The 60948-nt window shown below is 35.5% G+C and overlaps 6 protein-coding genes and 2 long non-coding RNA genes across 10 annotated transcripts in view; 5 read left to right on the forward strand and 3 right to left on the reverse strand.

Annotated features, from left to right (window-relative positions):
• LOC140977756 (pumilio homolog 5-like) overlaps nt 1–2690 on the forward strand; it is a 5552-nt gene extending 2862 nt beyond the window's left edge. The window contains exons 7-10 of the mRNA XM_073442493.1: nt 100–210; nt 989–1183; nt 1453–1624; nt 2095–2690. Coding sequence (XP_073298594.1) covers nt 100–210; nt 989–1183; nt 1453–1624; nt 2095–2111 — 495 coding nt within the window. The 3' untranslated portion in view covers nt 2112–2690. The remainder of the gene's footprint in view (nt 1–99; nt 211–988; nt 1184–1452; nt 1625–2094) is intronic.
• A 63-nt stretch (nt 2691–2753) lies between these two features.
• LOC140977314 (uncharacterized) lies at nt 2754–8197 on the reverse strand. The gene is made up of 2 exons (XR_012175397.1): nt 7768–8197; nt 2754–2948 (listed from the first exon to the last, which is right to left on the reverse strand). It is a non-coding gene; the product is annotated as an uncharacterized lncRNA (long non-coding RNA).
• An 832-nt stretch (nt 8198–9029) lies between these two features.
• LOC140977316 (uncharacterized) lies at nt 9030–10844 on the forward strand. The gene is made up of 2 exons (XR_012175398.1): nt 9030–9923; nt 10070–10844. It is a non-coding gene; the product is annotated as an uncharacterized lncRNA (long non-coding RNA).
• LOC140977315 (uncharacterized) lies at nt 10535–11984 on the reverse strand. Its single transcript, XM_073442021.1, has 3 exons — nt 11677–11984; nt 11256–11490; nt 10535–11084 (listed from the first exon to the last, which is right to left on the reverse strand). Exons 1-3 carry the CDS (start codon nt 11782–11784, stop codon nt 10738–10740), a joined length of 690 nt encoding a protein of 229 aa, XP_073298122.1. The 5' UTR covers nt 11785–11984; the 3' UTR covers nt 10535–10737.
• Nucleotides 11985–16231: 4247 nt separating this feature from the next.
• LOC140977757 (protein SMALL AUXIN UP-REGULATED RNA 51-like) lies at nt 16232–16729 on the reverse strand. Its single transcript, XM_073442494.1, has one exon. The coding sequence runs from the start codon at nt 16727–16729 to the stop codon at nt 16232–16234; it is 498 nt and encodes a 165-aa protein (XP_073298595.1).
• A 7644-nt stretch (nt 16730–24373) lies between these two features.
• On the forward strand, nt 24374–27609 carry LOC140977317 (uncharacterized). Of its 2 annotated transcripts, XM_073442023.1 has the most exons (7): nt 24374–24480; nt 24679–25258; nt 25398–25584; nt 25898–25979; nt 26290–26397; nt 26869–27024; nt 27121–27607. In XM_073442023.1, the coding sequence occupies exons 4-7, from the start codon at nt 25952–25954 to the stop codon at nt 27372–27374; spliced, it is 546 nt and encodes a 181-aa protein (XP_073298124.1). In that variant the 5' UTR covers nt 24374–24480; nt 24679–25258; nt 25398–25584; nt 25898–25951; the 3' UTR covers nt 27375–27607. The 2 variants fall into 2 exon arrangements, with proteins under 2 accessions (XP_073298124.1, XP_073298123.1); XM_073442022.1 differs by lacking the exons at nt 24374–24480; nt 24679–25258; nt 25398–25584; nt 25898–25979 and having other exon boundaries at nt 25986–26397; nt 27121–27609.
• LOC140977759 (uncharacterized) lies at nt 25022–25774 on the forward strand. The gene is made up of 3 exons (XM_073442495.1): nt 25022–25258; nt 25398–25528; nt 25759–25774. Exons 1-3 carry the CDS (start codon nt 25022–25024, stop codon nt 25772–25774), a joined length of 384 nt encoding a protein of 127 aa, XP_073298596.1.
• A 706-nt stretch (nt 27610–28315) lies between the features above and the next one.
• On the forward strand, nt 28316–44977 carry LOC140977318 (uncharacterized). 2 transcript variants are annotated; one of them, XM_073442025.1, is made up of 7 exons: nt 28316–28835; nt 34418–34669; nt 34775–34957; nt 35024–35105; nt 41900–42007; nt 44217–44375; nt 44491–44977. In XM_073442025.1, exons 5-7 carry the CDS (start codon nt 41902–41904, stop codon nt 44706–44708), a joined length of 483 nt encoding a protein of 160 aa, XP_073298126.1. In that variant the 5' UTR covers nt 28316–28835; nt 34418–34669; nt 34775–34957; nt 35024–35105; nt 41900–41901; the 3' UTR covers nt 44709–44977. The 2 variants fall into 2 exon arrangements, with proteins under 2 accessions (XP_073298126.1, XP_073298125.1); XM_073442024.1 differs by lacking the exon at nt 28316–28835 and adding an exon at nt 33879–34112.
• Nucleotides 44978–60948: the final 15971 nt, after the last annotated feature.

Genomic DNA, 60948 nt, shown 5'->3' on the forward strand with positions numbered 1-60948 from the left:
ATGCAACAGGATTGATGTGCTCTTGCTAACATTTTGTTTCACTGTGCTTCTCTTACTTGACTATAATTGAAACGTTTACTTTTATTTGTTCGCTTAAAGAGGGTTCTGGAGATTCGTGACGATGGGTTGCAGACTCAGTTTGTAGTTAATGAGATTTTGGATTCTGTTTGTTCTCTTGCTCAGGACCAGTATGGTAACTATGTCACACAGGTTGGTTACTTTTTAAGTTAATTGTGAAGCATTATTTCTTCATCTCCCCCTGTTTTAATCCTATCCCTTCTTTGCTTGTCCATTATGGGTTTTATCATTGGTTATTGATTTTGTTAAGATCTAAATGTTAGATGAGCGATCACGAGGGGAGGATGGGTGAATAATCCATTCGAGTATCGCTCAAAGTCATTCAAGTATTGCTCGAAGTCAATTTGCGGCAGAGTTGCAATGATTTTATGTTCTCAATTAATTCTATTGAGTATGAAAGAAGTGATGAATAATGTCAAATTAATAGTACTGGGAGCAAATAAAACAAATTTTTACAGAGATTCAAAGATAACTTTTTTTTACTCCTTTCGTTGAAATGCTTAAGAAATAATTCACTGAATAACTCGAGTTCAAAGTGGTTGAGCTCCTAATAGCATTACAACGGCATATTACTAAAAGTTTTTGTCAGTTGAGCATTGAAAAGCTTTACAACGTCAGTTATAGCACTGAACAGGTTCTCTTCTCTCATGAGTTGGTAACTGTTCTCTCGTAAATAAATTTCTAATGATGAACACTTTATAGTTTCACATTGTTGAATACTTGAATGTTTGATTGATTCATTCAGTTGATTCGACTCGGTATTCTTTAATATTATAAATGCTCCTGATTTTGTATCCTTCAAAGAAAACAGCCAGTTTTATGACCTCAATAAACATATCTAACTCATTCCTAGATATGGAGTTTGCAATTTCTAACTTTTGCCAGTGAACTACATCTTAACAATTGACAGCACGTGCTGAAGTGGGGGACCCCTCGTGAAAAGGCCGAAATCATCAAAAAGTTATCTGGGTCTATAGTACAACTGAGCCAGCATAAATTTGCATCAAATGTTGTCGAAAAATGTTTGGAGTTTGCTAATGTTACGGAAAGGGACATGCTGATAAGGGATATTATTGGCAACACTGAGAAGAACGATAATGTATTGGTATGTTGGTTAAGCTCTTCAATTTGGTTGTTAGATAAACTTGTGATATCTGACATTTTTGAGGTGAAGTGCTTTTACATTCTTGATTACTGTATTACTAGTTTTGTGGGTCAATACCATCATCATCATTTTTATATGTTTGCTTCTGTCATTTTTTTTCTTTCTAAAAAGAATTGACGACGCTTCAAAATTTGATAGTATTTCTCTTCTTTTTTGAAATTATATTTGTAACTTTTATTCTTGTGCTATTTGTTGTTTGTGTACCGTAGTTAATGATTAAAGACCAATATGCAAATTACGTCGTCCAAAAGATTCTACTAAAATGTACGTGTGAGCAGAGGGAGTTGCTACTTGGCTTCATAAGGAATCATCGTACAGCTTTAAAGGAATATACTTATGGGAAACACGTAGTAGCTCGACTTGAACAGCTAAATGGAGAAGGTTAGTTTTTTTTTTATGGCATTTCCTGCAAATTAACTTGAATGTTGTTCAGGCCTTTCAAAAAATCAACTTTTAGAATCTTGCTCTGGGAAAGTTTTTCACTAGCGGAGAATGAGAACTTTTCTTTGTTGAGCTGACTTTTAGGTTAGTTGGTCACTTGCCTGTGCTGGTCAGTCGCAGCTAATAGATTCATAAAACATGGTGTTTCTATTTCTAGATGGTGGTATCATTTTCAGCTGGCCTCAGGCAAGTACATAAGTTTAAATTGCTACTGATATGCACGCCAAAGACAAATTGTGTTACCATGTTCGCGCAAAAAGACTCTTAAGTTTGTTTTGTATGCCAAGCATTAACATGGGAGTGTCGAATTTTGATAGGCGTTATGTTTGATGTTAAATTCCTTCTTTGATTTTTTTTTCCCATCCTCTTCATCGTTGTCAGAAAGCCAATCGTGATACAAATGAATGTAGGTACTTCGCTGCTGTGACCTTCCAATGGCATAAACTTCATATCAAGTGACAACCGGCCTCCAATTGTTGTCCCAGCATATTTTCTGACTTGTGTCTATTTCTTGCATGTAAAGTTCGGAAAATGTACATAAAAATAGGTTGTGCTGTACCACTTAAATGTTCATGTATTGTGTGTAAGATGTTGTGCTGTACCACTTAAATGTTCATGTATTGTGTGTAAGATGTATGCGATATTTATTTTGCCACATCTGTCTTTTCAAATTGATTTATTGTTATTAGCAAAAGTAGCCAAAATCACATTTTACTCACAAATAGTGTTTATAATTTTGGCACATTTTTGTCCCTCTACCCTTAATCCCATCAATCCAAAATTGCACTTGTTGTATGAATCAACTCTTGATCCAGCAGAAGCATCACCTGAAATCTTTAATTTGGATAAACTAACGCTCGGTGAGCCCTCGTTCTGGCGTTTTCTCCGTTCCATTTTGAACGTGTGATTAATTGAATTCCATAATGAGAGCGTAGAATTGAACATGACCACCTACTCCGAATTGCTGTAAACTTTGAAGGCCGTTAACAATTTGGGAAGTGATAACTCTAATTCCAATCAACAAAAATAGCAGGAAAATGCATAAAACAATAAGAGTTGACCCGACAGAAACGAACAAGATGTATATTGAACATCCGACTTCAAGTGAATGTTAAAGACAGGCCGTAGCAATTCTTAATTCAAAACCCATAATTCCGAAAACAAAACTCTATTGTAAACTACCTAAAAACCTTTGTTTCGAAATAAATATGCACACAAATCAAACGTTCCAACGCGATAAAGAATACATAAACTCCCTCCCTTCCTTGATGCGTGAAATGTGTTGAAACCAAAAATCGCGATTGAAAAGGAAGAAGGAAGAAAAATGTGGGGAAGTTTCCGGTTATTCCATTGAGCTGAGAAAGAATGTTTCTGGAAAAATCCAATTACAACTATACAACTACCTTGCATTTATACTAAGGTCTACAGCACTAAAATACAAGAATGGAAAACACGCTTCTAACTACTGGTGAAATTACTCAACTTTAACACTCCCCCTCAAGCTTGATATATATTCAACATACCAAGCTTGGACAATAAATAGCAGTGTTGGCCTTTTCCCATAGCCTTTGTAAAAACATCCGCTACTTGCTCGTTCGTCGAAACGTAACTCGTCTTTATGAGTTTTTCTTGAATCTTTTCTCTTACCAAATGACAATCTATTTCTATATGTTTTGTCCTTTCATGGTACAACGGATTTGCGGCAATTTGCATTGCTGCCTTGTTATCACAATGAAGTGTTATTGGAAGATCGAGCTGCACTCCCATATCTTTCAGTATGCCAACGACCCACATAACCTCGCATGTTGTTGTAGCCATGGATCTGTATTCCGCTTCTGCTGAGGATCTAGATATAGTAGTTTGTTTCTTTGTTTTCCATGACACTAAGGACTCCCCAAATTTGATGCAATATCCTGTAACAGATTTTCTACTCATTGGACAGGTTGCCCAATCAGAATCACAGTAGGCATCAAGCACAAATGATTTTTCCGATGACAAGAGAATTCCTAGTCCTGGTGCCCCTTTCAAATATTTCAAAACTCTGATGGCTGCATCCATGTGAGATTTCTTGGGTTTACTCATGAATTGACTCAGTGCTTGAACATCAAAGCATATATCTGGCCTTGTAATGGTTAGATACAGCAATCTTCCCACTAATCTTCTATACTCTCCTGCATTATCCAACACTTCATCAACAGATTCATCTTGTTTGGCATTGTCATCATACTCCTTTGTGGTTAATCTCAGGTATTGTTCCATGGGTGTATCAACAACCTTGGCTCCTGATAATCCCGAATCAGATATCAATTCCAGTGCATATTTTCTTTGGTTCAAGCAGATCCCTCTCTTAGAACGAGCCACCTCTATTCCAAGAAAGTACCTTAATTCTCCCAAATCTTTTATATGAATTTCTGCATGCAGGTGCCTTTTTAGCGCTTGAATTGACTCTTCATGATTTCCTGAAATGACAATATCATCTACATATACCAGTAACAAGGTAATGAAGGAGTCATCTTTCTTGACAAATAACGAATGGTCATGTTTTGATTGGCTGAAACCTGCACACTTCATAATGGATGCAAATTTCACATTCCATTGTCTTGGGGCTTGTTTAAGCCCATACAAGGATTTGAGTAATCGACACACCGATGTCTCCCTCTGATTTCCAAATCCTTGGGGAAGAGCCATGTAAATTTCTTCCTCAAGATCACCTTGTAAAAAGGCATAGGTGACATCCATTTGGTACAAAGGCCATTGCAACATAGCAGCGACGCTTAAAAGGCAGCGGACCGTGCCAATCTTAGCCACATGAGAGAAAGTATCATGATAGTCAATCCCGGGGAGTTGAGTGTAACCTTTAGCAACAAGTCGGGCCTTAAATCTGTCCACACTCCCGTTAGGGTGATACTTGACTTTGTAAACCCATTTATTGCCAATAACAGATTTTCCAGGAGGCAAGGGGACAAGTTCCCAAGTATTATTTGCCTCCAACGCAGCAATTTCAGCATCCATAGCTGATTGCCAACGAGGATCGCCAACTGCTTCATGGTAAGTACTAGGTTCTTTAATGTGGGAAATGGAGGTTAAAAAGGCTTGGAAAGAGGAAGAAAGATGAGAGTAAGATAAGTAATTTGCAATAGGGTGCATTGAAGCAGAGGGGGAATGAATGGAGGGGCAAACATAGTCACGTGTCCAAATGGGTGGTCTAGACAGCCGAGAAGAATGCCTAGGCTGAGGAGCTGAGGATGGGATAAGTGAGGAAGGACTAGCACCAGAATGAGAAGGGGACTGATGAGGAGAAGAGGGACAAACAGGAACAAGGTCATCAAGAGAAGATTGGGGAAGGAAAACTTGGGTTTGAGGCGCTTGTTGAGAGAAAGGAAAAATTGTTTCATGAAAGAAAACATCTCTGGAAATGAAGATTTTATCGTTAGTGAGATCAAGAAGTTTGTACCCTTTTTGAGTGTTTGAGTAACCGAGAAAAACACATTTTGTAGCCCGAGGTGCAAATTTATGACCTCGAGGAAGGATGGAAGCATAGCATAAACATCCAAAAACGTGAAGGTGTGAGTAAGAAGGGGAGCGATGAAATAACAGCTCAAAAGGTGTTTTATTAGATAGAAGAGGAGTGGGTATGCGGTTGATCAAATGCACAGCAGTAAGGATGCAATCGCCCCAAAATTTTGAAGGCATTGAAGCTTGAAACTTTAGGGCCCTGGCAATGTCCAGAATATGTCTGTGTTTGCGCTCAACCACCCCATTTTGTTGGGGTGTGTAAGCACAAGAACTTTGGTGGATGATGCCCAATGAGGTAATAAATGAAGTACATTGAGTGTTGAAGAATTCAGTGCCATTATCAGTTCGAATGATTTGAATGGGTGTAGAGAATTGGGTCCGTATAAGAGCCACGAAGGCTTTAATCATGGAAAGCGTATCTAGTTTGGAATGCATCAAATAAACCAACGTTGCTCGTGTAAAATCGTCCACAATGGTGAGAAAATATCTCTCGCCATTGTATGTTGTAGAATGAAATGGACCCCATAAATCCATGTGAACTATCTGGAAGGGATGTGTGGTAGCAGTGGATGTACTTTGAGGAAAACAGATCCTAGTTTGTTTCGATTGGGGACATATATCACAATGCGAAAATGTGAACTTGTGTGACAGAAAGGGTAACAATTTCATTCTTGTTAAGGAAATATGACCAAGCCGTTGGTGCCAAGTATATTCATTTAAAGGAGTAGAGTTTGCAACTAAGGTATTACAATGAGAATCAATATGACGTGGAGGAAAATAAGAAGATCTAACATCTTTGAAATCAAAACAGGAAGTGTCTAAATGATAGAGGCCATTCTTCACTTTACCAGTCCCCATTATCTTCCCAGTGCATAGGTCCTGAAAAAAACAGAAGGTGGGATGAAAAGTGATAAAACATTGGTGGTCTTTTGTGAATTTGGATACTGACAACAGGTTAAAGTGGAAGCTAGGCACATATAGCACATTATGTAGTGCAATTGTGGGAGTAATGTTCACTGAGCCTAATTGTGTGACTCTAGTCTTATTACCATTTGGCAGTTGGACAATCCCAGTGGACCCAGCACAAGAGACAACATTATATAGGTGAGCATCTCTTCCAACCATGTGATCATTAGCTCCAGTATCAACAATCCAATCTGAGCATAGAGACGGATGAAAAGTACCTGCCATATTTGCGGAGGGGAGCGTAGAGGCAGAATGACTTGTTTCCTTGTCCAGTAGCTTCAAAATAGCAGCATATTGCTCTGGTGTGAAGCTGAACTCAGGTACACATTTCGGAGTTGCTGCTTCATTCTCCAAAACGGTCATGTTAGCTGTATTTCTTCTCGGTTTTCCCTTCTCTTGAGGCAGTTCTCTGTTAAGATTGTAGCCAAATCCTCTCCCCTGCATTCTATGGAATCGATGACCTTCTGGATATCCTACTAACTTGTAGCAATTCGCTTTGGTATGCCCAGACACGTTACAGTGATCACAATGCAAGGGATATTTCTTTTTCTTGTCTTGAGATGCATAAAAAGCTGCATTAGGAGCTTCACCGAGGATAGAACCCATACTGAGCATCCCTCTATGAGATTCTTCCTGTGAGATAAGAGCAAATGCTTGCCCAACCGATGGCAATGGATTCATCATTAGTATTTGACTCCTGACTTGCACATAACTCTCATTTAGCCCCATGAGAAATTGGAGAAGCTTATGCTGTTGATCATGTTCTAAGTATTTCTTGGCTGACTCACAAGAACATGAAGGCAGAACCACAAGTGAGGAGTACTCATCCCATAATCGTCGTAAGCTCGAATAATATGTAGATATAGTGTTTTGCCCTTGCGTTAATTTTCCAATCTCTCGGTGCAATGAAAAAATTCTAGAACCATTGACTTTGTCAAAACGTTCCTTTAGATCCGCCCATACCACCATTGCATCCGTAGAGTAGACAATTCCACTGAAGATTTCCTTCGAAACACTATTCATAATCCAAGACAGAACTATTGCATTACATCTTTCCCACTGCATTAGTGTATTCGAGCTCGATTCAGGTCTACGACAACTCTCATCAACAAATGCTAACTTGTTCTTAGCTCGCAGTGCTATAATCATGGCGCGACTCCAAATTCCATAATTTTCGCCTCCAATCAATTGCTCAGAGATTAAGTTGATACCTGGTGTGTCGGATGGAAGGATATACAGTGGATCAGATATCTCAAACACAGCCGTGGGAATTCCGGAAGCAGAAGCCATCGATGCGAAAAAAATGTAGAAAGCGATCGAAATTATGCAATCGAGTTTACACAATTGAAGTGTGTAATCAGATCTGCGGATCAGGAAGAATGCGTGGCTCTGATACCATGTTGAAACCAAAAATCGCGATTGAAAAGGAAGAAGGAAGAAAAATATGGGGAAGTTTCCGGTTATTCCATTGAGCTGAGAAAAAATGTTTCTTGAAAAATCCAATTACAACTATACAACTACGTTGCATTTATACTAAGGTCTACAGCACTAAAATACAAGAATGGAAAACACGCTTCTAACTACTGGTGAAATTACTCAACTTTAACAAAATGCATCCAACAATCAATACAGCAGAACTGTATGAGCGATCGATCGATCAAAATTAAATGTGATCCAAAATGAATAGCGTAATTTGATCAAAAAAAGTAGGAAACCTGGAAAACCGCTGAGGAAGGAGTTACGTAGGATAATGATGAGTGGACACCGCCGGTGAAGTCAACTGCGAGGGCGGCATGAACGAGCTTACGTTGGAGAGTGAAAGTGCAATCGGCCGAAGCCTCCAGCTCGCCGTTGAACTACTTAGCCGACCACTCGGAGCCGGATTCTCTACACACGAACTTAAAACACTCCCATTTCTCTTCCCCGAAGGTGATCGGCGACTGTACTTCGCTATGCTCTGGTTCTAAAGTAATTTTAGGTGCTTACTGCTTTGTGAGGGAGGATGATGATTAGACATTTATATCCACGAGGTTATTGCTGTAATTACGAAATTACTAGCTTAGATTGGGCCACTCTAAAACAAATACGAATTGGATTTGCATATGGGCCTGGGTTTTAGCAAAATCCAAATGCTTCGGATCCGAATGTCAAGAATTTGGATTCCATTTCAATAGAAACTGGGTTTTCCATTGAACTTGTAACCATTCCTGCATTTTTTTTTAATTTTTTTTTTAGATTTTGGTTTACTTATTTGAATTTTTTTTTTGTGAATCAGTTTACTCATTTGATTTAAGGAAACAATAATAATAATAATAATAATAATAATAATAATAATAATAATAATAATAATAATAAAAGATAGAAGGTGGTAGATAATCAAATCAAGTGTCATTCTATATTTTTAAAGCATATCGACTTTCGAATATTTGTAAAGCGCAATGAAGACCAAGAATATGCATTATCAAATACTAACATATATTTTTAAAATGGTTTCCATCTTGTTAGCTCTAATTTTCTTAAATTTTGATTGAAATTTGGAAACGATTCCGTTTCCTATTATTTGATATACTCTGCAAATTATTGTGGGCTATCCCAAGTTGAACAGCCCCCTCGAAAGCAACAAATCAGAAGCACTCGCAAGTTGAATAGCACTTGGTTTTCAAAAAAGGAAGGAACATAAAGAAAGAAAGGTGTTATAATGCATGGTTAGTCAAAACATACGTTCCGAAGTCAGACCACAGCTCCATACCTTCTCTTCGAAAAAGTTCATATTCTATTCCTCAACAAAAAAGTAAACAACCAATCACAATCCTCTTTTGGATTGGATGCCAAAAAGTCATATTTTTGCATCACATTTTTTTTTATTAAATTAAATTGAGACGGAAAAAGATCATATAAATTGTGATACAACGGAAAACATGTGTTTTAATCGTAAAGAAAATTCCAATCTAGATCCTAAGTAAAATCATGAATAATCTCTGCATTTCTCACCATCTAAATGTGATAGATAGTGGCAGAGAACGCCAACACACATGCTTGAGAAATACCACGATAAGCTTTCTCGAAGAATTTCAGAGCTCCTAGCCATAAAATAAAAGCGTAAAAAACAACCATTCCAGACACCCATTTTGTAAGTTCCGTGCCAACCAAGAGGATGAGAAAACTTGTAATTCAAGGTGCGATGGTTGGACTTGGGAACACAGCAGAATTTTTCTTAGTTTGGGAAAAGAATATCTTCTCCACTGTCAACTCCCCCACCATCGTAGTTGCACTATTTCAAATCTGTGTGCTTTTTTGATCGGGTATCTCTATATATATATACGGCCTTTCCATCAGGACTTGCCCCATCAAAGGTCGAGAGTACTTGCATGAAGATACAGAGAGTGGAATGTAGCCAGGGATGATTTGCCGGCACAGAAACTTGTGCTTCTAATTGGTTTCGGCTAATTATCCTTGGTTACACTGGACTCTCTTTTTCTCATGTAAGACTAAAGGCCCAGTCGTATCTCGTTTGAATCTTTCATCATTGCCAAATCTTGGTCTCAAACCAGTCGGTTTGAGTAATACGAAGAACTCTCTTCTCCACAAGTAATCTTCGTTCCTGTATCAGTTAAATAACACTGATACAACACTCAACAAAATAAAATCACATTTAAGTTCCACTGCAAAATCTCAGTGTACATTTCTTCTCATTGATCAGCAACTAAGCTGGGCTGTTTGACCATCGGGGGCAGAAAGGTAAGTGAACTGCTCAACAGTTTGGTAAAGAGTATATCCAATGGCATTAATTCTATTTAAAGTAGTTGTATTGCATGCACAAGTTTTCCAGAATTACTGTGATAGAAATGATAAGATAATGCACGAAAACAAAAAACACGGTTAAAAACGACGGTTTTGTGCAAGAGCAGGCTAAAGGATTAGAGGCCATGATTCTCAACAGCTTCAATAAAATCAAAAAGCAGTAAACACGGTCCAAATTCTGAGCAACGTACCTGTGATGAAGGGAAAAGCTTAATCTAGAATCAGACGCTCCTAACAAACCGATACGTGTGAATATATAGAAATAAATCCCTATCGTCCTGCCTCAGAAAATTATGCGACTCGATGTCTGGTAACATAATGTCAGGTGACTAGATGACATGCTGAACCTCTAAATCCGTATTCACAATTTTGGATGATCTAAGAAAAACTATTTTGCTGTGTTCTACTAATATATCAGGCTTTGGACAAGCCATTATGGTTATTTGTTTGTACTTTTAATGTGTCATAAAACGTTCTATTAATATATACTTGTGAGTTGCGATGAGCCGTAATAAAATATTGCTGTTTGTGAACACACAGCATGCACGATATAGAAGATTGCTTCCGTGAAGGTAGGAGAAATGGACACAAATATGAACAGGTTCAATACAGCTCAAAAACGAGAAACTAATCATAGTTGCTCTAGTGTCGAATATTACATCTCCTAAAGCCTATTTGGATAACACGCCACGGCTAACAATCATCCGTTCACCTAATCGACTGGAGCACGAGATGCAACTTAAAACAACCAGCTCCATAGTAAAGCCCAGTTACCGGTACCCAACAATTGGAGTCGACGGGTTGTGGGGCAGCTGGGGAATCATGCAGTGCTGCTGCTGCCATTGGTGCAAGTGATTTGCTGAACCAGGTACATAAATATTTTCTTGATCCACACCTACGTCATCTTCGACATCCATTGTTGCTTCCTCGGTTGCTTCAGCTTCCATCAGATCGGTTTGCTGACCGAATTCTGCTTCGTGCATGGAAGGGAGTGGCGATGGAACCCACGGTATAACAGCTAAGCACCCGTTATTTGACTGTAAGTTTCCATCCTCGGACTCAGCTTTTTCGTTAGCTATTCTCCAAGGGCTTGATTCGTTTGACTGCCTAACTTGATCTACAAGATGTATAAAGTAGGTTACAAGTTCCGCTATGTGGTCGCAGACAAACGCTACTGCTTATAACCACCAGTCACCCAAACATTACGGAAAATGCAAAAACAAATCAAACCGCAAGATTTCAAAACTCTAATTAATACCAAGAATCCCGTGAGTTTGTTTATACTTACTTTTGATCCCAGAAATAATGTGAGGATCAACCGCAACCGAGAATATGGATGGAAACTGCTGCAGCGGAGAGTCCACAGGCTTAAATAGGACAATAGCTCTCTCTTCATTCTCGATCGGCAATTCTTCAATTTTCAAAGCTCCTAAATTGCTATAATAGCTCTGTTTCTCAGGCACGGATTCCTCGAACCGCATCGGAATCTCACAATCCTCCATAATCGGAGGCAATTCAGCATCCTAAGAGAACATTGACAAAAACACCCCAATATTAAACGAATTTCAACTGCAGCCATAAATATAGGTCAAATATTTCGATAATAACAGACATAAGAGTTAAGATGGTGAAACTGGAGCGAAAGAAACTGGATCAATCAAACAATACACGAACACACTTGAAGAGTCATAAAGAGCATAAAAATTTACCAGCCTGCGGATTTTTCTGGCCGGAGAACAGAGAGAAAAATCAGAAAAATAATCGGTCACATCTTCAAGGTCCTTCCTCTTCATCTTCAACGGAAAATATCCCTCCATCCTTGGTTCCCGCAATTTATTCAAAACCCTAAACAGTTACTGAATAGCGGAGACAGAAATCAACAGCAATTGAGATTGATCGTTGACAGATGGATCGGAGGGAAGGGATGTGGCTAATATAGAAAGAGACTGATGCACACTTGCGTCACTCTCTTCCAGAGAAATCCAGAACCCAGGAGAAAATGGACTCGTAAGCCCGAAAGTTAATATTATGGAATTTTAAAAAGGTCGTTTATAAAATTACCAAATTTAAATTTTAATTTTGTTACAGATTATAAGAGAAAAAAGATGAAAACTCAGATTTTATATATATATATATAAATAGAGAATGAGTCGATTCATATATTATTTTATCATATTATTTTGATCATAAATCTAACTAAACAAGAATAATCATATATAACAAAAAATTATTTTATAACATTATCCCTTATATGATTATCTGTACAACAATTGATTCGTCAAAATTTTCATTTGACAAAATTGATGTTTGGTAAATTCATCGAGACTCAAATGTTGTCTCGTTAAAATCTTGTGGAAAAAATCTAAACAAAAAAAGAGTACAAGAATAAATACTTATTTGAATATTGATGCACCTCATTAAAATTTTACTAGGAAATATTCAATGGAACAAAATCTTTGCCAAGGAAAAAAGAGTACGATGTCTCTAGATACTTGTTAATATGCCTCATTAAAAACCTTTTCATAAAAAATCTTGAGGGAAAAAGTTAAAGTGTTAAACATGTAAGTATTAAATGATTTAACTTTTAAATAAGTAAATTTATTTATTAATATAAATATTGAAATTTTTTTCCAAACTAAATATGTTATATATGTCAATTAATTATTGGTTCAAAAAAATAAATAAAAAATAATATGTTACAATTAAATAGAAGATTTATAAAATCCTATGAAAAAAATTCACAAAAATTTATAAAAATCTTACAAAAAAATCTACATAAATCTATTTATAAATATGTGAGATTCTGTAAAAGTCAATAAAAATCTATCAAATCCATCAAAATCTATCATTTGAAAAAGTAATACACCCCACCAAATCTTTAATTTTATCTTTATCTACAATTCTTAATTCAATCTTATCCTTAGTTATATTTTAAAAAATTTAGATAACTATATTAATTAATTAATACTGATAAAAATAAAAATGTATTTTTATTCTAAAAAAATTATTATGTTTAGATAATTATTTTAATTTGTATTATCACACAACACATGCAAGAATCGCTTTTATTAATATATTTCAAGGACCCGATATGAGAGGAACCATGTGTACTTTAAATTAAAATATATAAATTATATCACGATCTACGATCGTGCAACACTTTTACATGTATGCTTGGACTTAAGGATTTGATTATTGTTTATTTTTCGCCACTTTTTAATATCAACTACATAAGAAGTCATTATAAATTAAATCTTGGTATGTTCATTAAAAAAAATCAACTATTTTACCATTGAATTGAGACAAATCATTCTTTCTTTCAAACAAAAGCATCAAGAGCAAATGTAATAACTAATAAAGTAGGTCTTTCATAAGATGATCTCACGGATCTTTATTCGTGAGACGGATCAATCATGTTCATATTTACAATAAAAATTAATATATTTGACATAAAAAGTAATATTTTTTTCGTGGATGACCCATATAGAATATCTGTTTCACAAAATTGACCTGTGAGACCGTCTTACATGATTTTTTGTGTAACTAATAAGACGTATAATTGCACCAAATTTATTTGATATCTATCTATCTACATATATATATATATATATATATATATAGTGAAACTAATCTATATCTAATCTATCATTTAAAAGGCGACAATGGGATTTTATAAATGAATGGATTGAATTACCTGGTGATTTTTTTTAATAGATTTCGGTCAATCTTAGGCCCAACCCATTTTTATTCCTAAAGTACCCAAAAGAATGGAGAAATGGAAAGGTATTAGTTGTTAATCCAGAAAAAAACCATAGTTTGAGGCTAGAACTAACTAGGTATCTAATCTCATTCGTTCCTCTATCTTTAAAGATGCAAAATGATAGACAAGTAAGACTCAAAATCTCGTGCTAAAGAACATGGAGGTTCGAGTCCTCTACAAGACTCCTAGAATTCTTTATAATAATTCCATCTCATAAAATCCCACTTTTATAAGCTTCCAATTTTTCTCGAGCATAAATCATTGTGATGTTATAGTTTTCCAATTGGAAGCAGTGGAAGATCGATTGAAATCTCAATATTGAATTTGGTTGAAATGGTCAACCAAATTTGGATATTTTGTTATTTAACTCTAGCTAACCATTAATTTTTAAAAAATAACTTTCTATCGTGTATTTCAAATAAACTTGAGGAGATCATCTCTTAAAAAAATGGTTGATCTGGTAAATTTTCATAAATATCCCTTCAAACCTGAGGCACATATACTAATCGATTTGATCCGTCAATATAATACAAACGTGGATTTGATTGCAAAATGATATACATATGTATTCAAAGGATAACACCGAATTAAAAAAAAGGGATGATATCTATCAAGGCTCCAACATTTCTGTTTTTTATATATCTATTAAAATTATAAATAACTGAATAAAAAAATTTACAATAACATCACTACAAATATACTTCAAAAATAAAAACACACTAACTAAATCAACACATAAAATTAATTTAATTATTATTAAAGTTAGAATCTTCTCATATTCCAATTTTTTTTCGTTTTATTTAATATAATTATCATAAAAATCTTTTTTTAGTATAATCCACAACTTATATATCTCAATAATTTTTTAATTTTTTATCTATATTTTTGAATTTTAAATAATTTTCTCACTGATAACATGTGTTGAATTTTTTTGTTATTTAATGTTTTTTATAATAATTTTTTTATATTAGAAGATAAGAATTGTAACATCATTTAAAAATTAAAAAGTTTCGATAAAATATTAAAGAAAATATTTTAATAAATTTTTTTGAAATGTGGATATGACAGTGATAAAAGAATACATAAATTTACCAAAATGGATATTATAATATTTTTTTATTAAATTAAAATTGAATATATTTTAAAGAGGTTTTGGTATTTTTAAAAATGACAATGATACCAAAATTAGTCAATTATTTAGTATATATATATCAAACTTAGTACATAGAAGATTGTATAGATAAAATTATTATAAAAAATCAAAGTTTTAAAATTAATAATTTTAATACGCAGAAAAAGCACTAGTTTTATTTAGTCTTCCTGAAAATGACAGCGATGTCGATATTATTAAAGTAGTTTAATAATTGTGCTCAATAGCTAGTGGAATTCATAAAGGACTTCTGCGGAGAGTACTTTAATCGTACGTGTAATTAGTGTTCTCTAATCGTGGCACTAGATCGATCGACCAATTCAAAGCATCGTTATTCCTCAAATAAAAAATATTTTATTTTAAATTATATTACCAATATTCGCTATTTTTTTTTAGAAATTAAATTAATATGCATATTGCTTATGTTATGTCACCGACAATTTATTAAATTGAGAAGAGTGCGTCTCATGTGAGACCGTTTCACGGATCTTAATTTGTGAGACAGGTCAACCCTACCCATATTCACAATAAAAAGTAATACTCTTAGCATAAAAAGTAATATTTTTTCGTGGATGACCCAAATAAGAGATCCGTCTCACAAATACGACCCGTGAGACCGTCTCACACAAGTTTTTGCCAATTTAGAAATCCACGTAAATTAAATTAAATGGGACAGCTTCACTTTTTGAATATTGACATTTATTGAAGTTGGCGGACAAAGATTCAATCAACAAAATTTGTGAATTGACCCATCGACCAAAAGCACGATAAATTCAAAGTATGTATATTCCTCAAAGAATGAATCTTCTGAGAATGGAAATATCTTTATTTTATTATCATGAATTTCTTCAACTGGATGAGTGGTTTTTTCATAGAAAATATAAAATCATTAATTATTTTACTGATAAACTTGCAAATATCCACTATAAGCAAATTTAATAATAAATAATATTTGATTCAATTAATAATTTTCTCAATAAATGTTGATGTGATCCAACTTAAGAAAAAATCGCAAAAGAACATGAGTTTTAACACAATCAAATGCAGCAAATTAATAATTGAAAGGTTAGTGAGATTGTCGAGTGGAGGTTTACGGGTCGTTATAGATTGAACGATATGAAAAAGTATTACATTTTATATCATGAATATTTTTTTTATTAACTGTGCTGAGAAGAACCATGTTATGTGATAATGGTATATTGAAATTAAAATATCATGAATCATCAGCTAAGAAAAAATATATTATAATAACAACCCAAGCAAAAAAAATATGGGTAAATTGCAGAGAATCAAATTAAAACCCTAAAAACTAAAAGCAAACTAGCTCTAAAAATGTTTTATTTATCATATATATTCAAACCCTAGTATTCTGCAGCAATGGAGTGAAGCCGTGGCAGGAACCCGACGCAGAAGATTCTTTACAACGAGGCCGGTCTAAAGAAGATTCTCCAGAACACATTCTCAAGAACTGGTTCAACTCAAAACTGCAGAACTTCTCTTCATCCTCCTCGAGATAACGCAAGATTTCTTCGAAAATACTCGGTTCGCAGGGCAGAAGCAAACCGCCGTTCGTCTGGAATCCGAACTCCTCTTCCGCCTCGTGGAGGAGGTCCCCAAAAACGGGCATGTTGAGGAACCGGGTTGGTATTACGAATCTGCGGCGTTCCTGGCCGACGTAGACAGCGACGGAACCGGAGGGAGTCCGGCGTGCGGAAGCGTCGGGGTCGTCGGAATATGGGGAGATATAGCGCGACGCGAGGCGCGAGAGGCTCTTGGCTTTCCAGCTGCGGACGACTTGCCTCAGCCGCACGATTCGGGCGATCATGTTGACTTTCTTGATGGCGGATGCCATTGTTGCAGTAACTCTCTAGAGAGAGATTCAGAGGTTGTTTAAGAGTAGAAAGCACAGAGAATTCATTGAGATATGAAGGGTTACNTAGAAAATATATGAGATCATAATTAATGTCTAGAAAGTGTGAAAGATATTGAACTGGGAAATAAAAAGATGATTCTGGATTAGTTCAAACAAGATTTTTTCAGATAAGTAGATAAATCTAAGAATTTTAGGCATAGTTTGGTACACATGATATGATAAATGTGTGATATATAATATAAAGATAAGTTAAGGATATATAAGATGTAGGATATTATATTTAATGTTTGGTATGATTTTAATAAGAGTGATTAAATTTATATATTAGATTGTAATGACAAAATTAACCTTATTATAATAAATTTTATAATTTCAAAGTTGTTGCTTGAGTTCATACTTCTTATCTGTTCATGCGCCGACAGTGTTTGCATGATTTATTTATTTTTACCTAATTTTATATATTATAATATGATAATTGAGCCCTTGATTTTGTGAGTCAAGTCAAATATCAATTTTTAATGTTAATCGAGTGATACTAATAATTTTATTGAGATTTATAAAAATCATTTATATAATTATCTCGAGTTCATTTATATAATTATCACATTATATAATATATAAAAATAAATAAAAATATTTATGTAATGGGACGGTAAAATGAGAGAACGATAGAGTTTAAGATTTTTATATATCGAGGGCAATTAAGTCATTTGTGGTATTTTTATCATTAAATTAAAATTATCACATGTCATAAAAATGATACATTATCCTTGTATAAAACTATTTATCACGGGCCCATGATCTTTCTAAAAAGGTACCAAACGTAGGATAAGGAGGATTATTTATCAATCCCTCTCTTATCCCATGTACCAAACTATACCTTATATTTAAAAAAAAATCAATTTTTTTAATGTAGAGGATTTCTTTATTTGATCTTTAAGATAGTGGTTGAGACATACCGTTTAATTAATCCTCTCGAAATACTAATTAAATCATATTACATTTTGAATTATAACCTTGGATTTGGACACTTAATTTCTCGTCTTGGTTTTTGATCATACAACCAGGGAATTCGTGACGGGCAACATGCGAGGACTGAGGAGGTCAGAAGAAAAAAATCAGTGCATAGTACCCAAAATTAATTTTTAAAATAATTATTACGGTTAAAATGGTAGCATCCAATAGTAATAATTAAAGTTATTTTCAATTATTTCACCTGGCAGATTTGAAACGATTCAAACCACTACAAAAATGACAACTTCTTTAAAGATTGATCCCGTAATCAGTTATTTGAAATTCATGATTTCAAATTTATTTATATTGTTAAATAAGTGAAGTAGAGAATTCACAAATTGATTGGACGAGAGAAAAATCTCCATTGATGAAGTTACAGAGTAAATCAAAAGATAAATGTGCTCAAAAGATAAATGTGCTCATTGACTGCGTACAATAACCGCCCAACAGTATTTATAGTGGTGTGAGTAATGTATAAGATTGAATACGTGTACAAGTTTAGAGAACGTGTTTTCAATTCAGCACTTTAATACGCCCACTCAAGATGGAGTGTGGATATTATGCACACCCGCAACATGTGGAATCGAGCTGGCAGTAGTGGTTTTATAAACAGGTCTGCAAGTTGAAAATGAGTGGAAACATTAAGTATTTTGATGAGCCCACCCAACAACTTTTCCATCGTAATATGACAATCGATCTCTATGTGTGTTTCTACATTTGTGGAAGACTGGATTCGAAGTAACGTGGATGACCGACTGACTATCACAAAACAGCATTGCAGGATCGTCATATGGTATGGACAAATCCTTCAGCAAATTAAGCAAGCAACCAAACCACTTCACATGTAGCACCAGCCATGGTTCTGTATTCTGCTTCAGCAGATGACCTTGAAAAGGTGTGCAGCTTCTTTGATTTCCATGAGACCAAGGATTCCCCAATAAGTACACTGAATCCAGAAATTGAACAGTGTGTATCTGGGCATGTCGCCCAATCAGAGTCTGAAAAAAACTAAGTTTAAGGGGGTGTTGCCGAACCATAGAACAGACCTTGCCCAAACGTACCCTTCACATGCTTAAGGATGGGGGTACACAGTCTTTAAGTGTGGTTCCCTAGGATTGGAGACAAACTGATTTAGTCTATTTACGGAGTAAGTGATCAAATGAGGCGGGGTAATAATTAGATATAAAAGTCTGCCCACCAACCTTCAATACAAAGAAGAATTAGGTATCAACTCACCATCCTCACTGTTTAACTTTAGGTTGACATCCACAGGAGTGGAACGCGGTTTGCAACCAAGTAACCATGTTTCAGTGAGCAATTAGAGAGCAGAATGTCGTTGACATATGGAAATACCACTTGAAGACCTTGCAACCTCAATGCCAAGGAAATACTTCTAGTCTCTAAGATCCTTCGACTTGAATCGATTGTCAATTTTTTTTTTAAATCCTCAGTTTCTATTTTGTCATTTGTAACAAGCACGATGTCATCAATGTACACCAAAAGTGCTAGGAACACATTCCCTCATGTTCGAACGAACAGTGAGCTATCAGCATGAGATTGCACAAATCAAATCTCAATCAATGTGGAGGAAAACTTAGCAAACCATTTCCTAGAAGCTTGTTCGAGATCGTAGAGAGACTTGTGTAGCCTACAAACTGCATTGGAAGGTAAAGAATACTCCTCGTTACATTAAATACCTTAGCAATCTGATAATTGTTTTCCAGTGTTCTGCTCCTGGATTACTCGTGAATCTGCTCAATTTCCTTATTGCATAGGCTATGTTCAGTCTTGTACAATTCATTATGTACATCACACTTCCAATCTCTCGAGAGTATTTTAATTGAGAGATATCATCACCTAGCTTGATTCTTTGATAGATGTTGACTCGAGTCTATCGGATTTCTAGCCAACTCAGAATCAGCCTTATTGATTTTTTTTTAAAAAAATTGTCAACCTAATGGGATTGACTTAGAACTAGCTCTTTTGATGTTCTTTGAATTTTAATTCAGAGAATTACATCGGCTAGGCTCATATCTTTCATGTTGAATTTTGAATTCAAAACCTTCTTAATGGATTTAATCATCTTATTGTTACTCTTGATGATAAGCATGTCATCTACGTAAAGACATAAAATGAAGTGGGCATTTTCAGTGTCCTTCACATTTACACATTTGTCACATTCTATGGACTTAAAATCTATTTTCTATCTTGACTTTATCAAAATTTTAATTTCATTGCTTTGGTGCTTTCTTCCAGCCATACAAATAATTCACCAATTTACAAATCTTGCTTCTTACTCAGGTGCAGAGTTGTGCCATGTAAATATCCTACTCTAAATCTTCATTTCGAAAGACAGTTTTTACATCTATTTGGTGTACTTAAAGATTCCGCAATGCGGCAATCGCAAGTATCACTCAGATTGAGGTTATTCTTGTTAAGTGTCAAAATAATCAAGGCATTCACGTTGACGGTAACTCTTTATTACCAATCTACCTTTATACTTATTTATGGTTCCATCTGATTTCATTTTTCGTTTAAAAATCTATTTATGGCCCAGTGATTTGCTTCCCGGAGGAAGTTCCACTAATTCCTATATATGGTTTTGTAAAATGGATTTTATTTCGGAATTTATATCATCTTTCCATTGTGGTCCCTCATATAAATTGGTAGCTTCCTTGAAGCTTTTAGGTTAACTTTCCATAATTAAAGTGATGAAATCTAGAACAAAAGATTTCTCTGTCCTAGTTCTCTTGTTTCATCCAGGTTCAAACTCATGGTTAATCTCTTGTTATTTTTTCATTGTCTCATGTGATATTTTGAATGAACTTAGTTCTTCCTTATATTTGCACGGAGACACATGTTCAAAGAACGGAGCATTTATTGATTCCATTATTGTATTATTGTGAATATCAGTTATTTGAGATTCATGTACAGAGAAATGATAAGTGCTATTATTTAGTGCATATCCAATGAAAATGCAATCAACAGTTTTTGGACATATCTTTACCTTCTTCGGAGTGGTATTACTACTTTGACATGACACCCCCACACTCGCAAATATTGGTAGGAATAAATTCTTAATTTCCATAACTCATATGGATTTTTATCTTGCTGCTTTCGGGACACCTTATTTAAAAAGGTGATTTGCTATTAGAACAACTTCTCCCCACATGTTCTATGGTAAAATAGAATTTAATAACAGTGCATTCATCATTTTTTTCAAAGCGCAATTCTTTCTCTTTACAATGTCATTTTGTTGAGGAGAATAATGTACAGTTCTTTTCGTGTCTGATATCATGTTGAACACAAAACTCAGCAAATGGTGATTCATATTCACATCCACGATCGCTTCTTAGCACTTTAATTTTTTTGTTAAGTTGATGCTCAACTTCACTTTTGTAGAAGCAAATTATTTTTTATGATTTCATCTTTACTTTTGAGAAGAAACACAAAACAAAATATTGTGTTATCATCGAAAAAAGTTTATATTTGAAATCGCTTTAGATATGTCCTCCACAAGATTAACCTTACGATTTCTTTTCAGTTTTTTGCATTCAGAAGCCTTGTGGCCCAGACTGCCACAATTGTAGCACTTCCAAAGAAATTTTTTCTTGAACATATCTTTTTTAGGTCCCAACTTGGAATAAATTTCCTTGCCTTCGATCTTTGTCCGTATTCGAAAATATTGACCTTAGCCACAATAGGATTGATAAACCTTCTTTCGGATACCTTGTTGTTTATTCAATACGAAGCTTAACAACCAGTTCCTCCACATTCATCTCCTTTTGTTTGTGCTTCAGATAATTCTTGAAATCATTCCAAGCCGGAGGCAGCTTTTCAATCATAGCCGTCACTTGGAAGGTTTCACTCAGCACCATGCCCTCCGCGTGAATATCATGCAAGATCACTTGGAGTTCCTGACTGATCACCATTTTGAAGTCTATCATCTCGTAGTCCAAGAATCGACCAACAATAAATTTCTTGGCCCCGATATCCTTGATTTTGTATTTCCGATCCAGAGACTCCACAATTCGATAACCGTATCCTTTTCACTATACATATTGTATACCAATATTCATTATGTAATTTCTATACAAAAAATATGAATGGTGACATGCATTAATAACACTAGCAGTTTACATATCTCCGTCAACCTCAGCTGGTTTGAGAACATCTTCGGTGAAGAACCTTGCTAGATTCAAGGTTGTGAGATATAAAACATCTTATGTTGCCACTTTTTGAAATTCGAGCCATCAATTTTTTCTGGCTTGTCATCATGGCTTACCGGCATTGTAGCAGCAGAAGTAATGACCTTGATAACAGGGGCAGTGACCTTCGGCACTTTTGAGTCATTTGAATCAATAGTCATATATGAAACAAATCACGTAATTAACATACCAAATCTGTTTTAATATTGTTCAAGATTCGAATACAAAATTTATGAAATAATTGTGAGTGTTCGTAAAACAAACTTTATGATATAATCAGAATATAATCTACAACACCAGGCACAATATTTCGAGTATCAAAATTTTAAATTTTTTTTCCTTGAATTAACAAACACCACACTCTAAACAGAGTTTGTATGTCAAAACTTGCTGCAATAAAATATAGGTAAACAAAAGACCAACAAACAAATTTGTTGCACGTAAAATAAAATAGTATTCCAACTAAAAACAAAAAAATAAAATAACAAAATAAGGAAACAAACAAATCGAAGCATGTAACAAATACAGTTTCCTTAAACAGATTTGTCTTCTCCACAAGGTTTTTGAGGAGTAACACTTACAGACACCTGTTTTCTAGAGCTTAATCCACAAGGATTGGGCTTTCGACCTTCTCCCAATTTTCATTAAAAATATCTTTTCATAATATTAGATAGGAAGGCAAGGGAATCCTACCCAGACCAAAACCTTTTTCAGTGTTATCGAAGAGTGGATCGAACTTTGGGGACCATTCCTTAGCCATAAGGCAGTGATCCAGCACCATCAAGGGCCTTTCATATTTCACATATTCATAGTCATCTATCGATGCAAATTTAACGAGAAAATACTCATTCTCCATCGCCACCAGTTCAATCGGAGCCTTTGGCCTCCATAGCGCTTTGATGCGTCTGAGGATTTTTCAGTTGTAGTCAATTGACCTACCCATAACTTTCTCCATCAATGTTTGGCACCATGGCCTTCGAAATTTGACTTTTTCCCCTCTTGTAACTTTGACAATATGACATCATCCTCTTTGTTCCTCACCGTAGATTTCGTCGTCAGAGATAAATCATCCCTCCTTAGGTTGATCATATATTGCATTGTCGTTTATTCTTCCGAGAAGAGTCTCCGTAAAAGTGTGTCTGGTTTCCGGTGCGAAGAGATATTGCATGTCTTGATTCCCATTTGGTGGCCCTTCCGAGGGATTTTTAACCATATATGTCAATTCATTAGGATGATTGATGTTTGGACGAATAAAAAATAGGATTTGGATTTGAAATCAATAAATTTAGAATTTTATTTTTAAGTTTGACATAAAAGTTAAAAATTAAAATGTGATGTAAGACAGTTAAAAATAATATTGTTTGATATAAAAAATTATATATCGCCTATCTTTAATTATCTTGCATCAATATCATTTTTGTAAATATTTATACAAAAAATATGTATTTTATATTTTTTAAAATAAAAATAATAATATCATTATTAAATATTTTTTTAAGAATTGAAAAAAAAAACCTCATTATGGAAGTTTTTTTTTAAAAAAAATTGATAAATTAATTTTTTAATATTAAAAATATTTGAGATTCTTAGTAATGGTAGGATTTTCAGTATAAAAAATTTTTATTTGATTTTTACATAAATTTATCAAAATATTATATATATTTTATTATAAAATGTGTTAATATTTTTTTAAGTTTAAATCCCATTTTTTTAAGTTGAAATCCCATAAAATCTCTTCAATTTGACAAATATTTCATTTAGTTAAACCAAATCCCAACAAATACAAATCTCATTTTAAAATCTCACATTTTCAAACACTTAAAATGGAAATTTCTAATTCACAATCCTATCAAATCCCATTTTTTGGTTCATTCCAAACCCAAAAAATTCTTTGGTTTCTTCGTGATACGTTCAAGGAGGTCCGCTTCCTGGGGAGACCTAGAGAGAGAAATTTTTCCGTAGGTTTATCGATAATATTGTAATTATAATAATAATAATAATAATAATAAAATATCCGACTCTCATTGGTGCATGATCATTACCTTCAACTTCATCAAATTTGCTCAGATTCTCTTCTGGTTGTGCAAGCGCAGTCACACGATCAGAAGAGGACTTTAGCTATGTTGGCACTTTTGCAATTGATATCCGACAACTTATGAGTAATCATACTTCCATAACTTTGAGCTATGTGATGTGCTCAGCGAATAAAGTGACACATTCATTAGTTTCTTTTGCTATTTCTTCAACATCCTCGTTTGTGTGGAAGCCAGAGACTTTTCTTTCTTGGTTAGTAAATTTTGTAATCTTGGACCTTGATATTATTTGAATAAAATTACAAGTTTTACAGTAAAAAAAAATAAATATAAATAATTGTAACTATAATACAAACTATTAATTAAAGAAAGAAAAAACATATAACCTAGCCCTGCCAGCCCAAAAACCTTATCATCGAAGGCGCATAGTGTCCCACCAACTCCGGAGCAGGAAGCAAATAGATGTTCTCTCTCGGTAAATTAAGATCAAGCCAATTATGATATTGTGGGATCAATTGCTTGCAATTTACTGTAAATCTTTGCGAACTTCTGCATCTCATGTGTGGATTTTCTAATAAACATCGCCAATGACTAAAGCGATTTGTTCTTGTTTTGGGTTATTGAAATTGATGTCTGCTGTCGTTAATTTATGAAAAATATATATGCATCACAGTTGTCAAAGGCTGGCGGCTGGCTCGAGTTGGAGTGTCCTGCGCTCAAATTTGCCCCTGAAACCTATGGGCTGCAATGTGGTTCCAAAACTTGCGTTTGGTTCCCTACAAATTGAAATTAGTTCACGTTTATCTCTGTTCTTGTACCAAAGATCTCATAAAAATACAAGTTTGGTGCCTCAGCCTTGATCATCTACCACTTCCTCTCTCTTCTCGCATCTTCCCTCCGCCACAGTCAACCTCCCCGACTTGCCTTGGCCAAGATAACTAGTGTGGCCCTCAAGATACTATTTTTGTGTCATTGAATTTTTAGCCATTGCTAGAAATCGACCTCTTGAATCGACAATGAAGGCGATCGTAGCTATAAAATACTGGTTTTCAAGTACTTTAGAGGAGCGAGAAGTAACAGTTCCTGAAATTAAGGACAATGAAGTATTGATCAAGGTGTGGGCCGTTGGTGTCAATAAAGATGACATAATTGATGTGGCTACAAGTGTCAACTGTTTCTGCCCAGGCCTTGAATGCTCAGGAATAATTGAAGCTGTTGGAAGAAATGTCAATTGTTGGAAAGTTGGAGAAAGGGTAATCGCCATCACCCCAAGTGATGTATTATAGAATGATAAATTATGTTTGTCCCCTGCATTCCTTTTCAGGAAACATTATTTTTTTTAACCTAAGCATGACAATTTTGCAATGCATAAAATAAAATTGTGAATTTCAGGTTTGTGCCATTCTTGAGGGAGGAGGGTACGCCGAACAAGTGGTCGTCCCGGCGGACTTTCTTCTTCCAGTACCTGATGATATTGATTTAGATGATGCTGCAGGCTTACCTTATGCATCATGCTGCATATGGTTAGCTTTATTCAAAATGCAGACACCCGAGACACTTAAAAGATAAAATAATACTGGTGAGAACCAAGACTAAAAGCCACGGAACCACAATCTAAAAGGACTTGTATTTTATAAAGTGAGAAAGTGGTTTGGATCCATATTTCTGTTTTTCCACTTGTTTATACCTAAATTTTGAAGTATTATGAGAACTTACTTATGTTTATAAAATTTTTGGTTTTTAATCATTGCAGTAATGTTCTCTATTAAGTGATAATTAATCGTTTTGTATTTGTACTTGTTTGTAATATTAGAGTTTTTTTATTAGATTTTCTCATCTTTTATTGTAAATTATCAAAGTCATAAACTAATTTAGAGTTCTATAAAATCTAGATCCGTGAAGGCTATAACGGGATCGGCCCATTGGCTATACAATATGCGAAGTACATGGGCTTAAAAGTTATTGCCGCAACAGGTGACATTGTTTACTCCATTAGAATTTTAGGCCTATTCTCGTTTTGTGACAATTTAGGGTTAATACATTAAATAGTCCTGTAGTTTGGGTTCGTTCCTGGTTCAGTCCCTCAATATATTCATTTTTGCCAGTTTAGTTCTTGAAGTTTTGAAAGTTGGCCTAAAATAGTCCTCGATATTAACTCGATCGTCAACTCACTGTTCGAACAAGCGAACTGAATCCAAACTATATGGATCATTTGGTGTGTTGTCCCAACAATTTATAATGTCTTTATTGTTGCATATGCTCGTTCTTATTGATGGTTTTTTAGGAAATAGCGACAACTTATTAACTGATGATTATTACGGTGCTGACTTTTGTGTTGATCACACATCGAGACGCTTTGTATCGGTGGTTCTGAAGAAAACTGGACATCTAGGTAATGTTGCACCTATGTTTTCAATCTTGTTGAAAGATTTGGTGCTTGGCATGAAATTTTTGAACTTTTTCTCCCCTAACAGAGTTTTTTCCAGCACCATGATGTGGTAGGTCGTAGCTGCTGCGTTGATTGTTTAAACAAATTGTTATATCTAATGTTTTTTGAATGAAAATAAAAGATGTTCCGTATCTCCATTGGTATTTCTTGTTGGCGTAAGAATGGATGATTCCTATTGGCATCTTAATCGCCTTATTCATAAGAGATTCATAACTTACTGAAGTCTCACATTGGAGATACAAATGGAGTTTAATTAACCAAATGCTTCTCTATACATTGGTAATCATGCTGACATTTTCTTATTTGAGTAGCTTTTTAATTTGCACTTCAGAGTATTTTTACACTTTCATGTTGAATGTGTAATGAGTAAGTTCTTTGTTTTTCATTTCACTAGGTTGCTAATATTCTTTTTAGGTGTTGATTTTGTTCTTGATTACGGAGCTTCCGATCTTGAGAGAAACATTGAGTGCCTTAATACCGGGGGAAAGATTGCAATTGTGGATTTGGGTGGAGAGAAATGTGTCAGTATAAATTTCATTATACTAGGATTAATGCAATCTGAAATTAAAGGTAAAAAATGATCAAATTTCTTTGTGCTAGTGCGTTTTGTTGGCCTAGAACTTATCCCCAGTTATTTTTTGATGTACTTGTTATTAATATTTGCAGTCATCAATCTACCATCTAAAGATTTTCAGTACAAAGCTTCTGTTATTGCTGGACTGAAAGCTGATTTGTGGCCTGCCGTTCTTCAGAAAAAAGTTGTTCCTGCAACCGATTATCCTTTTCTAGCGAGTGAAGTTGGACAAGCTTTGGACCGTTTAAAGAACAATGATAGTACTAGGAAGATTATTGTGCGTATGGATTTCGAGAAGTCCAGTATGGATTTCGAGAAGTCCAGTGGCCATCTTAAAATGCAATAAATATATTCACACCTTGGATGATATCGATAATGCAGGAATCGGTACTCTTTTCTTTTTTTTAAAAAAAATATACTCTTGCTTGTAAATTATTAAAAAAATACTCTTGCTTGTAAATTAGGTACATCTTAATTCTTGGGTTCTAATTAATTACAGCTGCTTTGATTACGAGTGAGCGAACTAAATTTTATTGTAACTAGTAGTCGGAGCGCACGTATGCTGTGTGTATGTTTTTTACAATTATAGCATATAGTTTTATTGTTAAAATTTTTAATATTTTCTATTAGTTATCTTTCATTACGTACGCATAGGGGTGTTCATCGGTCAGGTCGGTTCGGTTTTCGGTTTTTTATTTCGGTTTTCGATTTTAGAAATATATAATCCGATATCCGAATTATTTTTCTTCGGTTCGGTTCGGTTTTCTACCAAAACGGTTCGGTTATTTCGGTCGGTTATTTCGGTTTTGGTATAATTATTTAAATTAATAATATAAATATATTGTAAAATATAATATGTTAATTTTTTACATGTTTTCTTAGTAAAATATTTAAATATAAGGTCTAAATTAATTAAACAAACAACTATCAACTAAAAATTGTTCAAAATAGATTTTCATTCACTAAATATCATATCAAAATATATAATATAAATAAAAATATAAAAAAATTATTTATTTAATGAAATTTCGATTTTTTCGGTTTTGGCATATATAATCCGAAACCGAACCAAATAAACTTCGGTTTTAACATTTATATCCGAATTATAAAATTCGGCTTTCGATTCGATTCGATGTTCGATTTTTTCGTTTTGGATTTTCGATACTTTATGATATGTTATTGTTGTTTTAATATTTATATCGGAATTACATGCATTTTACTAATTGTCATTGCAGCAGCAAAGGTACTTTATGATATGTTATTGTCGTGAAACCAATGGATACAGTCTCAGGATTCAGAATAACATTATCTTCCAAAAACAGTTTCATCAAGTTCTTGGAAAACCCACTCACGACCACACAACCCGCCTGGTTTCTAGGCACAGGCACACAATCTCAATACCCACATTCTCTAAACTTCCTCACGATTGCCTCATAATCTGACTCCCATGGCACTGTCGATGCCCGATCAAATATATAGCAGGGCAATTGTTCAGTTTCCCTTTCTTGGCCATGTGCAGGGGCGACCCTGGGATGGTCAATCTGGTGCCACCGTACAGGCCTCCAATTAAAATGGGGGGTTCGGGCCACGTCACATTCCAGATTATCCAGATGCTTTGTATATTGTGTTGAAGGATTTAATCTTCAAAGTTTTTTAAATTTAATAGTGGGCCTATCAGTCGATCACTTAAATTTTTCAATCATCTTTTCGATCCTTAATCATTTGCCTATCTTCCTGTTAACCTAACCTTTGAATCGAAGAAAACCTAAACCAACCGACGAGAAATTCATACTTGTGACTATGAGAGGTAAATCCTTGTTTTATTTTGATTCTAATTTTTTTTTCAAATTTGCAAAAACAATATGGAATTTCTCTGGGTTTTCTCTCGTTCATACCAGTAGGCTGCTCTCGTGTATAGCTCTCTCTATAGCTCATGTCGTGTTGCATTCTATTTACTCCTAGCTAAATGACGTTGTTTAGTGATGTTATTTATTGTTAAATAATATTAGGGAATATGGCCATGTGTTTGTTGGCGTCTTGTAACACCGCTGAATCATTTGATATCAAAATCTTTACATAATTTAATAAAACTGTTTAGTTCTTTAATAATTAATATGTTTGGACAAATGTTTGACATCTCTTGCTAAAGATTTTCCCTTCGGAAAACTCTGAAATACTTATTCATTGTGGGGAATCTTGGTTGTGTATTCTTTGATAGCAAAAAGAAATATGAGGATGAATTTGTCTCTGTACCACGAAAATTTACATAAGAATCATTTCTTGTTAGCACTTATTACAAAGTTTTTTGCGTTAAAGAACTTATTATTTGATATTTTAACTTTATTTCTTTGAATAATGCATAATGTACCGGTTGTCTTCATCCTTTGGTAGTGGAGTAATTGGATATAAACTCTTTATGTCCGAATATTCACGACCTAGAAAGATAAAGTGTCATATGTATGGGGAAAAATAATATTCTCAATCTCTTTTGAGCTTTTTGCTAGCTAGTTTTGAAAATGTGTCGTTATCATTTAATGCGGCTGTTTCTTTATACATTTAGATGCAATTGTTCTTTTTTACATCTTAGTATATATGTAATAAGTGGTTATCCGAGAGCTTCATTTGTTTATTTATCTGCATAAAATTGGAATGCCTCCAACTAAGAAGTATCAGTCAGGACATGATAAACGGAAAAAGGAAAAAAAAAGTTGAAGAATTTATTGAGTCTCAAAGAGGGGCTATCAACAGATTTTTTGTCAAACAATCGGGAAATCAATCACTTGAAGATTTGGATAATGAAGAGGAAAAAGAAAACAACTGCAATAAATTACATGAAGGCTTAGCCGTTGAAAATGATGTAGAGGAAGATGTAGATGAGATTGAAGGCAGTGGAAATGGTGATGGCTTAGTCTTTAAAAATACTTATTCTGAAAGTGGTGATGATGTTATTAATGTAGTAAAGGAAGAATCAAGTTCATCAATTTTACTTGACATTTTTTATACTAGAAACTGAGAGAATTTAGATCCCAAGTGGAAGGATCGATTAGTTGAAAAGGTCCTATACGAGATGCATTAACAGGGAAAGGTCACAAAAGTAGATCAAATTGACGATTCTCTTCGGATTTCTACACTCATATTTTGCCAAATGGTCAAAAACACCATAGAGATTGGTTGGTTTATTCAAAAGCACTTGATAAAGCATTTTTTTTTGGTTAAGTATTGAGCATGTCAATTATTATGCTAGCTGGTTTGAGTTGCGTATCATGTTAGTGAAGGGTAAAACAATTGATCATGCCATTCAAGATCAAATCAAGAAGGCAAAAAGGAATTGGAGGAAGCTATTACAACGATTAATTTCAGTTGTGAGAATTTTGGCTAAACAAAACTTAGCATTTCATGGTAGTAATGAGAAGCTTTATGATGATAACAATGGAAACTTAATGGTTTTTGTTGAGATGATTGCTGGGTGGGACTTAGTGATGAAAGAACATGTTGAAAGAAATACTCATCATCATTATCTTAGCCACAAAATTCAAAATGAGTTGATATGTCTGTTAGCTTCTGAAATCAAAAGTTCAATTCTTCAAAAAATTAAAGAAGCTAAGTTCTTTGCTGTAATACTCGATTGCATTCCTGATGTTAGTAACCAAGAGCAAATGACTTTGGTTATAAGATGTGTTGATGTTTCTACAGGTCTAATGAAAATAGAAGAGTACTTTTTGGGATTTTTGAAAGTGAATGTTACAATAGGACAAGGGTTCTTCAAAGTGTTGCAAAATGTGTTGAAATGTTTTGACCTTGATATTGATAATGTCAAAGGACAAAGATATGATAATGGGGCAAATATGAAAGAGACACCAAAGCGTACAAAAAAAAGTGTTCGATATAAATCCTAGAGTATTTATTATACACTCTATATGGTTGTCATTGTTTGAATTTAACACTTTGTGACATTGAAAATTCTTGTGGAAAAGCAAAATATTTTTTTGGATTAGTACAACAAATTAATACAATATTTTCCCATTGTACAAAGAGGTGGAAAATTTTGATAGGTCATGCGACGGTAAAAAGTTTAACTCTCAAGCCATTGTCAATCACTCGATGGGAAAGCCATATTGAAAGTGTGAAAGCTGTGGTACTTCAAGCTCAACAAATTAGATAAGCTTTACTTCAAGTTGCAGAAGAAAGAGACACTGACTCAAAAATAAGAAGCGAAGCTAAGTCTCTAGCAACATTTGAACTTGGAAATTTTGAGTTATTAATCGGCATGGTTATTTGGTCTGACATATTAGGTAAAGTTAACATTGTCAGTAAAGACTTACAATCTGAAAACCTGTTTATTGATGTTGCTATGACCAAGGTCAAGGGGCTAATTGCTTCTTTTGAAGAGCAGAAAATCTGGATATGAACAAGCCATCAATACAAGGATATGAACAAGCCATCAATACAACGAAAGAACTTGATACAACAATGGATATATTGATCCTATTTTCCTAAAAAGAGACAAATATATAGAAAAAGACATTTTTGATGAGGTTACATATGAGTCTTCTAGAATACCTCAAGAATCTGCTGAAGAAGCTTTTAGAGTTCATTATTTCTTGCACATAGTTGATCAAACAATTGTGTCATTGAAGAAAATGTTTGAGCAATATGAGGAATTGAAGATATTTTTGGATTCCTTTTCACGGCTGAAAAGTTGAGTTCATTGGTTGACGAAGACTTGAAAGTTCATTGCAAGAGTTTTGAAATGAAACTACAAAGAAAAGAGGGTACATGAAAGATGCTTCATATTTGGATGAAGATTATTTATATCAAGAACCGAAAATCATACTATATATGCTACCAAAGGAAACAAAAACAGCAAGTGAAATACTATTATTTTGTAGAGAACGAATTGTTTCTTAAATTCATTCATTGCACACCGGATATTATTGACTATTCCGGTGACTGTTGCATATGAGGAAAGAAGCTTTTCTTAATTGAAATTGCTGAAATCTTGCTTGAGATTAACAATGACCTAAACAAGATTGAATGCAGGTTTTGGCTACTATAACCTTCCCAACCACGATTTTTTCTTTTTTTTTTTGTAGGTATTTTACAAGTAGTTATAATTGGTCAAATGAAAAAAATTTTGTATTGTCTTTTTTCCAAAAGATTCTTGTGGGCTTGGAAATACTATTATATATTGGATTTTTTTATTGCTTTTAGACTTGGATTTACTTTTGAAAGTTTTTTTTGTCTATGATTTTGGTTGAGAGTGAGTTTCTAGAAAAACTTAATTATGAAATATTGATGGATGACTTTGCTGATAAAAATGTAAGATCAGTTTTTCACAGTTAATCGTAATAGAACACATTTTCCTTTTTCTATGATGTAATGATTTTGATTATTACTAATGTGGAATATAATTTTTCTTATTATAGATATTAGTTTATGTGATCGGATAATAAAATTATCTTTATATAATTGATTTTATTATTATTTTTATATAAATACAAATGGCCCAATTTTATTTTCACATCGGTCCCTTCAAAGTCTAGGACCGGCCTTGATTTTAGATTTGTCAAGGTGCAACCTCTAAAGAATGGAACCATGTCATGAAAACCATGATTAGGAGTCATAAATCGGATGTGTGGTACGATGCTTGAACCGAAGGTGTCGGGCAGTCAGGCAGATGAGATTTGGAAGAATATGGGATTCGATAACTGGCTAAGAGTTAAGGTGGTTGGCTTCAGTGGTGGTATTCGGATTTTTTGGAAGGATGAGACTAATCTGAGAGTAGTGTTTATGCACCCTCAATTTGTTCTTGCTCAGGTGAAGATGGATAATTCGGTCAGTTGGTTCTCATATATTGTGTATGCTAGCCAAATGCTATGCTGGGAAGAAAACTCTGGAATATAGACGACAACGGGATGGGTCAGGGACAAGTTTGCATTCCCAATCACCGTCTCCGAATTTTATACTTGGCCCTATCCCCGTCCCCATCCTCGCATTTTCGGGTTCGGGGATTGGTTCGAATATGCGGGAATCAAATCCCCATCCCCCCTTGTTCAAAAATATTAATAAGGCGGATTCGAGGATTTTCTGAACCCGAACGTATTATTTATTATTATTAATATCAATATTAATAATTATAATATTATTAATATTTTACAGTCAAAAAAATATTATTAATATTTTCAAAAATTAATATTATTATATTATTAATATTAATAATAATAACAATAATATTATTTTCAGGACAAGTTCGGATATGGGGATCCTCGAACTATTTCGGGGATTATAAAAAATTCCCTAACCCAAATCCAAAAAAATAAGAGATCTCCGTCTTCGTTTAGGATTTTCCCTGCTAGGAAAATTGAAATTCTTATTAAAAAATGACCTTGATGCAGAGTGTCTTGGTAGTGGGGGACCCTAGATTTCGTTAGGATACAACAACTCCGTGCTCACGGATGAAGAAACTAACTCTACCGATGGGAAATCTAACCACTGTACTATAGGGTTTTCGGAATTTATGTTCCATCGAGGCCTGTGCGGGCAGAATGAATTTTTATGGATCATTACAATAGTGGGAATGAAGCCCAACCCATTTGTATTAAATGGGCCTGGCTTCATATGGTTTGTACATGAATTACATGACCCAAATATTTTAAACTTGGTATCTCACAAAGGACCATCTCTTTGTACCGTTTGATAACTGAAAATTGACGGTTTTCAAACTAAGGGAGGTCGAACTTTTACAAGCCACAGGGCCCCAACTAAATTTACTTGAAAAATAATTATCTAGGCGTTTTCCAAACTAGAAACACACAATATAAAACTCCCTAGGAGTACCTTGTTTTTGCAGTGAGCATTCTGTTGCCCTGGTAAGCAACCTCCTTTACTTCAATTTTTATACGTTAATATTTTATTAAACATATGGTAATGTGAATGGAAATCTTCTGAGTTTGAAGACCAAAATTGTACCTTTGTTGGTACTGAATTTGCTTTATTCGCTCGAAGCTGAATTTTGGGTTGCTGTAAAGTGATACCCTGAAGCTGTCGCGCTATTCTCGTGAAATTTTTCGTCTTGCAATATTCGGTATTATGCTTGTTTGATATTTTTTTTTCCGGTTATTAATTCCGGTCACATAGTTGTAAATTGGCTTTTGTGCATGTTTTGTATTTACTTATGTGTCCTATTTGTAATCTCTGCACCATTTCAGCGCTGCGTTATGTTTTTCACTTTTGTGCCTTAGGCTGACCCCATCTTCTTGTATTATTTTAAATCATCCCTTATTTAGGATTATGCACAGCCGGATATTTTGTTTAACTTAACTGCAGAGTGAACTAGGAACGTCCTCACGTTTTGATATTGTGTAATATTTGATATGTTTGACTCTGCAGATGAAGGTTGTGGATTATGATAGCTGCGATGGTCCACATGTTTTACGAGTAAAAGAGGCTCCAATGCCCACTGTTGGAGATAATGAGGTAATGATAAAAGTAGCCGCGACTGGACTAAATATTTACGATGCTTTGTGCCGTCGGGATTCTCTACTTCCTTCGCGCGCAGCCAAGTCATATCTTGGGTTTGAGTGTTCTGGGGTAGTTGTTGCTGTTGGCTCCGAAGTATCTAACTTTAAAGAGGGCGTCGAGGTGTGTATCAGTTGTTGCTGACTGAGCAGTTCAAGGTTTTTTTCTCCACATTTAAACAATTGGGTTTGTTATGACAACGCTTTTTGTGTTTTCCATTTATACCAGGTTTGTGCGATTCTTAGAAAAGGGGGCGGGTATGCAGAGTTTGTATCAGTTCACATAGATTTTGTTTTGCCAATTCCTCGCGGAGTTTCCATTGTTGAAGCAGCAGCGTTGCCACTAGCGTCATGCTTCTCTCTCTATGCTCTTTCGATATTGTCCTAAGCCACCCCGAGCAAAAGAATCTTGGTATGGCCATTTTTTGAAGCTAAATCTAATAGTTTATAAAAATGAAACTTTAAAAATCAACTGCAGATACACGAGGCTGCAAGTGGATTTGACATATTTGCTCTTCAATATGCTAAGTACGTTGGTTGCAAAGTATTTGTTGCAGCAGGTAGTATTGATTATTGTTTTCATTTTGTGTTAATTTATCCTGTGCAACTGCAGTTGCATTTTAACTGTTCACGGCCATATGTATTTGATTCTTACCTTGCATGCAAATGGATAAATTTGATGTATTCGTAACATTCCTATGGTTACGGAAAATAATATGCCTGCATCATAATAACTGTCTTAACTTATTAATGCCTGTTTGCCCAAAAAAACGTATTAATGCTTGTTTATAAAGTAATATCACAAGATGGCTTTTTTCTCAAGGCCATACTAGTGATCACAGCTTTTTTGTTGAGCTTACCTTTTGACATTTGGAAAATTAATTGACTTCTCAGGAAGTTAGAGAATAATAAATTCTCTCTAGACCACTTGTGATGACCTACTAGATGTGCTCATGTAATGAGTCACAAATCACAATGGGACTGATATTATGTTGTGATGTATTGGATTGACTTTATTCGACACATCTCATATTCCAAATGTTTTTGGCTCAGCATGTAGTCAATGGCCTTGGAAATATTTAAAGACCTCAAAATTTACAACCATAAAGGCTTCTTTGTCAAATTCCTTCAAACAGAGACATGAATTATTGATTGTGTTGATCAAATGGCCGTGATCGTTCTTGTCCTGAGTTTGCCGGCTGCTTCTTCATCACCCATCATGTGGGCACCTTCTTCAAACATTCAACACCCAAACTTTCTGTACCCGAACCACCTAGAAACACATCTCTCCAGTTCTCAATAACTTTATTTTGTAATCCTTTTCCATTTTGATGTTACTATTCATAAGAAAGTAAGATATATATAATTTAAGTCATCTATAAAACAAAGTACAAAAAAAACACGCATGCCAACATATTCTGTAGTGCCCTTACCCTGAGTCACTACTAAACAAACTAATAAGCATGCGATAGTAAACTAGATAACAATAATTAAACAACGGAAACCAAATAACTTAATCATCTTACAACTCAAACGAAAACAGAATAATAACCTCAGTTTTAAACATTAATATAACCATATTGAATACATAATCCTGCACGAAAAACCAAATAAAACCTCCGCTGGATCACCACTGAAAATTCCAACTGCTCTAGCCACTGTCCTGGCCATCCGAACTGTCCAACCTAAGACCTTCACTGTGGATTGGGGTGCCCAAGATAAAAACAAGGACGTGAGCGACAATTGCCCAATACGATAATGTACGAGTGTACAAACTGATATGATGCATGTGAAATACGATATGCTCGGATATCAAGGATCAAGTCAAGAATCTCATGCTCAGTCTAGAGGCGCCTGAGTGTGTAGTCTTTGATCTGCCCTAGGCATGTTTTGGCTCTCACACTCATCGTCAAGACGTGGACCTACAATGTCCAGGGTCATTAGAGCCTTCGGGTCCCGTCGAACACTGTAGCTCTCGATGCCCAACCGTCCAAAATACAGAACAGGGTTGAGTGACCCCAACAAACGAAGTATATATCAAAAGATATCTGGCCCAACGTGATATGTCATGCATAATATGCCAAAACAATAAAAATAATTCATGCAACAGATAAATATGCAGTATATGAGAGTGTATACTACGCTTGGATATCTCAGTCAGTATATCACGTACCTCAGTAAAACAATCTGACAGAAAGTTACTTTTCTGAACCTAAACAATACCAACATAATGAAATCACTGTCAAGCCAGATCTTGAATTACCAAACATGTTTCAAAGTTCTTCCTAATGATCCTTAAATCACTATTTAAGGCTTTAGGATTATCCATGCATCCATCGTCAGCCCGTTGATGACGTCTCAATCTGCGTGTCCCGGTTCACCGACCCCTCCTCGAGTCGACACTATCTTCGAAGCTTCCCGACACTAAACTGTCCTAGAAAATGGCTAGAAAATCTAAGGTATATGGCTAGAATTCGAGAGAGAGTAGATGAGGGAAAGTGGTGTAGGAAAACAAATGAAATCAGCTTCCATTTATTGGCTGCAACCGGACTAGTTAAAAGATCCAAATTCAATCTTATCTGCCACGTGTTATAATCTCATTCGTGTAGTTGGATTTTTCGGGATAATGTAATATGAAGTAGATTGGGTGGTCCATTTTAAATCTGGTGGATCACAACAGGTTAAACTCGAATTATCAATTCCTTAATAATGTTTAATTAACAACTCTTTAACAATCTATTAATTAGTAATTCATTCAAAATAATGATTCAAGTCATTACATATTTCTTCCATTCATTTGATGTGACTAATTATTTTTCGGCCTTCATCCCAAGAAATCCCACTTTGCTTTTGGGCATCTGCAACAACACTAATATTTTTTCCAAGCCTTGACCCTATTTTTTAATATTTTCTTTTGTCAATTAAGGTGCAATTTGGAATTTAAATAGATCGCAAAAAATGCTTGTGTTTTCAAGTATCTCCATCTCATTTGTTTCTTGAGCCATTTGGTCAATCAGAACCTTTGCCAAATGGCTGTCCATGTCTCCATTCCATGACACGTAATTCCTTGATGATTTACATAGTTTCTTATGACATTCACCTATAGATTGACACGTCATTTATGTTTAATACTGGCACTTTTCTCAAACAACTAAGTTTCAATTGATATATCCCACAAGATAATAACTGCCAGTAGAAAGATAATCCCGTCAAAGTTCAAGGCTAACAATCTCTATGTACATTATCACGTTTTTGGCATAAACAACTCAGCAATCAGCCTAAAACACAGCCATTGGAAGAAATAGAATTGCAGAAAATAATTTCTTAAATTCCAAATGGTGATCAATACCCGTGACACACATTTCCAATCGAATGATCGTTACTCAGATGGGAAAATCTAAAAAAATACAAAACACTCTAGATCGGGATTTGCGGTGTTCATTCTCATACTGATAAAAAAATCCAATGCCCAAAGAAGTACAAATAAAACACCCATAAATCCAAGCGAATTTCATTTGAGTATCGAATTGAAGTGCGAAAACTTGAATTTGACTGACCATACTTACTCAAAAAACACCATAAATTTCATATTAAAATCACTACTCAAGCATTTATCTGAACCCACACACAGAGATACAAAAATACATTTCCAGAAAAAGTTTTAACTGAACCTGTGCAAGATTGATACAAAGAAGAAGAGCCAGAGGTGTTTTCGAAGAAGCAGGTGGGTGTGCGGACCTGAAGTAGAGGCCTGGATCGAAGTTGAATTTTCAGATCTGGGGATTCGGCATAACGTGTTAGATGAGTGGATTTCAAGACCATTTAAAATATGAGAATTGGGATTTGAAATTCAAATCAGCCCAATTTAGTTTCGCACCCTAACAGGGGGAGTGGATTTACATCCTAACAGGGGGAGTGGAGAGGCTCAGAAGGAGATAAACAATGAAGTATTAAATCCATCACATAGAAAAGAAAAGTGTATTTCTGAAATTATGATAAGTTTTTTTCTTATTCTACTATCACTAAGTCTACCAATATATACAGAATAATCAGACTTAATTCTAGGCACAATCCCTTAAGTTTAGGTGCTAGACAATAATCATCCTTAATTAGCTTATGTACTTAAGAAGCAAATATTCATAAATATCTCTACACAAACACAATATTTCCTTCTATTTTCTTCACAACCCCTTCAAGTTGGAGCAAAGATATATGTCTTGCCCAACTTGCTAGCGAGGTCCTCAAATTTTGGTCTGAAATACCTTTTGTCATCGCTTCGGCAACCCCCTGTTCAAATGTGACGAATGACATACAAATGATTTTATTCTCCAGTTTCTCTTTGATGAAATTTCTACGAACTTCGATATGGTTAGTGCGATCATATTGAACTGGATTGTACTGATTGCATATGTTTGTTGTCACAAAACAATCTCATGGGAGCCTCTCCTTCTATCTTGAGTTTTTTTAGTTCCAACTTCAGCCATAGTAGTTCACATACTCCATTTGCCATTAGACATTTTGCTTCTTGCTTTTCCAAGTGACAAGATTGCCCTATAAAAAATACAATACCCTGAAGTGGATCTTCTATTAGATATTGATCATGCCCAATCTACGTTAGTAAAGGTTTCTATGCTTCTCTGATTGGTTTTTCGAAAGAATAACCTTTTCCTGGTGAATTTTTCGGATATCGCAAAATCTTGTATGTTGCCTCCAAATGTTCTTCGTACATTCTATAATCTAATTGTCCCTGGGTGTAATTTTACCTTCACTCACATGCCTTACGAACATTGTATATCTGAGTGTAACCTTGTTTCTTGACTGATCTGGAAAATCTTTCAAACCAGGCCCGTGGTGATTGCTTCAATCCATAAATGGATTTATTCAGTTTACACACTTTTCCTTCAAATTGTTTTTCAAATCCGGTGGAACATCCATTGACACATCTTCTAACTCACCATTGACATTTTTCACATCCAAATGATGTAGAAGAGAGTCTAGGTGAATCCCTTAGCGACAAGGTTCGCTTTGTAGCGTTCTAAAGATCCATATGAATTAAGCTTCACTGTAAACACTCATTTGCATCCCATTGTCTGTTTCATGGAAGATGGTCAATTTCCCATGTTACATTTTTTTTCAGCGCATCCATAATCCATTTCCTCAAGGACAACCTTCCATTCTAGAGCTCTTAGAGCTTCCTGTATTGTCTTAGGAACATCCACACAATGCAACTGTGAGATAAAACTAGAATAAGATTTAGATATCTTATTTTAGGATACATTATTAGAAAGAGGGAGAGCAATAGGAAAGTCCAAGAGCTCTGAAGATTCTAGTTCAACAAGAGGAGATTCGGATTAATTACCTATTTCTGAAGGGGTTTGAAGGTTAGAATCCACCCTCGGCTCACCCCTTTGGTTATGTGGAGCTATGATATCTCAATTGCTTTGAGCTCGTCTTGTGTAGACTTCCCCAAATCTCCCAATATCCTCATCTCCTGTTCTAGTATCCATATTCTGAAGTTGCACCGGATTAGGTGTGTTTACATCCACATTAATCATGAAATCAATGTTCGGACTTTTGCTCGGTATCTTTTGTTGTCTCAAGATCTAGATTAAAAAGTCTTCACATTTATCCTCCCCCTGAAAAAGAGTGCTATAGTAAGCTTGAGATTCAAAAAAATTGACATCCATTGTTACAAAAACTTTTTGTGAGGTGATTAAAACACTTGTACTCTTTTTGTGAGGGAGAATATCCCAAAAAGTCGCTTTAAAGCTCGAGGATCCAGTTTATCACGACTATGATGATGCATAGGAACGAATGCCACACAACCAAATGCTATGAGCTGTAAATCAGATGATTTGCGAGATATAGGTAAGGTTTCTTTAAAAATTGCCAAAAGTAACTTGAAATATAGAACTCTTGACGGCATTTTGTTAATCAGGTAAGTAGCAGTTAAAATAATGCTTCCTCGTGAATATTTAGTTACTCTAGTGGTAAACTTTAGAGACCTTGTGACAACTAGGAGGTGTCTATTTTTACTTTTTGCCACCCCATTTTGTTGTGGTGTTAATTTGTATACAAGAGTTATGATGAATACTACTCTTTTATTGGGAAAAACCCCAAATTTTGATTAAAAAATTATGTCCGTCATCACTTCTGAATATGGGTGAGAATTATTCTCGCCTGTATTGTCTGTGGAGAAAGTCACACTTGTATCTGAAGTCATGGCCCTCTATTGGGAGACAGATTTTTTAGATATCTGTTTCGGCTACCAGTTCCAAGGCCCAAAGTGAAAATGAAAGTATAAAGAGGCCAGAGAGAGAGAGAGAGAGAGAGAGAGAGATCGATTTTAGTCTGTTACGGCTGCTTCCACACCCTTAGGACTGGTCGCTGCATCTGCTCTTCACGTCAGAGCTCTTATTTTCAGAGCTCTAAGGGACGTTCATACCTGCGTAATCAAAGCCCAGGCTCTGATACATGCAGAGAGGTGCAGAAGAAGACAAAGAATAAATAATTAAGTCCATCACACTGAAAGGAAAATTGTATTTCTGAAATCATGATGAGTTTTTTTCTTATTTTAAATGCACTAGGTCTGCTAATATATACAGAATAATCAGACTTAATTGTAGGCAAAATCCCTTAAGCTTAGGTGCTAGACAATAATTATCATTAATTAGCCTATGTACTTTAGTAGCAACTATTCATAGAATATCTCTACACAAAAACAATATTTCCTTCTATTTTCTCCACAATTAGTGTGTAGTCTCACATCAAAACCTCCTCCTTTTTCATTGTGTTGTGTCCAAATTTTTTATTTTTATTCTGCTAAGAGCATTCTAGAAACTGCAATGACTGTAATTATTCTTTGATTTCTTCAAATTTAATATTAGATTGTTTTTTCCATGTCATTCCTTTCTTTGATTAAGAGAATAAAAAGGGAAGGATCCCTGCTGGATTTGGTGAAAATAGCATAAGATTGGTGCTCGTTTCACCTGCCATGTTTTCTTAGCATGGTGATAATGGCGAACATAATCGATTTGTTTTATGCTTCGGCGAAATGAAATAAGCCGATTCGGTGGTCTTAAATGTTGAAATAGTGACAGGGTTGGTCAAACAGGGTTTTAGATGTTGTTATTACAGTGATATGTACTTGAGATATCGGGTGACTTTCAAAAGTAGAGTTTACATTGCTAAGTTTTCAAATTTTTTTGCCGAAGGGAATGTTTGATTAGTTAATTGGATGTGGCGCCACGCAATTCAGGTGAGAACACATTGGGGCAGCATCATGCCCATACCCCCACCATATTTTGTGAAATATTCATCAAGTGATATGCGACTAAATGTATGCTTTTTCTAGGAATGGAAGAAAAGCTGTTGCTTTGCAAAATGCTGGGAGCAGATGTCTGCATCAACTACAAGAAACAGGACTTTCCCGAACGCGTAAATGCTGAAACTGGAGGAAAAGGTACATGCAGCATTATCGTGCTTTTTTACAATTATTATTTAGGTAAAAATTTAGTTACAAAAACATTTTCACTTTTTATGGGCTGATGAAAGAGAGTTAGACATTACAAAATCATTTGGGTATCACTTCCTTTTCTGACGGACCTTATAAGCTCCCTAGTCCTTCCAACTTGTAGTGAGGTATATGAGATATCATTTTAAATATTTACAGAGTGCTCACATTTTATAAGATGTTAGATGTAGCTTCTGAGTGTAGCGGCTTAACATTTCTCCTTGATTTAATTGTGTCAAAACCTCTCAGATTTCACTAGCTGCTACTTCGGGAATAACTTTTTGCTTTATTTTATATGAGATATCATTTTAAATATTTACAGAGTGCTCACATTTTATAAGATGTTAGATGTAGCTTCTGAGTCTAGCGGCTTAACATTTCTCCTTGATTTAATTGTGTCAAAACCTCTCAGATTTCACTAGCTGCTACTTCGGGAATAACTTTTTGCTTTATTTTCCTCTGCCTATTAATATGTCTCAGTTTGCATAGAAAATTTGTTGTTATATTATTTCAATCGTAGTTATTATCGACCAAGTGTTAAAATCCATCACAAACAGCATCTTAATTCTCGTTCGAAAGTATTTTTTGATAAATCAATTTCTTCTTCTAGATAAAGGATTATTCCACGTAAGGGTTCACAAAAACTTATATTTTGGGCAGTTCTTTTCCCTTTCAATACTATCTATTTTGAACTTGATCTACTTCACAATGCTGGGACACAGGATCCTTTAGTCCTGAAACAAAATTCAAGTATGTATCACATTCCACCATATTGTGTGAGAACCTTGTCATATTTGGGAAACATCATCAACCAATCAAAAAGTGCGAGTCTGAGTTGGATTCTTTTAAAAGAATATATATATTTAATATTTATATATTGTGCACATTCATCAGTCATCGTCGTTTAACTGCATTCGATTTTTCTTGGAAGTGAATGGCCACTTCTGACAAAGATGTTGGTCATGCCGTCATGTACAAATTACTGAACACTCGTCATGGAGGTAACAAAATAACAAGAGAATAGTACTACAAAGCATAAATCTTTTCCTTCCTCGCGAGTACAGCATGATGAGCCCAATCTATGGCAGAGAATAGCTTATGCTAGATTCTTTTCTCGGTGAGATGAAATAAAGTGGTGTGTTTAACTGTTTTCAATAGATGGGAGAGATTTCTTGCAGGGGATCAGACCACGAGTTGTGTACTCCAGATGCTCTTCCATAATTATGTTCCATTTCCTATTGAATATAAGAGTATTATCAACAAATGTCGACTAAATCATTTTAATTTGTTTTGAGGATGTGCATTACTTGTAGACATTGATAAAACATGATATAAAATACCCACTTGAAACAGTAAATACGGACTATTAGATGTAAGGAGAAAGCTACAACATCCTCAGCTTGTTGAGGAAGAGGAAAAGTTTGAAATCCTGATTCTATTAGGTTCACGTGGATCTAATTATATCAAGTCTTACAAATTGTTTGAAACCCTATGCATATTCACTTGTAGTTATTGCGTATTGAAAGAACAACAGACATGATAATCTATAGGTGCTTGATTATCTTACATGATTATCTTGCCTTCTTCTGTCATGTTGAGTTAGAAGTGGAAGAGTAAAGATATCGTCATATTATTATGTTTGAACCTACAATGTGATGGATGATCAATAAAATATCCAGGTGTCTCGTTGACCAACGAAAATGATGCAGAGTCTCTTATCTATATAGTATTGTGTAGATCAGAGCATATCTATCTGGTTTGTTATCGAGACATATTTGCTTGGAGTTCAATTTTTTAGTCTCGTACTTCTTAGATGTATTTATGGTCACATCGCACTTTACACAATAATATGAGGGTATGAGTAGCAGGTAGGAAAGTGGTTTGTGAGTTTGTGACCAAAAGGGTGTCCCAAAAACATGTACCTTTTGAGTGGTGTGATCGGTTGCAACATTGTTGCATATGCATTTCGATTGAGACATTATGCATCTATATAATGTAATATACATTTCAATGAATGGGAAAAAGAATTTTGGTAGATTTATTGTGATTGTATTTTACTAACTTCAGTGCTTGATTCGGTACTACATTGTATGTATATCTCAATCTCATGTCACCGATGCCTTGGTTCTCTATATCTAACTCGGCCATCTCTTTGTAGGGGTGGACATTATAGTGGATGTCAATGGGCGTGATTATTTTCGAAGGAACGTGGACTGTCTGGCCATAGACGGGTCTCTTGTCAGTTTAGGAGCCAAGAGTGGGCGTTGTGCGGATATTGAAATTTCGGTCCTCGGGGCGAAAGATATTCGTGTTGTGGGTAGTTACTTGTCCTTTTAGATGAATTTTTTACTTAATTCTTTTCGTTTTCTGTTGATACTGATTATCTTTTTACTTAGCTCCATTTTATTAATGACTTTTAATGGTGTATATAGGTGGGGGTGGGGAGTTGCTACGTCTAACTTCTGAAAGATTGGGTTGGCTTCTGTCTAATGTTGCGGTAAGGTTTTGGCCACTAATAGAAGCTGGATCTGTGAGGCCAATAATTGGAGCTATTTTTAGCTTCTCTCAAGCCGCGGAGGCACATAGAGCCTTGGAGGAGTCCGTTTTCCAGGCAAACTATTATTGGTTCCCAGCATCTAACGTTTTTTAGTTCAAACGAAAATACATCGAGTCTTGTCATCTTTCGTTTGGTTGACGTGTAGGTCCGTGGTTTGTTCTTGGAGTGAAAAAGTATGGTTAAAAAGAAGGGAGTAGTTTGTGGATTATGATACGTGTATTGCAAGGGACGGCGAATGCTTTTGGGACTTGTGCCCGTTGCGTTTATGAGTTATTTCATTTATTCGATGGAACTCATTTATTGTCTGGTCCACGGGTGGATATGATGATTCATGTTTTGTCAGATTAACGTTATCAACATTGATATCATACAATCTACAATCGGTAATTAAACAAATTAATTTTCTTCATTTATTTAATTATTATGTGGTATGTATGAAACTTATAGAATGTAAAATGTGTTAGTATGTATTAAGATTTATATATGATGATGTTAAATAAGGTTTTGTTTCTCATATTTCCAAAATAAAAATAGGATTGTTAAAAAATTTAAATTAAACCAGTAAACTATTTGACAAGGAATACTGTAAAGATTATTATGTGTTATTGGTGCAAAAAAATTTAAAAGATAATATTTTTGTGTTTTTTCAAAAATTTACGATTATCCTCTCATGTTTATCAAAAAATGGACACGTGTATTGAGAATTTTTAATAATTTTTTTTATGTATCATTTAGTAGCTTATTTAGTAATTTCAGCTGTCAGTTTAATAAAAAAAATTGGGTTTTTTTTAATTAAGAATATTTATATTTGATTTTAATAATTGTTTGTTAAATTTGTTATTTTTTAAATTTTCTTTTTAACTTTAAATTTCAAATTTACCTTCATTTATCCAATTATCAAATTGATGTAGAGTTGTATTCCAAGTTAATTCACTTGGTGATTTTAAATTTTCTCCCCTAGTGTTGGAAATTTAGTTTAATTAAAATGAGATTTTGTAAATCGTGTCGTGAAAACATCTCTAGTCGTTGGTTATAAATATTTAATAACCGAAAGAGAATCATATCCAACATATATTCTTGATCTTCTTTGAGGATCCATTTTAGTGCGTTGTGGTGGACTAATTGGAACATATACCTACCACATATCCAAAAATTCTTATTTAAGAAATATTAGGCTCTTGGCTAAAAGCTAGTTGTAAATGAGATAATTCTTGGTAACTAGTTGATCATATGCATATATTTGTTGCTGAATGCAAAATAGCATGTCCATAGACAAATGCGGGGGAATTTGTTCTCATAATTAATGGTCTAACTATTAATTGGAGACGCTTAATCAATCACTCTGCTAAACTATTTTGTGTATGAACATGAGAAGTAGAATGTTCAACAATTATCTCAATTGATATACAATAATCATTAAAAGTTTGGGATATAAATTCATCGGCATTATCAACACTAATCCTCTTTCAAGCCTTGATCAGCAATTATGTGACCGAGTTCTTGGCCCGCCTGAATTTATTATTTACTTCTGTAGACAAATGATGAGCAACAAAGGTCCAAGATCATATATCAAAGTTCATATCAGATTTATTCCCAGGCCAGAAGTTCTTGAATTGGGTTATGTCATGTTGGAAGCCATTTGTTTTGTGCTTCTTTCTCTTTTTCTACTTTGAAACTTTATGACCAAATGTCGTTCTTTATCGGAAAATAGAAAAAAATTCTCCAAACATATCATAACAAGCTATACATAACAACAATACATCTTTAAACAATACAGGTTTTTACAGGTGAGATACAAAGACCAAATGGCCTAAAAAAAAAAAAGAAAAAAAATATATCTTATGAGCAATATTTCCTAAAGTTGTTTGCTAGCTCTGGACTTCTACACTTAATCTAAAACCACATAACAGATCAAGCCAAACTCAAGAATTTTCTGTCGGCCATGTGATCATTTCAGCACTTGTGGATCGTGAATGGTTGCTATATTTATGGCAAACTTTTTGGACGATGAAATTCTGCTTATTTGCCATTGATGAGCTTTCACAGTGGAACAAGAAATTATTACAGTGTTACCAATATCCAGCTAATTCACACCATTATCAGAGCTGCTACAAGCTTGATTAAGAACATTATTCCCAAAATCCCCATCCAAGCTCAAAAATTAGTAATTGGATACATATTTTATAAGCATCCGATTTTAAAATAAATATGATGCTAGATAATAAATAATATAATAATAAAATAAATAATAAAAAAAATGGGAAGAGGAATAATGCAAAAGTTAACCTACATTCAAACTTGAGTGCAGAAAGAGAGATTAAGTGCAGTAACAGATTAAGAAGCTTTGCTATTCAGAAATAGCTCAACTTTATTAAGAAAGAAAGATAAGAAAAAGAAGCAATGAGACACATGTAGAAGGAGCACAGACTCGCCCCAAACGTGGAATTGCACCTGAAATTACTCAGCCTCCATCTATGGGTGCACTGGAGAGCTCCAAGTCGCTGAAATGCTTGTAAGTCGATTTCTTCACGTCGTGAGTTGTCGGAGCGCCACCTTTTGGTTCTTCATATAGGTCATCTATAGATCACAGTTTTTTGTCTATATTTGCTCTCTCTTCTGTAGCTTGCTTGATCTTTCTATCTTTATCTTTCAGTAAGAAAAATGTCTCAGCCCGGACACAATATGTGACCACCGAAAAAATGATATGTCACTTAGCCTTAAACTTGATAACGAAATGCCCAATAGTACGTTAACCGTCGAATCAACCAACATGATGTCTTTTTCTACCATAAGAAATATCTCCATGCAACAAATAGACATCTATAGTGCCATAACACCCCACAGTGAACGAATCTTTTTAGCTCATCACGAGCATAAATACCCCCAACGCCTAGCCCAATGACTAGGCTGGTCTTTATAACCAAGAAAAATATTCTTCAAACTACTAAATCTCTCATCTGGCCTAAACTCGAGAAATCGACAAAACTTGATATACCTGAACAGTATCGGGCATATACAAAACAACACAGCTCAAAGACAAACAAGATTATCTTTCAAATATGCCAGTAGCAGGACTCATAGTATGCTGAAAATGACTGATGTCACTCCGCAAATCATTTATAGTTTAGGAAAGAACATCTACATTAAATTAACAAAAATATAACATCACAGACATAAATTCATAGCAAACAAATATAACCGCATACAGTAGTCACGTCAACAAGTACAATGAAACTAATACATTATCGTCACATTAAATTCACAAAACACAGCAGATTGATGAATTATCCATTCATTGTAGGGCCATTATAAAAGGATGATAATCAACATACATCATTGCTACTCATGGAAGGATGGTCGCTCATTCCCTACTCTCTGACATTGTTATTTCTGACAGAGCAAGTTGCCCTTGAGCCTAGTTATATCACTCACGTTCGCACTGAAAACTATGCAAATGATTACCAAGATATGGTACCCCATATCATAAACTTGAGTACGACACTTGTATCGAGGATTAAGAAGCTTTGCTATTCGGAAATAGCTCAACTTTATCTAAACCGTATTTTAAGAAAGAGAGATAAGAAAAGAAGTAATGGTACACAAGTAGAAGAAACACACACTCACCCCAAACGTGGAATTGCACCAGAAATTACTTAGCCTCCGTCTGTGGGTGCACTGGGGAGCCCATTCCTCTGCGGGAAATATGTTCCACGGAAATCAGTTAGGCAAGCTCCAAGTCGTTGAAAGGCTTGTAAGTCGATTTTTTCACGTCGTGAGTTGTGGGAGCTACCTTTTGGTTCTTCATATAGTCCGTTATAGATCACAGTTCTTTTTCTATACTCTCTCTCTCTCTCTCTCTCTCTCTCCCCCTCCCTCCCGTAACTTGCTTGACGTTTCTATCTTTATCTTTCAATAAGAAAAATGCCCCAGCCCGAGCACAATATTTGACCACCGGAAAAATGATATGTCATTTAGTTTTAAACTTTATAAGCAAAATTCTCAATAGTACGTTAAACGTCGAATCAACAAGCATGATGTCTTTTTCTACAATAAGAAATATTTCCATGCAACAAAGAGACATCAACAGTGTCATAACACCCCACAGTGAACAAATCGTGTTAGCTCCTTCTGAGCATAAATACCCCCAACGCCTAGCCCAATGGCTAGGCTGGTCCTTATGACCAAGAAAAATACTCTCCAACTACTAAATCTATCGTCTGGCCTAGACTCGAGAAATCGACAAAACTTGATATACCTGAACAGTATGGGGCATATACGAAACAACACAGCCCAAAGACAAACAATATTATCCTTCAAATATGACAGCAGCATGATTGATAGTATGCCGAAAATAACTGATGTCACTCCGCAAATCATTTGTAGTTTAGGAAAGAACATCTTACATTAAATTCACAGAAATATAACACCACAGACATATATTCATAGCAACCAAATATAAGTAGTCACGTCAACAAGTAGTATGAAACTATTACCTTGTCGTCACATTAAATTCACAAAACACAGTAGACACACATCAAATTATTCATTCATTGTAGGACCACTTTCAAAGGAAGATAATAAACGTACATCATTGCTACTCATGAAAGAATGGTCGCACATTCCTTGCTTTCTGACAGAGAAAGTGGCTCCTCGGTCAAGTTATATCACTCACGTTCGCACTGAAAACTATGCAAATGATTACCAAGACACGGTACCCCATATCAGAAACTTTAGTACGACACTTGTATCGAGGAACAGAGTGGATGGGCACATCATGAAATATAAACCCCCCCCCCGCCCCCGCCCCCGAGTACAACCATCTTCTGAGTTTATATTTGCTCTATCTCTCTCTCTTCCGTAGCTTGCTTGATCTTTCTATCTTTATCTTTCAGTAAGAAAAATGCCCCAGCCCGGGCACAATATGTGACCACCGGAAAAATGATATGTCATTTAGCCTTAAACTTGATAAACAAAATACCCAATAGTATTTTAAACGTCGAATCAACCAGCATGATGTCTTTTTCTACCATAAGAAATATCTTCATGCAACCAAGAGACATCTTTAGTGCTATAACGCCCCACAGTGAACGAATCTTTTTAGCTCCTCATGAGCATAATTGGGCTAGGCTGACCAAGAAAAATACTCTTCAAACTACTAAATCTCTTATCTCGCCTAAACTCGAGAAATCGACAAAACTTGATATATCTGAACAGTATCGGGCATATACAAAACAACACAGCCCAAAGACAAACAAGATTATCTTTCAAATATGCCAGTAGCAGGACTCATAGTATGCTGAAAATGACTGATGTCACTCCGCAAATCATTTATAGTTTAGGAAAGAGCATCTACATTAAATTAACAGAAATATAACATCACAGACATACATTCATAGCAACCAAATATAACCGCAGACTGTAGTCACGTCAACAAGTACAATGAAACTAATACCTTGTCGTCACATTAAATTCACAAAACACAGCAGATTGGTGAATTATCCAGTCATTGTAGGGCCATTATCAAAGGATGATAATCAACGTATATCATTCCTACTCATGGAAGGATGGTCGCCCATGCCCTGCTCTCTGACACTGTTATTCCTGACAGAGCAAGTGACCCCTGAGCCTAGTTATATCACTCATGTTAGCACTGAAAACTATGCAAATGATTACCAAGACATTGTACCCCATATCATAAACTTGAGTACGACACTTGTATCGAAGATTAAGAATCTTTGCTACTCGGAAATAGCTCGACTTTATCTAAACCGTATTTTAAGAAAGAGAGATAAGAAAAGAAGTAATGGGACACATGTAGAAGCAACGCAGACTCGCCCCAAATGTGGAATTGAACTAGAAATTACTTAGCCTCCGTCTGTGGGTGCACTGGGGATCCCATCCCTCTGCGGGAAATATGTTTCACGGAAATAAGTTAGGCAAGTTCCAAGTCGCTGAAAGGCTTGTAAGTCGATTTTTTCACGTTGTGAGTTGTGGGAACCAGCTTTTGCTTCTTCATAGAAGTCCTCTATAGATCACAGTTTTTTGTCTATATTTGTTCTCTCTCTCTCTCTCTCTCTCTCTCTCTCTCTCTCTCTTCCGTAGCTTGCTTGATGTTTCTATCTTCATCTTTCAGTAAGAAAAATGACCCAGCCCGGACACAATATGTGACCACTGGAAAAATGATATTTCATTTAGTCTTAAACTTGATAAGCAAAATGCCCAATAGTATGTTAAAAGCCGAATCAACCAGCATGATATCTTTTCCTACCACAAGAAATATCTCGATGAAACAAAAAGACAACAATAGTGTTATAACACCCCACAGTGAACGAATCATTTTAGCACCTCCTGAGCATAAATACCCCCAACGCCTAGCCCAATGGCTAGGCTGGTCCTTATAACCAAGAAAAATACTCTCCAAACTACTAAATCTCTCATCTTGCCTAAACTCGAGAAATCGACAAAACTTGATATACCTTAACAGTATCGAGCATATACGAAACAACACATTCCAAAGACAAACAAGATTATCCTTCAAATAGCCAGTAGTAGGATTGATAGTATGCCGAAAATAACTGATGCCACTCCGCAAATCATTTGTAGTTTAGGAAAAAACATCCTAAATTAAATTCACAGAAATATAACACCACATACATATATTCCTAGCAACCAAATATAACCACAGGACGTAGTCACGTCAACAAGTAGAATGAAACTAATATCTTGTCGTCACATTAAATTCATAAAACATAGCAGACACACATTAAATTATCCATTCATTGTATGGCCATTATCAAAGGAAGATAATCAACGTACATCATTGCTACTCATGGAAGAATGGTCGCGCATGCCCTGCTCTCTGACACTGTTATTTCTGATAGAGCAAGTGGCCCCTCAGCCTAGTTGTATCACTCATGTTCCCGCTGAAAACTATGCAAATGATTACCAACTCATGGTACCCCATAACATAAACTTGAGTACGACACTTGTATCAAAGAATCATAGTAGGTGGGCACATACTAAAATATAAACCCCCCCCTCCGGAGTACACCCATCGTCAGAGTTTATATTTGCGCGCGCTCTCTCTCTCTCTCTCTCTCTCTCTCTCTCTCTCTCTTCCGTAACTTTTTTGATCTTTCTATTTTTATCTTTTAATAAAAAAAATGCCCCAGCTCGGGCACAATATGTGACCACCGGAAAAATGATATGTCATTTAGTCTTAAACTTGATAAACGAAATGTTCAATAGTACGTTAAACGCCGAATCAACCAGCATGATGTCTTTTTCTACCATAAGAAATATCTCCATGTAACAAAGAGACATCAAAAGTGTCATAACACCCCACAGTGAACAAATTTTTTAGCTCATCCTGAGCATAAATACCGCCAACGCCTAGCCCAATGGCTAGGATGGTCCTTATGACCAAAAAAATACTCTCCAAACTATTAAATCTCTCATCTGGCCTAAACTCGAGAAATCAACAAAACTTGATTTACCTGAACAGTATCGGGCATATACGAAACAACACAACCCAAAGACAAACAAGATTATCCTTCAAATATGCCAGTAGCACGACTAATAGTATGCCGAAAATAACTAATGTCATTCCGCAAATCATTTGTAGTTGAGGAAAGAACATTCTACATTAAATTCACAGAAATATAACACCACATACATATATTCATAGCAACCAAATATAACCACAAACTGTAGTCACATCAACAAGTAGAATGAAACTAATACATTGTCGTCACATTAAATTCACAAAACACAGCAGACTCACATTAAATTATTCATTCATTGTAGGTCCATTATCAAAGGAAGATAACAAACGTACATCATTGCTACTCATGCAAGAATGGTCGCACATGTCCTGTTCTCTGACACTGTTATTTCTGACAGAGCAAGTGGCTCCTCAGCCTAGTTATATCACTCACGTTCGCACTGAAAACTATGCAAATGATTACCATGACATGGTACCCCATATCATAAACTTGAGTACGACACTTGTATCGATGAACCAGAGTGGCTGGGCACATCCTGAAATATAACATCCCCCTCCCCCCCCTCCCCCCCGAGTACGCCCATCTTCCGAGTTTATATTCTCTATCTCTCTCACTTCCGTAACTTGCTTGATCTTTCTATCTTTATCTTTCAGTAAGAAAAATGCCCCAGCCAGGGCACAATATTTGACCACGGGAAAAATGATATGTCATTTAGTGTTAAACTTTATAAGCAAAATTCTCAATAGTACGTTAAACGCCGAATCAACAAGCATGATGTTTTTTTCTACAATAAGAAATATCTCCATGCAACAAAGAGACATCAAAAGTGCCATAACACCCCATAGTAAACGAATCTTTTTAGCACATCCTGAGCATAAATACCCCCAACGCCTAGCCCAATGGCTAGGATGGTCCTTATGACCAAGAAAAATACTCTCCGAACTATTAAATCTCTCGTCTGGCCTAAAAACTTGATATACCTGAACAGTATCGGGCATATACGAAACAACACAACCCAAAGACAAACAAGATTATCCTTCAAATATGCCAGTAGCACGACTGATAGTATGCCGAAAATAACTGATGTCATTCCGCAAATCATTTGTAGTTTAGGAAAGAACATTCTACATTAAATTCACATAAATATAACACCACAGACATATATTCATAGCAACCAAATATAACCATAAACTGTATCACATCAACAAGTAGAAAATGCTCAATAGTACGTTAGACGCCGAATCAACCAGCATGATGTCTTTTTCTACCATAAGAAATATCTACATGCAACAAAGAGACATCAAAAGTGCCATAACACCCCATAGTAAACGAATCTTTTTAGCTCATCCTGAGCATAAATACCCCCAACGCCTAGCCCAATGGCTAGGATGGTCCTTATGACAAAGAAAAATACTCTCCGAACTATTAAATCTCTCATCTGGCCTAAACTCGAGAAATCGACAAAACTTGATATACCTGAACAGTATCGGGCATATACGAAACAACACAACCCAAAGACAAACAAGATTATCCTTCAAATATGCCAGAAGCACGACTGATAGTATGCCGAAAATAACTGATGTCATTCCACAAATCATTTGTAGTTTAGGAAAGAACATTCTACATTAAATTCACAGACATATAACACCACAGACATATATTCATAGCAACCAAATATAACCATAAACTGTAGTCACATCAACAGTGAACGAATCATTGTAGGTCCATTATCGAAGGAAGATAACCAATGTACATCATTGCTACTCATGGTAGAATGGTCGCACATGTCCTGCTCTCAAACACTGTTATTTCTGACAGAGCAAGTGGCTCCTCAGCCTAGTTATATCACTCACGTTCGCACTGAAAACTATGCAAATGATTACCAAGACATGGTATCACATATCATAAACTTGAGTACGACACTTGTATCGATGAACCAGGTGGGCACATCCTGAAATATAACACCATCAACCCCCCCCCCCCCCCCCCCCCCCCCGAGTACAATTATCTTCCGAGTTTATATTTGCTTTCTCTCTCTCTCTTCCGTAACTTTCTTGATCTTTCTATCTTTATCTATCAGTAAGAAAAATGCCCCAGCTCGGATACAATATGTGACCACCGGAAAAATGATATGTCATTTAGTCTTAAACTTGATAAACAAAATGCCCAATAATACGTTAGACGCCGAATCAACCAGCATGATGTCTTTTTCCACCATAATAAATATCTCCATGCAACAAAGAGACATCAAAAGTGCCATAACACCCCATAGTAAACGAATCTTTTTAGCTCATCCTGAGCATAAATACCCCCAACGCCTAGCCCAATGGCTAGGATGGTCCTTATGACCAAGAAAAATACTCTCCAAACTATTAAATCTCTCATCTGGCCTAAATTCGAGAAATCGACAAAACTTGATATACCTGAACAGTATCGGGCATATACTAACCGGGGCAGCCCAAAGAAAAACAAGATTATCCTTCAAATAGGCCAGCAGCACGACTGATAGTATGCCGAAAATAACTGATGTCATTCCGCAAATCATTTGTAGTTTAGGAAAGAACATTCTACATTAAATTCACATAAATATAACACCACAGACATATATTCATAGCAACCAAATATAATCACAAACTGTAGTCACATCAACAAGTAGAATGAAACTAATACATTGTCGTCACATTAAATTCACAAAACACAGTAGACACACATTAAATTATTCATTCATTGTAGGGCCATTATGGAAGGAAGATAACCAACGTACATCATTGCTACTCATGGAAGAATGGTCGCACATGCCCTTCTCTCTGACACTGTTATTTCTGACAGAGCAAGTGGTTCCTCAGCCTAGTTATATCACTCACGTTCACACTGAAAACTATGCAAATGATTACCAAGACATGGTATCCCATATCATCAACTTGAGTACGACACTTGTATCGATGAACCAGAGTGGGTGGGCACATCCTGAAATATAACACCCCCTCCCCCCCGAGTACACCCATCTTCCGAGTTTATATTTGCTCCCTCTCTCTCTCTCTTCCGTAACTTGCTTGATCTTTCTATCTTTATCTTTCAGTAAGAAATATGCCCCAGCCCAGATACAATATGTGACCACCGGAAAAATGATATGTCATTTAGTCTTAAACTTGATAAACAAAATGCCCAATAGTACGTTAGACGTCGAATCAACCAGCATGATGTCTTTTTCTACCATAAGAAATATCTCCATGCAACAAAGAGACATCAAAAGTGCCATAACACCCCATAGTGAATGAATCTTTTTTGCTCCGCCTGAGCATAAATACTCCCAACGCCTAGCCCAATGGCTATGCTGATCTTTATGACAAATAAAAATATTCTCCAAACTACTAAATCTCTCATTTGATGCCTAAACTCGAGAAAACAACAAAATTTGATATACCTTAACTGTATCGGGCATATACAAAACAACACATCCCAAAAACAAACAAGATTATCCTTCAAATATGCCAGTAGCAGGGATGATAGTATGCTGAAAATGACTGAAGTCACTCCGCAAATCATTTATAGTTCAGGAAATAATATCCTACATTAAATTCACAGAAAATATAACATCACAGACATATATGCATAGCAACCAAATATAACCACAGACTGTAGTCACGCCAACAAGTAGAATTAAACTAATACCTTGTCGTCACATTAAATTCATAAAATACAGCAGACACACATTAAATTATCCTTTCATTGTAGGGCCATTATCAAAGGAAGATAATCAATGTACATCATTGCTACTCATGGAAGAATGGTAGCATGTGTCATGCTCTCTAACACTGTTATTTCTGACAGAGCAAATGGCCCCTCAGCCAAGTTATATCACCCACGTTCGTATGGAAAACTATGCAAATGATTACCAAGACATGGTACCCCATATCATAAACTTGAGTACGACACTTGTATCGAGGAACCAGAATGGGTGGGCACATCCTGAAATATAAACCCCTCATCCCCCCGAGTACACCCATCTTCCGAGTTTATACTCACACACACTCTCTCTCTCTCGTAACTTGCTTGAACTTTCTATCTTTATCTTTCAGTAAGAAAAATGCCCCAGCCCGGATACAATATGTGACCACCGGAAAAATGATATGTCATTTAGTCTTAAACTTGATAAACAAAATGCCCAATAGTACGTTAGACGCCGAATCAACTAGCATGATGTCTTTGTCTACCATAAAAAAATATCTTCATGCTACAAAGGGACGTCAAAAGTGCCATAACACCCCACAGTGAACGAATCCTTTTAGCTCCTCCAGAGCATAAATACCCCCAATCTAGGCTGGTCCTTATGACCAAGAAAAATACTCTCCAAACTACTAAATCTCTCATCTGAAGCCTAAACTCGAGAAATCGGCAAAACTTGATATATCTGATCAGTATCGAGCATATATGAAACAACACAGCTCAAAGACAAACAAGATTATCCTTCAAATATGTCAGTAGCAGAACTGATAGTATGTTGAAAATGACTGATGTCACTCCGCAAATCATTTGTAGTTTATGAAAGAGCATCATACATTAAATTCACATAAATATAACACCACAAACATACATTCATAGCAACCAAATATAACCGCAGACTGTAGTCATGTCAACAAGTACAATGAAACTAATACATTGTCGTCACATTAAATTCACAAAACACAGCAGATTGGTGAATTATCCATTCATTGTAAGACCATTATCAAAGGATGATAATCAACATACATCATTGCTACTCATGGAAGGATGGTCGCACATGTCCTGCTATCTGACACTGTTATTTCTGACAGAGCAAGTGGCCTCTGAGCCTAGTTATATCACTCATGTTCGCACTGACAACTATACAAATGATTACCAAGACATGGTACCCCATATCATAAACTTGAGTACGACACTTGTATCGAGGATTAAGAAGCTTTGATATTCGGAAATAGCTCGGCTTTATCTAAACTGTATTTTAAGAAAGAGAGATAAGAAAAAAAGTAATGGGACACATGTAGAAGGAACACAGACTCGCCCCAAACGTGGAATTGCACCAGAAATTACTTAGCCTCCGTCTGTGGGTGAACTAGGAAGCCCATCCCTCTGCAGGAAATATGTTTCACGGAAATCAGTTCGGCCAGCTCCATGTCACTGAAAGACTTGTAAGTCGATTTTTTCACGTTGTGAGTTGTGGGAGCCACCTTTTGATTCTTCATATATGTCCTCTATAGATCCCAGTTTTTGGTCTATATTTGCTCTCTCTCTCTCTCTTCCACAACTTGTTTGATCTTTCCATCTTTCTCTTTCAGTAAGAAAAATGCCACAGCCCAGGCACAATATGTGACCACCGAAAATAAAATATGCCATTTAGTCTTAAAATTTATAAGCGAAATGCCCAATAGTATGTTAAACGTCGAATTAACCAGCATGATGTCCTTTTCTACCTAAGAAATATCTCCATGCAACAAAGGGACATTAACAGTGCCATAACATCCCACAAAGAACGAAATCTTTTTAGCTCCTCCAGAGCATAAATACACCAAACGCCTAGCCCAATGGCCAGGCTGGTCTCTATGACCAAGAAAAATACTCTCTAAATTACTAAATCTCTCATCTGAAACCTAAACTCTAGAAATCGACAAAACCTGATATACCTGAAAAATATTGAGCATATACAAAACAACACATCACAAAGACAAACAAGATTATCCTTCAAATATGCCAAATGCTTCTCATATGCCAGTAGCAGGACCGATAGTATGCTGAAAATAACTGATGCCACTCCGCAAATCATTTCTAGTTTACGAAAGAACATCCTATATTACATTCAAATAAATATAACATCACATACATATATTCATAGCAACCAAATATAGCCACAGACTGTAGCCACATCAACAAGTAGAATGAAACTAATACCTTGTCGTATATCATTGCCACTCATGAAAGAATGGTCGCACATGCCCTGCTCTCTAACACTGTTATTTCTGAAAGAGTAAGTGTCCTCTCAGCCTAGTTATATCACTCACGTTTACACTGAAAACTGTGCAAATTATTACCAAGTCGTGGTAGTCCATAACATAAACTTGAGTACGACACTTGTATCGAGAACCATAGTGGGTGGGCACATCCAGAAATATGCCCAGACACAATATGTGACCACAGGAAAAATAATATGCAATTTAGTCTTAAACTTCATAAGCAAAATGTTCAATAGTACGTTAAACGTCGAATCAACCAACATGATGTCTTTTTCGATCATAAGAAATATCTCCATGCAACAAAGAGACATTAACAGTGCCATAACACCCCACAATGAACGAAATCCTTTTAGCTCCTCCAGAGCATAAATACACCAAACACCTAGCCCAATGGCTAGGCTGGTCTCTATGACCAAGCAAAATACTCTATAAATTACTAAATCTCTCATCTGAAACCTAAACTCGAGAAATCGACGAAACTTGATATACCCGAAAAATGTCGGTCATATACAAAACACACATCACAAAGATAAACAAGATTATCCTTCAAATATGCCAAATACTTCTCATATGCCAGTAGCATGACTGATAGTATGCTGAAAATAACTGATGTCACTCCGCAAATCATTTGTAGTTTAGGAAAGAACATCCTACATTAAATTCAAAGAAATATATTATCACAGACATATATTCATAGCAAGCAAATATAACCACATAATGTAGTCACATCAACAAGTAGAATGAAACTAATATCTTGTCGTACATCATTGCTACGCATGGAAGAATGATCGTGCATACCCTGCTCTCTAACACTGTTATTTCTGAAAGAGTAATTGTCCTCTCAGCCTAGTTATATTACTCACGTTCACACTGAAAACTATGCAAATAATTACCAAGTCATGGTGCCCCATATCATAAACTTGAGTACGACACTTTTATCGAGGAACCATAGTGGGTGTGCACATCTTAAAATATGCCCAAACACAATGTGACCACGGGAAAAAAATAATATGTCATTTAGTCTTAAACTTGATAAGCGAAATGTCCAATAGTACGTTAAACGTCGAATCAACCAGCATGATGTCTTTTTCTACCATAAGAAATATCTTCATGCTACAAAGGGACATTAGCAATGCCATAACACCCCATAATGAACGAAATCCTTTTAGCTCTTCCAGATCATAAATACACCAAACGCCTAGCCCAATGGCTAGGCTGGTCTCTTGACCAAGCAAAATACTCTCTAAATCACTAAATCTCTCATCTGAAACCTAAACTCGACAAATCGACAAAATTTGATATACCCGAAAAATATCGAGCATATACAAAACACATCACAAAGACAAACAAGATTATCCTTCAAATATGCCAAATGCTTCTCATATGCCAGTAGCAGGACTGATAGTATGCTGAAAATAACTGATGCTACTCCGCAAATCATTTGTAGTTTACGAAAGAACATCCTACATTAAATTCAAAGAAATATAACACCACAGACATATTCATAGCAACCAAATATAACCTTAGACTATAGTCACATCAACAAGTAGGATGAAACTAATACCTTGTCGTACATCATTGCTACTCATGGAAGAATGGTCGCACATGCCTGTTCTCTAACACTTTATTTCTGACAGAGCAAGTGGCCCATCAGCCTAGTTATATCACTCAAGTTCGCATTGAAAACTATGCAAATGATTACCAAGTCATGGTACCCCATATCATAAAATTGAGTACAACAATTGTATCAAGGAACCATAGTGGGTGGGCACATCCTGAANTCCCCCCCCCCCCCCCCCCGGGCCACCCATCTTCCAAGTTTATATTTGTTCTCTCTCTCGCTCTCTCTCTCTCTTTCGTAGTTTTCTTGATCTTTTTATCCTTATCTTTCTGTAAGGATCGTGTATCGTATTATCATAAATCCTGTGTGATTATCGATAATTTATGAAATTGTCAAGTGATTATGTAGTTGATGTATATCCTGACAAGGGAAATTGAGAAAATAAGTATTGAATATGAATTGACGTTGTAAGAGCTCGAGTGGAGAAGCCGGACGCCAATATAGTACAAAATTAATATTTTGTACAGAATGTGTGGCTCCCGGGCGGTAGAAAATGACCGCCCGAGCGCCAAGGTAGAAATTTTAGTGTTCGGGCAGAACCTGCGGCGCCCGAGCGGTAACTTTTGACCGCTCGAGCGCGGCACAAATGTAACTCGGGGACAGAATGTCTCGCGCTCGGGCGCGAGAATTCTACCGCCCGAGCGCGATAACGGTGGAGATAAGAATAAGTTTTTCTTCTTTCCTTCTTCACTTTCCTTCTCAGCAACTTCGAGAGAAAAGTTGGAAATTCAATTTCCTTCGCCCGAATCGACTTCGAAACGCTGTCTAAACGCGAAACAAACTATATATTTGTGATCTTCGCGTTGAGAGCTTCTGACTGAGGTAATTTTCTTCTAGTTCCAGCAGTTCTAAATATCAAAGTGCTGGAATAGCATGTATTTGAAGTTGAATTTCTTATATGTAGTAGAATAACCGACAAGAAACTCATATTCGAAGTCGGAATTGAATTAGGATATGATTTTGAATTGATATGCATTTTTGAAGTTTCAAATGAGATTTGAAACTCATATTAATGATTTTGGATTAGGTTATTGATTGGAATGAGTATGTTATTGATGTATATAAAGTATTATACCGATATCTTCAGGCTACATCAACTGGAACGAAAAATTGAGGTATGTTGCGACCGGGTAACATACGACATGTATCTGTATTATATGATATATGTCGGTTTGATTGGATTGATTGGAATGAGATTATGTGTCTATATGCATTATTTG

Source organism: Primulina huaijiensis, chromosome 5, assembly GCF_012295235.1.
Source record: "Primulina huaijiensis isolate GDHJ02 chromosome 5, ASM1229523v2, whole genome shotgun sequence".
In the NCBI taxonomy this organism is placed as follows: domain Eukaryota; kingdom Viridiplantae; phylum Streptophyta; class Magnoliopsida; order Lamiales; family Gesneriaceae; genus Primulina; species Primulina huaijiensis.

Excerpts from the sequence above, each read along its gene's own strand:
- LOC140977315 (XM_073442021.1), bottom strand. The coding sequence starts at position 11,784 with ATGGAGGGATATTTTCCGTTGAAGATGAAGAGGAAGGACCTTGAAGAT. Across the intron at positions 11,491-11,676 it reads CCAGAAAAATCCGCAGGCTG|GATGCTGAATTGCCTCCGAT; the intron begins GTAAATTTTTAT and ends ATGTTCTCTTAG. Across the intron at positions 11,085-11,255 it reads CATTATTTCTGGGATCAAAA|ATCAAGTTAGGCAGTCAAAC; the intron begins GTAAGTATAAAC and ends TACATCTTGTAG.
- LOC140977759 (XM_073442495.1), top strand. The coding sequence starts at position 25,022 with ATGAAGGCGATCGTAGCTATAAAATACTGGTTTTCAAGTACTTTAGAG. Across the intron at positions 25,259-25,397 it reads GTTGGAAAGTTGGAGAAAGG|GTTTGTGCCATTCTTGAGGG; the intron begins GTAATCGCCATC and ends TGTGAATTTCAG.
- LOC140977317 (XM_073442022.1), top strand. The coding sequence starts at position 26,244 with ATGTCTTTATTGTTGCATATGCTCGTTCTTATTGATGGTTTTTTAGGA. Across the intron at positions 26,398-26,868 it reads GAAGAAAACTGGACATCTAG|GTGTTGATTTTGTTCTTGAT; the intron begins GTAATGTTGCAC and ends TATTCTTTTTAG. Across the intron at positions 27,025-27,120 it reads AATGCAATCTGAAATTAAAG|TCATCAATCTACCATCTAAA; the intron begins GTAAAAAATGAT and ends TAATATTTGCAG.
- LOC140977757 (XM_073442494.1), bottom strand. The coding sequence starts at position 16,729 with ATGGCATCCGCCATCAAGAAAGTCAACATGATCGCCCGAATCGTGCGG.
- LOC140977318 (XM_073442025.1), top strand. The coding sequence starts at position 41,902 with ATGGAAGAAAAGCTGTTGCTTTGCAAAATGCTGGGAGCAGATGTCTGC. Across the intron at positions 42,008-44,216 it reads TGCTGAAACTGGAGGAAAAG|GGGTGGACATTATAGTGGAT; the intron begins GTACATGCAGCA and ends ATCTCTTTGTAG. Across the intron at positions 44,376-44,490 it reads GAAAGATATTCGTGTTGTGG|GTGGGGGTGGGGAGTTGCTA; the intron begins GTAGTTACTTGT and ends TGGTGTATATAG.